This window comes from Varroa destructor, unplaced genomic scaffold (genome assembly GCF_002443255.2).
Source record: "Varroa destructor unplaced genomic scaffold, Vdes_3.0 BEIS01000007.1, whole genome shotgun sequence".
NCBI lineage: Eukaryota > Metazoa > Arthropoda > Arachnida > Mesostigmata > Varroidae > Varroa > Varroa destructor.
Window position 1 is genome coordinate 6,642,850 of NW_019211460.1, and position 72,089 is coordinate 6,714,938.

Below are 72,089 nucleotides of genomic sequence, written 5' to 3' on the forward strand. Positions count from 1 at the left end.
ATAGCACAGGCAAGGCGATATGTGTTTGCCGGCGGGCTCGCATCGAACGCGTTTACTTCAAAGACGCTTAAGAGTTAAAGAACCTGCACCGAATTTGCAGACACATACGCATACGCATACAGACTGCTAGTTGCACGTGACGTTGTATAGACGTGCATATATATATACGGGCACTGTAAATCTGGAAGCAAGGACGTTCCAATTATACGTTTGTATTTGTCGTCGATGCTGATGATTTCCTTTCGAAACTATAATAAAACGATTTCAAGCTTGATTGATTTGTTGATTAACTTATTTATCGATAAGCACATTGCGCATCCAAAATCGTGTGAAGTAGAGAAAAATAGATTAAGGCTTCTCTTTATACCAGGCTACCAAACCATAACGTGGCATAAAATGCGCAAATATCTGCCTGAATAATGGCCGCAAATGTCCAACAGAGTCCATATTCTTCCAGATCGAACACTGTTGCAAACAATGATCCTGCTTTAATTATTGCTGAACAATGGCTTAACCTGAGCTAAGATAGTAGTAAAAAAACATACAACAACAACAACAACAACGTTGCAATGTAGTAAGCCGATAAATCTGTGACAATTGCTGGTTTAAATCGATGACCATTCTCGACAAGTACCTATATTACCGTTCAAGCCAGACTTGAGGTAAACACTGTAGCCCTTTACGCGGTCGTTTGTAAATTATTCCAATAGCTATTTTCGAAATTTAAAGAAACTATCTAATGAAACACTGTAACGGAGTGTAATTGTTGTGCTGTATTAGCAACAATGGGAATAGGTTCGAAAAATGCCAACGGATTAACTTCTTGTGCAGTTTACTACTAACTAACTAACTTTAAAACAAATCAAATATAGCCGTTAGTAGTATTAATTAGAAGTGTAGTTCGCTACAAAAACTAACAGGCTTTCTATAGAGCTCGCAAAGTCCAGTCTCGAATAAATAGAGCCAGAAATCACATATGATTCTACTGTCTGATCGCAGGCTTTCCAAAATATAGCTGCGTTTAGGATCCTATAATATCCGATGTACCCACATAAAAAAAAAATACGCATTTCCTCAATAAGAATCACATAAGATCTGAATAAGAGTTTGTTGCAGCACTAATATACACACACTCACATTTCTGAGCGCACCATTCGAAAAATCATCCAACATTGGGCGAAATTGATCAAGCAAACGTTGTTTTACCCAATTTTTTTAGGTAGTCCTTTCGATCGCCTGGCGGGTTCGTGCTCGCACAGTATAGCCCGATCAGGTATTTTTTGAACAGGATGCTTCGTTACGAACAATGCGGACATGAAGTTGTTGACGGTTACTAAAGTCTTCGACAAAACTTTGCGTTCATCCCGCGCAAAAATATCAGTTCTTTTGACAACAACTGTTGCTTTGCCTTAATGGGCAACGAAATTTCCTCCCTGATATGAATGTTCCTCGAATATATCACAATCAACAACGCAATCTTTTCAGTCAGCACCCGTAACCCACGACAAATGACAACGGTGCGACTTCCGAATCGACTCGGCAGAAAAGCCAAGACTAAAGTACACACCGTACGAAGTAATGCTGCTTATCTGTACTGATACTGTGATGCAGAGAGGACGGCCTCGACGAGCACGACCGCATTAAACAGCGAGGTCTGTGCTATGGAACCAAAGAAAAAGAGTTTGAACGGACAGCGTGAACGAGATGGAAAGCTTGCGTGGGTCACCGAAAAATGATCCCTGCACCACAGCTACTACCATCACTACGAGATAAATTCGTAAAAGGGTTTTGCTTTTTCTCTCTCTGTCTCTCAGCCATACCCTAGTCCAATATCTCCGATTATGCCAGAGTGTATGCGTACATTTTGGGGGGTACGTGTTGCATTGAAATACTTGTACGTACCGCACGCTGCAGTGACAAATCCTATCAATAGTCTAGTCAAATTTAGGAAATAATTTGTCGTTTCTGAAGCTAGAGTTGCGGAAATAAAAATTCTCCCATGGAATTCTAGCTCGCCTTGGGAACTAAATTTGTTTGTGTGCTCTGTCCCAAGAGGCAACGTGACAAACGCGTGATAAGGCTCTAACGAAATACTAGTTTACCTATCATGGTATATCCGAGTAACGAAGGAACTCTCGCTTCTTCCTCGTGAGTATCAGTGGTCAGCAAAAATAAAGCACACGATTTGGACGTCTTTTAGAAAATGCTTAAGTGACATTAAGTCATCCAGAGACATAACATGCGTAGGAAAGCCTTGACCGATGAAAAAATGTATCTGTATGTAGCCTGCATTTGATCGCTTTCTATTTGACTGAATCGTTCCTTGATCACATGCTGTAGGGTCTAGTAGATACTCCTAGCTCAGCTAAAAACTTTGTGTTTCGACTTTTTCTTGCCAGACGCATAATCACTATTGGATGTTTTAAGGGCACCTTCATGTGACATCATCTTAACAGAGATAGTGAAGCATGATAATATCATATTAGTTAGATAAGCCTTTTGTTCATCCAGAGAAGTACGTACATTCCTTCGCAGGCATACAAGTTCATTAAGTTGAACATGTTTGTACGTCATTCATGAGGCCTAGCACAGCGTCGGTAGAAAACCTGAGTCGACTCGATTGAAGGACATCGACATGAGGCAGAAACGACAACGGTTTTTTTTGCGTGTAAGAGGCTTAGGCTCAGTGCGCAGGCAACGCCGTGTCAGGAAGTTCTTAAATATAGCAAACCTAAAACACATCTTTCATATACCGTCTGTATTTATTATCATCCTTTGTCGCCAATATAATACTAAAGTTTATCTCTATTGCTGGTAAGTCACCAAGTTCTTGAAGAGAGAAGTTTTCTATTGTAATAAGCAGCCCTAATGACCATAAGTAATTTTCTACAGAGTCACGTCCTCCTTCCTAGCAAATAAAATTAGCTCTGATCTAGCAAAATGGGTTGCAACAACAATCTTAGCTGTCTCTAGGAACGATACTGTATATAGGCAGGCGTTTATGTGCACGTATGTAAAATAAGGAAACAGTGACGACCATGGCGAGCAATAACATAAGACATCAATTAGCTTGATTGGCTTCTCGACGATAGAACAACATACACATACAGATATTGTGCCGTTATCATCTAGTTCAGCTTTTTTTTGCTTCACGCAAGACTGCTTTCGGGACTAGATGTCCAAGGAGAGGTTATGTAAATATCGACTTTGTGTGAATTTCACTCAATGGCTGTCCTTGGGCTGAGTATTTTCAGTGTAGCTGGGATAAGCCACACACCTTTCAATAGAATTCCTTTTCAACGGTAATAATTTCAGTGCGTGTACGACAACAATCAGAATGAAATAGAAAGTAGGATTTTAGACACCTTAAGCTAGAGAGAAAATCACGTTTGAAGAGGAACTGACACGTATCTCTTACAGGTTCTATTCAAAATAGCCAACTATAGGTTCTATTAATAATCCCAATAGGTTCATTTTTCGGGAACTGGCGAAAGAGATGCTTGTTGTGAATATTGAGCTATTTTCAGTGACACACCGATATCTTGACCATCTCCTATAGAGGCCTAATATATTTGCCTTTTTTAGTATATTCTGCGTTTATGATTTTTATACTGAATAGGTTCGACCTCGGCCGAATGGTCTGGGTCGAGTAAGCGGGTAGGGTCTGGTGCGACAGCCTCAACGAACGATCAGTGTTTATCCCAAAATAGAATCTATACGATTAGTTACTGAAGTACAACTAAGGATTTTGAATTTGTGAATATTATTTTGTCTCTGTGTCATCGAAACGAGATTTGTTCATCAAAGAGAAATTAAGTTTTTAGATAGTCGATCAAAAACGTGCACACTACAGCCGTGTTGCACTTTGTAAAGGATCGAATTGAGTGCGTCGACCTAGCTGTTTTGAGCCTTCGGCCACCAGGACAGTGAAAAAAAGATTAGACTTAGGTAGTCTTTTGTAAAGATGCAAAACTATCCTATTGAGAAAGCTCGATTTTTAGGTAGCAAATGTAGCTAAAATAGTAAATCACATTTAAGTTAGGTAAAGCTATACCTTAACATAAAAATACACAATGTATAGAACACTCGTAATTTTCTTTAGGGAAAACTGAGCTGTTAGCCTGCATTATAAAGTATCGATCCGCTCAACAACTTCGTTCTTAGAGAAAGGACTCAGCACTGACGACATCGAACGATAAGTTCTCCTTTCTGTATGAAGTATTTGCAAAGCTTTTGTTTCATGCGTTGACCTTCTGGTTCAATTTCTTTTGAATCTTTTTTCAAAGGAGACGAAGAAATAATTATTGCCAGTCGTGTTAGGAATTTTGAAGGAAGGAAACAGATCTATGTGAGAGAATGAAAATGATGAGATGCGAAACGACATATCAATGCCACTTCAAGCGAGGGATTAACATGACGAGAAGTCAAGCTAATCGAACGTAAACAACGATAAGTCGTACGCTACTAGATAAGCTCAGTTAACTTTACCTGTACCGTACGGTAGCGATAACCTCAGACAAAACATCCGACGCCATTGGCGTCGGAGCATTAGACATCTCCTGGCAAAAAGTGTGATGGTATTGAGAGAAAGGCGGGTATGGAAAGCAAGCGAAGAATCCGGAATGAACAAAAAAGTAAAATGGATTTAAATATCATCCTCGCCATAATGCTGCGTAGGATGAGACTTGTTCGAGTATGCGGCTCGTTCACTCACTCAAAGAAGCAGATATGCTTATAAATGCGAGTACTCAGTGACAAATGCCCAACCAAGAGGGTTGTCGAGTTTGATGAGAGGTTTAGTACTCCCCAAGAGATTATTGTACGAGACAAAAGAAAACATTCAAGATGTTCCACCTATCTGCTCTAATAAATATCAATATAAAAAGAAATCAATATTTCTTTTTCAAAATAGCTCATGCTATAAACTTGAGTCCCATACAATATATGCTTTATATGATAGCGCTTATCGTATAGTAGTTATCGTGTGTGAAGTTGGTGAAGCTTAAACCGAAGAGTGAGACAACACGAACATAAACAGGCTTATTTGATGCAGAGCGTAACCCGATCAAAACGTAATCGGGCTTCTGTGATCTATTTAAGTAGTAACTTGTACAGAACCTGGGACAGCGTAAGATTTACTGTTGACCCTTCCACGACTCGTTTACGGTGCCACCACAACGGCGGAGGAGTGTTGATATTCGTAGTTGAACAAATAGTAGGTTTGAATAGAATAAACCGATTTTCATTTTATGACACAGCAGATCTGCAGCATTTTTTAATGCTGAGTGACATTGGCAGGTCGAGGGTGAAGGAATAGGCACATAAATCCTGCGGTGAGTAACAGGACAAACTTATATTTCAAAATTTAACATTCGCCAAGTCTATGCAATGGTCAACGTATTCACTTGTAAACATATTCCGAATTATCCCTGAAGCTGTGCCGTTCCCGAATCGCAACTCCACTCAGACTACATCTTACCAGTTCTATGGTAGACTGCTTGTTCCTTACTCAATGAAAGTGAAGAATCATATATTTGGCTTTCGCGAGCTAATCACTGGAAGTATTCCATTATAAGTTATTTAAAGGTGCTATTAAACGTCATTTTATTCGTTTCGAGCTACAAGATGCGATAGTTTGCAGAAGTCAGAGGTTGCAACACCCTTTCTTTCGCTCCGCATATCCACCCTAAGTTATAATTAGGGTGCATGTAAACAATCAGTATTGTTTAGTGAAATATAATAATGTGTTATTATTCGAGGGTGAAAAAATAACGCTTGACACACAACTAGATTTAGGATTATGTGTATTTTGTCAGAAGCAGATCTAGCAATGTTGATAACTCATTTACATAGACGTTCACTGGCGATGTGTTTTGCTTAAGGACGTACAGCTCAAGAGCTATGAAAGCCTAGTTAAAACATCCGTAGCGCGTACCGTCTGAATCAAGATCCATTCTCTCGAAAAGACAATTTCCTTGGGGCTTTAATTTACTTGGATCGTTGGAGATAACGATAGATACAACCCCATTTGCTTAGCCCAGCTATCAGTCTATGTCTAATCGATATGTTTGCGGAGTACCTATGACCAGTTCGTATGCATCCGATTTGCGTTCTTTTTTTTACCAAAATATAAGATATGTAAACAATATTTGAATATTCTATTATTCGTCCTTAGCACAAGTCAGTTGAAGGAAACTAGCGGGGCTATAGCAGTAGACTAGTTCGAAGGAGGTTCGTATTGGTCGGAATAGGAACGCTGTCATACTGGAGGCAAGTAATGGGTCGAGTTTTCAGAGTGCGATACCATAGGAACTCGAACGGGGTCTACTTTTTAACCTAATCTCATCCCCCTTCAGGACGTACCAGCCCACTTCCGCAAAAGTCCGTCAACGAAGTCCGGTTACGGTACGGTACGGACTGCAAAGGAGTCTGCCACTGTACCGTGTGCCCTGGGGCAAGGGTTCGTCCACTTTCTGACCAACTTCTCCTTTCGGCTGGACCAACCTTGAGCTCACTTCAGGGCCTTGGATATTTCGCATCGTGGCCATGTTATTCCGCTTGGCCAGAATCTGGATCGTCCCGATATCAAACTATCTGGATAAATCTAGTTCGAAACTTGGATCGCTTAGCTGAACATACGCAGAGATGCATCACGTCCCACAATTATATATGTTGTCCAGAGAGCCATTTGTTCACAATAGTCCTTTTGCAACCTCTGTGTAGCTGGCCAACGGCGAAACGGTCCGTCAAACAATCCGACAAATCTAGTTAAATTCCTACTTTTTTAAGGCATGATCAAGCAATCTCAGGTTTTTCACGGTTTAAAGTTTATTTTATATACCAAATGATAAAGTGCTTATGGTTTATGATTTTAAATAAGAAACTCGATGTCGATACGTAATGTGTGTGTTGAACATTTTAGAGGAACAAAGGTTTTGTCGACGCGCTTCATTTGTAGTACCGTTACCGCTCGACACAGATGTTAACCAAGCAACTTCTCTCGTTCTATATGAGTAAGTGTTTTCTCCTTCATTCCCATATTTCCGTTTGTGTTTGCCCTTGCGGATTCTTCCCTTAAGGGACAATTTCAAATCTTATATATATTAGAGACAATCCTCTTACATTAGTTATTTTCAAAAAAGAAAAATTTTCTTTACTTCACTCTGATCTTTGAAATAGTTAAAGACTGCAGAATAATCAAGCAATATGTTGACTCTGTGGCAGAGCGGCGAGGACGATGAGAAATAGAGGACCGGTTTACACATCGAATTGGCTTAATACACTTCGATTTGTAATATGCCGTACACGCGTCTGGACAATGAGCTGTGTAAGAAAGAGTTTTTCAGTCGAATTTTCATTTGTTTATGTCTCGAGGTGTCTTAGCCCATGTAGAGTGTAACCCAACGCACCCCCAAAGCTTGTTTAATCTAGTTAATTGACGTTAACGGGGAGGTAACCATCGCTTGCGAAGTTCTACGCAAATATTGAAAGCTTACGATAATAGTGTGCAGGTAAAATGAGGAATAGCATGACCAAAATATTCCAAATGCTGAATAAGGCCTAGCTAGTAGATAGTTGACTTCCTTGATATCTCTACGTTAGCATTAAGCGTGCCAATCATAGAATCGTTCATTAAACGGCACTAAAATGTATCTTTCCCATATTGTTAATGCTTAGAGAACACGTTTACCCATAACGGTAGCATAGTTCTGCTGTACACTAAATGTTTATAAATACTAGACATTATACAAGCAGGGAATCATTTAATGTTTGCCTGCCTGAAGCCGTTACTTCGATCGCATAATCTCTTTGCGCAGTGTCTGGGTTATGAGATGACGTGGGTGACCGTTAGATGGCTCAATTTTTATAATTAGCGATTTGGTACTTCTCTTAGTTAATTAATGCGAGAAGATCGTAGGTTAGCCGAAGTAGAGGTCACACGTGGTAGCACTTATTTCGCGGCACCAAGATCAGTAGAGGTGGCTTAAAATTGGGTACCAGAATTCTATCGCATTTAATCTGCATAGTCCTCCATAGCTGAAGTTATTCTTTAGAAGTTACGATATGGATACACATGCCAAACGTGTAATACCGGTGCAAAACAAAGAGGCGTTTAAAGTATTCATGTAGGTTTTGATAGACAATGTTTTAGAATATCTTATGTGGAACGACGGACAGCCCAACAAAATCTTCGCCTCATGCAGTGATCCCTTAAGGCGACGGCTGGTGCAAATGATGTATGATGAAGAACCTTCGACTTTTTCAAGTTGAGAGTAATAAAATATTGCTGATTTATTGTTTTTAGGTAGTGAACGATCTGCTGTGATGGTTACTAAGCTATAGAACATGCGATCATTCATACTCTTCACGGATATTTATTTTTAGATTCTGCCAATCATGCAGGAGATCAGGTGAAAAGAGGTTTGAGCTTTTTAATAAAATAGGTGGAGACTAATAGAATATCCTGCCATCTTGATATGGTTTATTGCTATCAAATTAAGTCTGCTATGACTATGTACCATGACTTCAAATATGTGAAACAAAGGACCTGCTCACTCAGAATTACAATAATCTCTTAGGCTACCAAAGGCATCGAGGGTACGCCTAACGTTATCGTCCTTACAACAACGCAAATACAATTTTTGCCTTAAAATCGTTTGCATTTATAAAAATAAATATTCTGCTTTCCTTTAGGAAAAATTTATTTAGGAATATATTTAGAAAAAAATTTAGGCATACTTTTTTCGAAAAACGTTAACAGGCCCAAGATTCGGATATACTGGGCATAACAAAAAATTGAATAAACGACAAACTGTTATGCAATCTGTTTGCTCATTGATAATTTGTAGTAAAAAAAATCATAATATCTACTTCGAACTAGTTTCACAGATGACTTGGCATGGCCTCATCACTTCAGTCTGAATCGTGTGTACTGACGCACTGTGCGCTCCGACCCCGTGTAAATTTCTACGCATCGATAACACCACCGCGTGGGGAAGAATATGCCAAAAAAAAAAAAAAAAAAAAGAAAAGTTCGTTTTTTATACGATGTTTGTCATCGAGTGCTTTTTCAGGTCCTTTGCACAGTCATGGCAGGGGATAAACTCGTCGCAGTCAGCTATACCAGACACTTCTAGCCCTTTCGGCCTGCAAGAGGAATCGGCAACGAATAGCTATGCTAGGAAAACGAGGTAATAATCGCATTTTTATTTAGGCCGGGACAAGAATGGGGCATCATTTGCCCTTGCGTCTGCTTTCTCGCATATCCCTTTATAGATTCTCGGTTAATATAAAAATGGTAAGGCTTGCCACCATGTGCAACTAATATCTTTAGCTAGCGACCAGCTTCTGTGGTCACAACAGTCTCCTGACCGTTGATGTGCTGTCTTTATTCCGTAACTGAATATCAGTCGCCTGTCGTTGTTAGCTCCACACAATCACACCACTTTTCCTGTCATTCACTGAACCTGCTATTATTCTATGCAAAAATAGTTTGAATAAAGCTTTAGACTTTGCAGGGGGTAATAACACAGCCAAGAGAACTACGAGTGATTTCTACCATAGTGATTTTAACGATGCCACTATTGGACTGGTCTTACGATCGCTATATACACACTTTCTCACACAAATGAAATACGTCATCCTTTAACTTTGTGTTTTTGATAAGTGTTTTTAACACTTGCGTCTTTTCAGAGAACAAGTTGGAAGAAAATAGGAATCTAAAAGATCTAGTACAGATATTCGTGCGCCGGTTCGATGTACGGCGGCGTCAGAGGCCACAGCGATAATGGGGGGTGCGTCCAGTATTAGCCGATAATTCTCGACCTTCATCAAGATAGTGTCGTCTGTATTCCCCCGTCGTATCCCCCTGCTGCTATCCCCACATCCTCTAGATTCCCTTTCGACGACTTCTCCTCTTCAAGCGTCTGGATATTGGAGCACTCTGCCAGGGTGGCCGTGGGCTGCGTCCGAAGAGATCGACCTCTTCGACCGAAGCAGGATAGATGTTGTACTGATTGTTAATTGAACAAACAGGATCCTGTGCAGAAATGGGGATAAACTCAGAGCCGATGACGTCTGGCTTGGCCTGCTTGGACGCAACGATCGAACCGACATCAGGATAATCATGGTGGTGGTCTTCAAGAGTTGCTGCCGGGAGAAACCTTGTTCGTCAGTGACTTCCACGATCGACGGCCTGAGAGAGCAGCCGTAGGCTAGGTTGTAGCAACGCTGGCCTGTAGCAGTAACGATAGACGAAGATCTTAAGTCACCGGAACAGGTGGGTCAGGAATCTTTTTGTGCCAGAGCGACAAGGAAGTACGGTCATACTGCGCGGTCAAGAGCGAACGAAAGGCAAGGGCGGACGGAGCAAAAAAGAGTGACGGACGAGTTCTGCTAATCGCTCCAACGTATCGCGGTAAGCCGCGCGCCACCAAGGTAGAGGTCGGTCGAGGTGGCAAGAATGAAAAAAGCTACATTTATTTATTTCTTATTTTAGAATCATTTATACATTTATTTAGAATTATTACGCGGAGAACGTGCTAGTGGCCTAATCTAAGCTATATGTTAGAAACGTTCGGTTGACAGAGTAATCGGTGACGGAAATATGATTGACCGAAATTACATCGCAGTATAGTCACATGTTTTGTTTGTTTGTAGATGTAAATGCATGGACTTATTGGCTAGCTGTAGCGGTACTTTGGAGGAGGGGGCAGTAAGTACAACAAAACACGGATCAAAGACAAAAAAAGTAAGTAAACCTAAAATGCAACCAAATAACGAGTACTTAAACGAAGCTATGTCCTGAGTTTGATGTCAGAATATGGCATAATTTATTTTTATCCTTACATCCTTTACAACAAAATCGGGCACTGCGATGGGGAGCACATCTACCGTTGCAGTGATCTGTTAAAAAAAAAAAAAGAAAATTATCTGATTAGGTTGTGCCTCTTCTACAAGCTATAAAAACGTAAACTATGTGTTGTCATAGAAACGTCAACGCTTTTATTCAATGTCATGTACGTTAGTTACTTCACAACGGGTTCACGCCGTACCCCAATCGTCTGCGTATATATAAAAGTAAGAAAAACTCTGGGACGCGGAAGGCAGCTCTTTCAAGAACAAGTTCGAAAAAGTGTCTTCGGAAGAGAAATGGCCTTAAGCTAAATTGTGTTCTTCCTTAAAGTTCACACCGTTCCTTTCATTTCATGGCGTTTCAAGGTGCTTTCTCTCCAACTGAACGTGAGGTGATGAGATCCACCGATCTTTCACGCACCATCTTTCAAAATAGGTTGCAACTTGCGGGGCGGCCCACAGCTGACAACTGTTCTAGATTTCTGTATACAGGTGTGTACATCAAAAACAATTGATATCCACTTGTGTTCACTTTTAAATTTACGCATGAACCCATTTCACTAAATCAAAAGCAATGTCCCAACGACCTCAATAGTTTTGGGGCCAAAGGCTTTCCCCATCTAATCCTAGCAACAAGCTTCATTCTGCTAACTTCTGTTATGCTTCTCTGGAATTCAGTTTCCATATAGGGTAATCTTCAGAAGCGAAGGCAGTTTTCCTCACAATTGGTGTTTAAGTGCTTGTCATGAAATAGGACTAAATAAATTATATATCAAGACGACAGCTAAAAGAAAGGGGTCGAGGTGAGCTACTGAAAAGCTACCTTTACTAGAAGTTGAAAACGCTGAACATAATATCATCTGCATGTCGACAAGACGCTATGGTTCCTTTTGACAAGATAAACACAAATCAACATTAACAAAAAAAAATTGCATTAATAACATGTCATTGGGAAATATATGTGATATAAGAGCTAGATATGTACAAGATAGCGCCATGTACGACGTTATAGATTTTCTTGTCACCGTTTTCGTTTTGAAGGCGATATGAAATATATAGACAGTAATTACCGAACGTTGCAGGAGAAAGGTGTGCTTGTGCCGCAGCTCAAGTCCTAAAAAGTCACTTGATTCACCCCAAATACATACATACTGAAAAATGATTAATAGCACCACTGCTTGCCGTTTCGCTCATACATAGCATTGTCAGCCAAAGAGCAGGGCAAACATTCACTTGAATCGTAGATTTCAGACGCCCACCACTAATGGCCAAGGCACGGTTACGTACGTGGCACCTATATAGTTTACGAGACCAATTAATGTCTTGATCAGAGTCAGTCGAATCGCACTCATTACCAAGGAATACCTCGAGCCTTGAAAATGACGAATATTATTATCAGAATAATAATGCTTGTGATGAAATTAGGTATGCACTTCGCTTTGAAGACTATCTTGAGCAGTGAAGAGAGTGGCATTATAATCTGGTGATAGCTAAATCTTCCCACTTCAACAGAACCATTGGATAGGCCATTTCAGTTACGAGTGACATAACAACAAGGAGTGATTACTTTGTGCGTGTTCGAGCGCTGAAAGCTCTTTTACACTTTATCGATCAGTCGGGGGAGCGTCGGACAAAAATAGCTGAATTGGCAAAATTAACTAATCAGAAACAGCTAGACAAATATATACTAGTTAACTAAATGCACAACTCCCAATGAGAAGCGACTGGTTTAGACGAGATCCAAAAATGTGTTCAAAAAAAAAAAGTTTGGCTGCTGTGGAAACCAGGCGACAATGCCCCCGCTTATATCGCATCAGATAGTCCCCTGTAACTGGAATAATGTGAGTACTAGTTTCGGTTACCCAGAACCGTACAGCGATAGAATAATATGTCCTACTGGCAGGCTTGATGTACGCAACGTGCAGTCGAATAAATACGACCTTTTTGGTCATAGCGAAAACGGCACGATACTTCCAGAGGTTCACGGCCATGACGCCTATGCTTTGTGGAAAAGTTGAGAGGTGACCGAAATTTTATTGTACTATCACTGGGTCTCGATGGTGGCTCATACCTGTTGTTACGTTGTTGCGATTTTATGAACCCTAAAATAGATATCTGTAATCGAAAATCTGACTTCGTATCTCGATATATCGATCGATCGATCTTGTATTAACGGCGCTCGTGTGCAAATCCTGATAAATATTCTTAATAAAATGATGTATCGTGATACTGATTTGCTTCGTTTCATATTAAATTGACATCAATTTATGTGCGAATTTCGTCAGTCACGTTTGTATCGTCGTTTAGGGTATCCGCACCTCCCACCCTTTTCTCAAAAGACATTTCATAATACTTATGAAATACTAGTGTATTTGTATAGCTTCTCAGATAAATTCAGAGGAACGGTCGTTATAGAATTCGCAGAATCAAAAGCTCTTTAGTAGCATTTTTGATATCTAGACATTTTAAATGATAAACACGTCCTCTGGTTGGTGACTAGATTAAATATTTCGAGTTTTACACGCGGTGCTGCCATGGGGCGTCAATTTTTGGAATAAAGAAATTTATTATTAACACGAAGCTCTATGTTGGAGTATCGGATAAATAAATAAAATACCGAAGGATATCTTGGGTCTTATTACACTGATTTTCACAAAATGATGACCAATTTGCTAGAAACCTCTATTTTTATAGGTCTTGCCCATCAAAGCTATATATGAATGCATTGTTCTCAAAAAGCTGATAAAACCGCGTTACGCCCCAATTTCGATCTTGACATATAACTTTTTATGTGATTATTGCAGTGACAGCTTTGTACTATTCACAGTATTAGTGAAGTAACAGTATCAAAGAACTGCGAAAGGAAGGACGTTAATTACTTTCCTCTGGTTACTTGAACCCAAAACAGATGTTTCAAAAATACCAAGTTTGACTTGAAGCCCTTTACTCATAACGCTCCCCCATGTTCGTAGCCGATCACCAGTTGATCCGTAGTTGGATCGAATATATTTAAGTGGCATTCAGGTCAGCCGCTTAAGATCACTCTCAAAACAAAATGAGCCTGCTATCTCGTTATTCCTATAGATTTTGTTGGTTGACAGTTAGGTATAGCCTTGAACCATCAGCATGTTGTTATTTTCGTAGCTTATCGCTACGATAGCGACTTGCAGTGCCGTTCCATGCTAGTTTCAATAGGACAGACGTTGAAGACATCATGATTTTATGATTGCTGGCGGACGTACAACGAGGTGCCGAATAAAAAAACCTTTGAGTTTTAAGAAATCCGTTAAAATGTTCTTGATTAAGCCAAGATAATTTCCTTCGTTACCTTGAGGTGTTATACTTGGTTTATTTACTACATAACAATTATCGTTACGACTGGGTATAAGGGTGTGCCACAGAACATATCTATACAGTCTCCTGAAGACCAAGCTCGCATAATTGCTGCAGGCCGTATCCTAGGAGTAAACTCAAGTTTAAATTCGATTGCCTTTTAAAAGAATAATTAAGAGGATTATAACTCCTGGAGGATTGAACATGGACCCCACGGTTGGAGTTCTGGTAGAACGATGAAGCTCTTTAAATAGATAGAGGCTTTTTATAGATTCTCAGGTTAGCGAATAGTACTACGGGCGTTCCGGCCTTTCAGTTCTCATTATGCACAGTAAGCCTCATCTTGCTAAAATTCTATGTACAGAGCGCTTTAGGAGCCAATCGGCTTTGAAAACAATGACAGAAGCCATTAGAGCTACGACTATTCCAGGTTAAATATCAAAAGATGGAAGACAAGTCCTTTAGACAAGTTTATGATTTTTCTCGCATCAGACTAACGCCACAACTCGATGTACGTTTACATGCACAAGTTATGAAGGTATTAATGCAAGACAACTGTATGGTCGGGACGCGTTTCCTTTGCCACGGTCTCTTCAATGTGGCGCATACCGTTCTTGAAACCAATCTCTCCGCAGGAGCTTTGGGACTGCCTCTGCTTCAAATTTTCCCTGTTATCGGCACTACCTCAAACAGTACGAAATTCTTCCCATTCACCATCTGCCGGGAGTAAGCCGAAATCTTCAGGACTACTTTGGATTCAGTAGACTCGTTACTGAACTGCCCGAAACAGGAATTCTTGATCAACAAGATGGCGTCGATTTCCATCAGTGGATGCCTGACTGGATAATCCCGTTTATCGGATGGAGATCTGGTTTGCAACTAGTAGTATCTTATCTGCTAATAAATTCCCCAATGTTAAAAAACGGCTCGATATAAAGGTTATACGTGCTGCGAAAAATATACTTATCGATAATGACTCGCGTCAAGATGTAAAGGATGCGCTCTACGGATTACCCAGACAGAGAATAGATTTAAGAATGGTTTCAATTATCCAACCTTTGACCAGTCGTTGAAAGGTGCGATTAGCAAACACCAAGGCACAGCACATCTGCTTGTTGATTCGAAGTTCTCTAGTTATCCTACCGATCCTCAGACAGCCGTCAGTGCGGGCAAACAGATGGGGCATGTAATGCATTCAAAGCATAGGTGAAGAAGAACTCTTTTTCTGATGAGTATTTCGGATGTCTGGCGATCCATTAGCATCTTCCTGCGGAACGTATACTATAGAACAGGTCGACGACCCAATGGCAGTTCTTGATGGCCGAAACAAGGTATGCGGCCAAGAGCAAAGGGTTTACGTGTAGCCGACGCTTGGACAATGTCTGTAGTTACTGCAGATCATTTAAACGCGTCGGCTGTTTTGGTCGATAGGAAAGCTGGCCGTCTCCTTTTAAAGGGCCGCAGCGATGTACCTTATGAACCTGCTAATCATTCGATCTCGATAGATTTGTGCAGACTGATATGATGGCTGTTTATGCGATATTTAAAGCAGATCTACATTTCGTTATGCTACTATCTAGCATGCCAAAATGAGATCGTACTCGATAGTTACTTGTCTGGATTCACGGTTTACGTTTTCAAAAAAATGAAGCACAATATGCCATCTTGCACAAAGTATTTCATAAAGCCAATGCTTTTTGAAAATTAATGCTGCCTGGGAACGAAACTGGGCTCTTTATGTGGCATTAGCTACGAAAATATATTCTGTAACTTGTAATAACCTGCTGTCCGCTATAGACTACGAAATGCTCACACGGTTAAATTCTACCAGAGGTTAGATAAAGATAAAACAGCAGTAATAAACAATTTTCTACTCTTTGTTACAGATTTATTTAGTTTGTACCTTTCTTACATCCGACATGCTTCAGGAATGAATTAGATCGTATACTATACTTGCTATTGTAACTGAATGTATATGCACTGCGGATCCTAGTCTTCATCAGATCATAAGCAAAAAGCACCAGTAATTCATATCATGGCTAGGTATCTGGGTTTCATTTGGCATCTGTCCGTATATACCATATATGCGATCTCAATCAAAACGCGATACCATCTATTGAGAAGAATATTTCAAGACTTTTAAATGCATGTTGACCCTCTAGGCTTTGGCCTCGATTACGTGGACTATGAATTTAGTGTTGGCCTGTAACTGAACTGTCGGCTAAGTTTTAAATGGAAACTAACTGGATAGAAAAGATTTGTTCACTTAAACTAGAACAAAAAAAAAAAAAAAAAAGGGGCTATATTTCAAATATAGTCTCCTTTAAAATGAAACAGATGGAATAAAAAAAGAACAACTAACAAACTAACTAACCATAGGGGAAAAAATGGAAGAAAAATAACGATAGAGGATTTATGAAATATATATAATTTACACATTTTCAGCGTTGAAACTTCAAGTTACTTCGTGTCACGCTGTCTTCTGTCACCTGCAGCTTAAGCTGCCCTGGCAAGCAAATGTTCGTTGTTACAATAGAATAGGTAGCATTAGACCGCTTATTTACTAACCGAAATGTTATGAAATTAGTCTATGTTCAAACCTGAATCTGAGCAGATCCTGCCGCAAAAAGACAAAAGGCCGATCATTAGGACAGGTCATGAATATATATTGCTCGGTCTCTTCTAATTAATAGTTAAGCATTCTAAATGTGGTATTGAAGCCTGTAAAAGGACTATGGAAACAGTGACTGACCTAGATCTAGATCGATTATCATATAGTGTCGTAAATTAAAAGCAAAGGACAAGTAGCTTGCCTTAATCCGTGTCTCAAGTCTACCTATGACAGAAGATTTTTAATCTTCTATCACATGCGTCTGCTAGCAAGGTACCGATGCTAGCGAATCGTGCAGCGGATAAGCATAGTCGGTTAGTTCTGCAGTATTTCCGTACCAATTTTAAATTAAAACAATTATCAAAATCGTTGAATCGTGCCGTGATGAAGAATGACTAATTTAAAATGACTTCCTTATCATGTCCGATACTGTACGACGCTTCTAATGGAATAGTATCTGAAAACACAGGATCGAAATTCTCAGCCTTAACCCTAGAATGTTACGAACAAGACTAGGCCTATGGCAATCTTCCTAATTGACTGGGGGAACCTTATGCGATACATCGATGTATTGCATAGATGTTTTATAATTTATATGCTATCTAGGTTATTGCTATATATTGTTTTCGTATTGTATAGTGCAAACTCGGGAAAGAGCATAGGTACATATTCATGCTGTTTTATAATGGATTCATTCCACGGCTTTCCTAGCTATTGAGTAGCTTTTAAAAGTATTTGGTGAGACAGACGGCAAATAGTTAACGGATTTTTCGACATATGGCTTAACCAACGAGCACATAGACTATTTTTTTTTAGAGGTTTCGTTCATATTACGTTAAAGTGGGTTTAAAGGTTAATGCGTCGATACCTCTTCGCTATCGTAGCTTCAGTCAAATCCACCCGTGTTAGCTTAAGCATGTTCATTTCGAGGATCTACATAAATATATGACTTCATTATATTTAAAAGAGGCGTTGCTGGGTGCGGTTCAAGCTAAGAGCTAAGACTGTGCGTTCTTCAGCAGATCATCTTCACTCTAACAAATCGTGCACGATATTCCTTTCAAGACTGGCGATGTACCTCCGAAATCAAGCAAAACTCCAATGTCTGTAATCTTAGGACATTATATCCCTATACATAGCTAAATCGATACCGCCATATCTTACAAGACACGAATGCAGACTGCTCGAGGTAAAGTTCATATAACGGTTTCAGACTGTGGCCTGATTAGAGATTTTGCAATTAAGTAATTTTTCAATGAGAAAATACGAAGAGCGAAAAGGCTTGGAAACCCGAATATCACGCGCAGGATTTAAATTACAGCTTTAAAAAGGGTAAGGAACTCGGATAATAAACTTTTCAGCGGCGGATATCATATCTACTCTATCTATGTACTTTTAACGTACTTCTGTATTATGAATCTCATCCGGCTGAGAATACTATATTTAAAGCTGTCCAAGAAGAAATCGTGCTCTGCTGATCGCTATTTGGGCTACTGCCATTTAATTTTTCTTTTCTTTTTTATGGAGACCACATGCATGGTGGCAGGGAGACTGCTTGGAGTGTTTACGCCTACCTGATGTCTATGACGAACATGGAAGACAAATGTCTTGATTTGAGGTTGTTCCTTGACGAATCTTGATATTCTTCCGCATACCCAAGCCATCAAGCTACAGATGGAAAATGGCAAAAACGTCACTGTCTATTTTGTCAAAGCAAAGTTTTAAGGACTGCACGTATTTCTCACAAGGTCATCATTGCTGCAGGAAAATTAAAATCGCAGTAACTGCAATTTTTTTCTGATATTAACGATCTACATCCTCTGAAGTACCAGACAAGATTTTTGTTGCGCATCACTTGCCCGGTGCCGATCAAGTCCTCCTGGATTATTAGGGGTATCCGGATATCCTTTTTCGGATCCTTGACATTCACGCTTTTCAATTGTAGTTGCTTGACCAGTCTCGCCCGTTAGCGAACGAGTTCGAATTTTACGTGAGAGTTGTGGTGTGCGTATTGCAGGCGAAAACAAAAAGGGACGATGAGTTATCCATCCAATTCTATCAAGCTCTAGAAAGCAATAGCCTCTTTCAGGTGGTTCTAATCGTCTAGCGTTCGTTCAGTCACGGAAAAGTTTGACTAGTGAAATTCGAGGGCATAGTCAGGGCACTCCTTCATTGACTTCTCCATTTTGCTGGCATCGATTTGATTGTAACTTCTCGTACGCAGACGGTCTTTTCTTACTTCCGACATAGCGTGACGTGCAACGAAAAATTTTTCCTAGTTGCGTACGTCTACAGCTGTCCGATGAGATAGCCTGTTGATTAGCATTTCGTCACATGTTCCAAATGCTCCATAATTTTACACATGAGAAACGGGGCTTTGACGACCATAGCAGGTGTGGGCAAGTGACTGAAAGTGCGCAGTCTGAAGTGTTTGTAAGTGGCCCATAACCCTCTCATGACTAAAAGGACCGCTTGCCATTCGTATGCTTCTGCAGTTAAAACTGGTAATTTTGCTGAAAATTGAGCAATTAGAAGATTCTGAAGATGCAAGTGACAACTATTCCGCAATTATGATTTAAATAAAAACTATTGGCAATATTAAACTTTTTGATCGGACGCAATATTAACGTAATAGCTTGACATTATTTTACAATCTATTATGTGTCCTCTATTTCCACTTAAAGCTGCGTTAATATTTCGAGAGCATTTTGCATAACCAACACTCTATACTCATTTGTCTATAGTAGATCTGTTTTTTTTTTTTTTTTTTTTGTTAATCCTCTTTATCATTAAACGTACCAGTATTTTATTGTAATGTTTATTAAAAGATTAAATATATATATCTATCTGACATTACTGAAGAATGCATTTCCACCAGAAGCGAAATACAAAATTGGATCAAAAACAAATTATTTCCAGTTCCTTCTTTATTTCAAGGGACGCTAACCTGTATATAAATAATAACTATGAAATGTTTTTTTGGAAAGTTCCAAAAGCAACCCTATTTTTTCGACTTCCTTCTCTCTCAGATGTCACACTTTTAAACGTAATCATGACCGAAGCGTTTTTTGAATATACGTACGCACACAGTGACTTCAATGAAATTAGAAGCAAACATTAAATAAATAGAAAATCTATTTGATGTATACTTTAAGTTAGATTTCATATGAATGCTTCACAGATAAGATAGTTTATCGTCTGCAATCAACATTCTACATTACAGCTTACGTATAACTTACTGAATCCGCAGAAGAGTGGGCCTTCTTAAATCTCTCTTTTTGAATACCATTTGAACAAAAAGCAAATTGCCACTGGTTACCTTTGAATTAAAAAATACCATATTTTCCATTTTTCATCTAAATCGTAATGTATTGAAGGTGACAAAGTTTCTACAGTAGTTTCAAACTATGCTAGAATAACAGTATTACACACTTCGATGGATTAAACAAATCGAATTATTTTTAAATTGTTGATAAAAACGCCGCAAGGAATAAAAATAAATTATTTAGTTATTTGACATTATTTAGTTATTATTGACATCAGTTTACCACATGAAGACCGGTGCCAAATGCAACATGCGCTTATATATCGCTATTCCCCTAACAGTTTTTTTTAACTATTTTTGGACTAAAACGTCGAACTGAGCAGGAACTGAATAGAAACAATAACGTTTGTAACAGCGCTTCTCCCTCGTAATCCCCGTGGATTTTTTCTACTTGGGAGTCGCACACACATTAATCTTCCATAAAACCCCAAAGAGTCTACTACAAAACTAGATTCCTTTCCAGAATACCAATACTCTACTACTGTCAACGGGACAGCACACGTGTTGTCCTAATTGTGCCCCGTGTATCACATACAGGTATCGAAGGCCACAATGGGTACAACATAAAATAATGTAGGTGAAAAAATACTCCGAATAATTTTATAATGAGTCAACGGTGTAAGTTTCACATTATCAAGCAAAATAATTGGAAGTGAGGCTTGGAGTGCATAATGCATTTTCCAGTTACTAGTGGACCTCTCTTGGGGTACGTAGAAATAAATAGATAAGTTGCATGCCCTCTTGATATTATTTCGTTTTAGTCCTATCGACGGACGCGAGTCTATTCGAGACTTCTTCGCCCGCGAAGATACCTCTGGTTTTTCAAGAGAAAATTTGAGTATCCGGAGGATTATAGAGGAAGTCGCCCCCGGCTTCCTCTGAACCCCTTTCCCTTTCTTCCTGTGGAGAGATGTAAAACCGCTTCCAAAGTTAGATGGGGCTCATCGAAGGAAATCCTTTTGACGCTGGGTTCTCTTTGCTCGTCTGTCGAGGGTTCGGGGTAGATGGGAGGTTTGTGGTTGGCAGCGACGAGAATACCAGAGCATTGACGGTGACAACTAGCGGAAGTGTTTTGCGTCATTAATAAAACGACCTGAGACGCACAGTGGTATCGTAACGCCGACGCGTAATATAGCAAGACCCGACAATTGAGAAGCCGTCACCTAGAATCACTACAAAGGAAAGCTCACCGAAGCGTCCTATCCAACGAAGAGAACAGTTCGATAGTAGAAGTAAGTGTGGATACATCTAAGAAGCATACCTAAAATTGTGGAATGAAAAAACATGTTAGGTTAACTTATTAACAGCTAGAATTTATAATCGAGCTAGTGGCAAAGCGTTTTTGCTGACTTAATCGAGGAACCTCCAAGCGCGTTTATGCTACTGTCTATGATGTGGGTGATTTTGGAGTGCATTGTTTGAAAGTATTTGAACTTCCAGAACGAAGGCTGCGCCCTAATCATACAAACAGGAACGGGTCAGTCCATTGGTGTTAAACCGATCAGGTTCGCCGTAATATTTCCAATGATTAAAGTAAAAGCATATTCTTCTTGCGTAAATCGTACTTGAAAGAACTTTTAGAACGTCAACAATACGCATCCATTTACCACCTTGCCAAACAAAACGTGTATATATATATATATACGTGAATATATATATATAAACGTGAATATATAACGAAAATATACGCAGAGAAATGTCGCTTATGTTTCGAAGCAAATAGAAATCTCCATGAATATGAAGTATTCGTCTGATCCGATGTCATATCGAGAGAAAGGAAAATAAATTTCGATACTATCTGGACAAAGCGGTTTTTTTTCAACTGTCAACTGTAAACATCAGTGCTTTGCATAAGCAGTAGATTCTGCTTCTTCACTATTATATTATTATTATTTTAAAGCTTTATGTTGTTTGGATCAGACAAACGTCATGGAACCTTTAGACTATATGCAGAAGACGCACCGAAGATAGGCTTGGATCATTTGTTAAATGCAGAAACCAAACGTTCTACATACCGTTGCTCATGGAACAGCTTTAAATGGTACGTAAGCAGGCCGATTCTTCGATTATTACGCAATTAAATTATGAAGGATAAGGAAGAAAGCGGGTTCAATCTCTCTCAAAGGGGATCTCTTCCTTACCAATTGTATTTTTATAGAGCTCTTTCCAATTAACGCAGGCTACTAATTCTCGCCGTAGAGTGGATACTGGCAAACGGTTGACCTGCCTTCTAACGTCTAAAACTCTAAAAAACACCCGTTAATGATGAAAAGTAGTATCCAAATTTTGCACAACTAAACATATCCTCAAATTAATTTTTGTAAAAACTAGCAATGACTCCAAACAAATTTATTATTTAGAAAGCTAAATACAGACAGGATAGAAATAGATATTTAAAGTCAACTACCTACCATACAATGCGATACGTATGCATTTTAGCTTTCAATAAGCTACAGTCGAATGTCTCCTTCGTGTGTATACCGAGAAAGCGTTTTAACGTACAATTTGCACAATGTTCCTTCGTTGGCCACATGCGTCCCTCCTGACGCTACCTACGGCAATCAGCTGGAGACAGGAACATAACCTAAAACCTAATCGGTATGAAAAGTGGTGCCGCACTTCACGCCGTTGCGCAGTAATTTGTATGATTTATAGAATGTGTCATTTAAATTTCCCATAGGATCCTTTGAAGGGACATTACAAGGAGAATTTAGAAAAAAAGTAGACTAAAGCTTTTGTTCAGAAAGCTTTTTTCGAAAAACCGTAACGTGCACATATTATTTCCACTATACTATGATGGATCGCGCTCGAATACCACCTCCAGAGCTCATTTCTAGTACATACCTGCTTCATGAAATCATCACAACGCAAATGCAGGCACTGAAAAATAACGTTAGAGCGAATTAGGTTATAGCAACGTTATAACACTTCACAGAGAGGAAGGACGTGCATGGAACGTGTAAGTCTCTAATTCGTTAACAACGGAACGAAAAGGAGTCCATTTGTGTAATCTTCGCCAGATCTACAGAGGTAAAAGGTGCGCAACTAGATCGTCCGTCTGAGAATCAGCTCGAGCATTCTAAGGATGTCACTTGAACATATTAAAGCAATTTGTGTTCTTGCAATTCCTAAACTTCGAGTACTAATAACACCGCGCAACTGTTCTTACATAGCATGAAGATAGGATAGGCTTCATTGAAGTTATTCGTCATTTCAAAGATTGTAAGATCTGCTCTATTGTTCTGAGATTGAGGTGATGTGATAGTGCTCCTACGATCACTGTTAACTCAGAAGTAATTCTAGATCTTCAATGTATTTTGTTACGTAGTGGCACCGCCATGCCATAAAACAACGTTTGCAGTTATATGAAAACTACAATAGGCGTATAGTGTTGACAGGGAAAGGCCACTCGACACTCAATCAAAACCGGCCCCTCGCACTGAGCTGGTTTTAGGCGTCCCTATAGGATTACAGATGGAGTTTCAGGCTTTCTCTAGGGCGGCTAATCAGAACCGGCTTCACCGTCACTTCATTCAAACGGCGACTTTTGAACCACAGGCGGCGCATCCAGCGTCAGTTTGTAACGTGGCTAGTGCCAGAATGCGTCTTGTCTATAGATAGATACGAAGATATGAGACCGCATCACGTCAACTCACGTGTCTGCAACCGATTCTATTGGAGGCATTGCTTGACTAATTATCTGCTACCCCAATTCTGTTGGAGCACATAAACGTTTCATAAACGGAACATTTTCGATGAAGAATGCCCAAGCGTTGAAAGGTTGATCTCAACGCAGCGGCGCTAAGACAGTCGGACCTACTTTAGGCTGTTAAGAAGTTGGCCAAATATTTCTTCAAAGAATAATTTTCTTTAAAATGTGTTCCTATCCGAATGCATACGATGTGTGTGTCTAGGTTATACCCGTAAGCAGATGCCTAGAGAAAAGGATTTCGGCCACCTCTATTATTTAACTAGAGATTTTGTAATGGATGCTTGCAATTGGCGTTGGTAATCAGGCTAAATTAAATAAGTAAGCTAGCTTATAGTTGATGAATATATTTCGATCGAATGCTAGTTACAAGTATTAAAACGTTGAGGTTTTCTAAATACTCTTAAATCCAAACCATACAACCTCACGCATACGTCGCTGTTTATCGGAAGTTTTCCAGAAGAAATGTGATGAGAGACTGTGTGGAATATGTTTCTGTATGCAATACGAAATGGTCCTAGAAATCACAGGCTGATGACATCTCCCTCTTCGAATTGAAAAGCATAGGCAGAAGTGCCTGAAGTTAAAACGAGAAAGCAAACGTTAGAATTTTACCAACTTGCCTTAATACACCCAAGAGTTTACACACAGCTCTCCCGTATAGCTAACCTTGCTACAAAAGAATATAGAACAGCTGTTTGCATTAAACAATTTAATAAAATCGAATATCTCCCTCAGAGAATACGATACTTTTTGAGTCTTTAAACCTTCTAAAGGGCATTTAGTTGAGAAACTACTTTTAGATTCCACAAAGGGAAGGATGGCAATGATTACACAGTTTCTATTTCGCATGCCCACCTCTATAATAATATCAACGTCGTGTTATTTTAGATATGAAAACGCGTTAGTAAATTTATGTGACAATAACCCATTGTCAAAGAATTACAAACGCTTTGCAAAAGGCTGTCTGATAGCAGTTTGTAGGAAAACCAGAAAGGGCTGACACCGACGTTTATTTGAGGGAAATTTGTTTGGCATAATAGCTTATCCATACATATGGGAACGATCTCTTAATTTTCGTCACAGCGTGCACCAAAACAAAAAGCAAGCTAGGTAAATCGCAAGAGGATCTCTCTAAAGAAATTAGGTAGGCTTGTTACTTATGTACGTACTCATTCACAGATGGGATTTCACCATTGAATAACAGAACGTACTGTCATTTTTCCCTGCATACGTCGCTGAGTTTCAAGGGTGCCTGATGGAAGAATTAAATTAATTAGAAAATAATGTAAAGCAAACAAATATATATGCTAATTTTTATGGCGCGTGTCTGTCGTCCAATTTTTGGTGAAAGTGGCGTTCCAAAAATTACCATACTAAGACCAGCAAGGATAAACAACGATAATTCATTAAGATACCTGAATAAAGAAATAACTATCAACGTTCGAATGATACGTTCCGGGAAGGTGCCCTCGCTTTCACATCATTAAAAGCAACATTTTTTTAAAAAAGCCGTTTTATTAAAAGACTTATTCTTTCAATAGCTTAACGGTAATGTTGTGTCATGCAGACCCCCGCTTGCAAGGCAGAAACTCGTACATTTACTGTTTATAGCAACGGGGGATTTGGGTAGCGTCATTTTGACACTGGCTGATCTGTCTCACAATTTTGTTTCTCCCACGGACAAGAAGGTCCGTAACGAAAGATGCGTTGTTTGTTTGACGTGCTGACAGCTTTCGACGTAATTCGGTAAAAGCCAATAGATACGGAAAACAAATGTAGCGTCTCGATTGCGGCGAACGTCCCATGGCGAATCGATTTTTGGTTCTCGGTGCTAAATCGTCACTTACAATCTATATCGATACGGTAAATGTATTAATTTTCGAAACCAAAAACATTGTGGTGAATATAGATTTACATTTTTTTGCTGTTTTACAAACTTTACGTTTTTCCTAAGTCTTACCTATGGGGTACATTCCTGAGAGCGTGTACCCTACTATAGATTTTCCTATAACTGTATCTGACGTCGGAAGGCGACAAAGATCAGGGATCTTCCACACAAAATTTCAGCCGATTTATCGAGTCGCAACGAATCTTAATCTGTTTGGCTGGTGAAGTAATTAGATCAATCGATCGATCGATCGATCGATCAATCAATCAGCGAAACGCTCCTACCCAGAGACGAATACAATCAAAACCGTACCATAATGTCGCCAAAGCTCCGCTGACGCGACCAGTAATTAATTAGTTCTTCATGTACGATATCACGCTACCCTACGTCACTGCTTCTATTTCAGCTAGTTTCGCGAGTATTTTTTGCTAGTAGACGTGCTCACACTCGATAGAACTGAGATCATTTATCCTCCAACTTATTTTTATCAGTCTTTGATAAAAATAACTGTCCCTGGAAGTTTTCTGTTATAAATGTTTGCAACTTCTTGTAAAGTCGTGGGAAAGTAAACAGGCCATGTTCTTTAGAAGTAAAATTCAGGGCTTATAAGGAGTACACAAAAATGACATAAACATTGGTTAAATGTAATTAATACAGTTACAGTCATTAGTTAATAGTGATGAGGTCACGTGACTCTGTGTAGACTTATTAAGCATCAGCAAAGCCCTCCACTCAATAAAATCATTTATGTTTTAGTCAACCAGATGGCACCTCATAAACCAGACATTAGCGTGTGGGTCACACTGGAAAAAATTGTTCAAAATCCTCATTCAACTTTAATCAATTTACTATAGGTAAATACCTCATATACACAGTATGCATGAACGTTGAGTGGCGCAGCGCAGCTTAGGAAAGATGCGCAATATTACAATTAATATAGAAATTCAGTACAAAAAACTGTGAGGGTACGAGCGCGTTCTGACTGAGGATCAATGGAATGCTCGAGCGGGGAACTACTGCAGGCTGAATGACAATGACAATAGAAAAGTCAATGGAGACCGACGCAGATGGAACGCGAAAGAGACCGCCGGAAGTTGGATCACATTACGTGGGGTGACTAGCTTGAGGGTTAGAGGCGTTCCTTCTAATCGGGCCAATCGAAGTTGGTGAAGTTAGCAAGCGAAGAAGGCAAGCAACCTGAGAAGAAACTTCCGGGTGGAGCAACAGGATATCGGCGGCGAGAGCGAGGTGAAAAGTTCGAGGCTAGATTGATCGGAAAGCCGAAACCCAGAAGCCGAGAAAACGAATTCCCAAATAAGAATCCTGGAGGAGTGCAAATAGCAGTGTCAATAAGTGACTGGTGGAAAAGGCCGACGCAGAATAATAAGAACACACAAAACGTGACTAACTATATATACACACTCGGTGATATATGTATAGATAAATATCGACAACAATTAGAAGCACTGTTGCGTGATAAGTTACCTGATCGAAGACACTGGAAACCCTGCTTGATAAAATAAGTTAATTGTCGGTCTACAGTCGACCACGATATCATGTGCTTATGACATTCAATTGTCCGGCTGTATATATAATAATAATAGATTGTATTATATATTCGACAACAAACGGGATTAGGTAAATAAACAAATGTAGACAAGTGCCGTTTTTTTGTTAGTATTGCTTATTCCTTTTACTTCCCCACCGGCCCCTTCGCCCCTCCCACCCTTTGTTTACTCTTATATACTATAGAAAACCACTCTATTATTCATTAGTTCCTTCCAATACATCCTGTAGTGAGAGGAATTTTACGTTTAATTGAGGCCCAAGTAATGGGTGTTTTCGGTTGACGAAAAATATGATTTCAACATCTAGTTTATTTAGTTTTCGCCAAATTATAGCTCCAGACTGCTACAACATAGAGGGCTGCCTGGAAGGAATTACTAAGTCCAAGGACGAAATATCAGGCCTGGAGGAAGAGCTTATGATGAATCAGTCTAGAAAACCCTGTGCTGCGAACGGCCGAATATCGCCAGGCATCTTGAATCCGTAGCACCTCATCAAAAAACAGAAACTTATACGCCTCAGGGCCAGAACCAGAGAGAACGGGGTCATTGCCTCGGTGCCTTGTCCTGTATCCACTGAGCAGGGCTCTACAACAGAAAAAGACGCGATTAACTAGCCAAAGTCATTCTCCTTCAATGACAATTTTGAGCCACACATGGTAACGGTCGTTAAAGCTGCCATGCAAGAGCTTTGATGAGATAGCCCTTAGCACCCGCCATATTTTCAAGCTGGCGGACTTATCATTTTTTATCTCTGGCAACGAAGTCCGTGAAAGTACATTAAACAGTTTCAAAAGCCGGCTATACAGTTTCTTGAGCATTAGATCGAACAATTTCTGACAATATGAGAAACTGGAGAAAATCATCAACTTTGACGGTGAGTAAATAGAAAATTAATTAGTTGCTAGGGTTTGCCTGAAACGCTACATTTTTTTTTAATTTTGATTAGGCGAAAAACGGTACTTATGTTCCCTCTAACAGTTAAAAAACCTGGTAGGACACAAATGGACAAAATGGACCTATAAATATAAAGTGACACCCGGCATACAGTGACAATTTGTATGTTTAAGATGTAAGACTATTTCACCTGTAATATTTATCCACTGCAAGGATCGTACTTCAAAAAGAATGAACCTATAGGTTTCTATTGCCTTGTCACTAGGCTTTCTTGCCCACAGTGGTTTCAGAGTTACATTGTCGTTACTTGAACGTTAAGAGAGCTGGGATTGTTGTTAACGTATAAGGCAAAGAAGAAGAGTGGTCAAGCTGTGTCCTATTGCCCAGACTCAGTAAACAGACTTTTGTCACTCTTCCTGAGACTCCTGAGATGAAAAACGCAAGCGCACTAAACTAGTTGATCGAAGTGGAAATAACCACATGAACTCCACGTGAAAACTTGGTTCATCGTAATGGCTTCGATGGAAACCTAACCGCGAAAACTTCGCTGAAGACCCTTTGTAGCATTCGAAAACAATCGTTGTGGCTATAGAATGGACAAAACTTTGTAAAGAATTTGAAATGCTATGCTAATTAATAAAGATCCCTCACGTAACGTGAAGTTATCCTACTATTTGGTTAATATAGATGCCGAATATCAGAGTTGGCCTAAATAGGCTCAATTTCTCCTTCATCTATTTTGGATTACATAGATCGTTGTAGTTACCACGCGATTCTAATACAGATGCGTTGCCATATTCGAGACATGCATGCTACAGACCAATCAGTAGAAAATGCTGACTCCAGTCTACCAAACTCTAGTACGCCAAAATAGCCAAAATAAGATCTATTGTTAGTAAGCGAAAGTTCTTCACGTATCCGATCGGCAAACGCTTGAGCATTCTTGTAGCCGTCAATCTGGACTCTCATAAATGAATCATGCAGCTGGCTTGCGAACACGATGTTTTTACATCTTGAAGCAAACGACTCCGGTGCCTGCGCGATTGCCTGGCACTTACTAACCGGGCATATCGCTCGTTTCTATGGCGAAATTATTTAAAAAACATCCCGATATCACTTCAGTTGTTTCGATGCCAGTGATGATTGGATAAAGTATACATTATCTGGTATCGAAAAATGCTGCTGGCATCGAACATATCTAATTTTGACCTTCTTCCACCAAACCATTTATAATTTAGCTGTTTTTCCATGGTGCTATATCTCTTGCCATATAAAGTTTTGTCTACTTTCAACAATGAGGGAACCGGTTAACTGTGTTATTATCAGCGAGCCACTACAACCGCAAACGTCTGACGAAAACCGTATAATATTAAATATTTGTTTGCGACGTATAGAAAGGGAACAATCTGAGAAGCAAATTATCTCATCTAAGTTAATCATCATTAACGTTTATCCTTACTTTTACTATTTTATATTACAATCTTTATTTAACAGCACTTTCATATTTGTCTTGGCCGACCTTCGGCGTAGAGCATCTCTCTCTCTCTCTTCGTCCTCTTCGTCCCTGCTATTCGTCCCCTGGGACCTGGCTATTACGTAAGCCATGAAGTGCGCACTCGACTTCCATGTGTGTTCTTTTGCTCGCACCGATGCTTTCCCTAGTGTGAAAACACTTCTATATGCAAAAAATCTCCGCAAGAATGATTTGTGCAGATGAGCATATCGAAGATGGAACCTCAACCATCACTGGGCGGAGTTAATTTATTTAATCACAGTCATCGTAAAGCATATGCCGTTGGCAAAACTTGAACCAACAATCCCTAATTTTTTTAGGGAGAGTTTGTTTATAGACTATAGAATATAAAATCACCGCAAATTTGAAGAAAATTTTCTTTTAGTCTATCTTATTCACCAAACATTCCGCCAAATATTTTCGAACAGTAGGAACGCCCACAAAGAAGGGCTTTTTGAGGTTTTTTTTCGTGGGATATAAAACTTACCAAAGGTCCCTCAGGGGCCTCCGCTTCTGCAAATCAACGAAAGCTGTGCCAACCAAAATGAAGGAAAGTAAAGTAGCAGTAATAGTAGTTGGAAACGGTGGCATCTAGGGCGGGCCCAAAGTGAACTCTGTAGGTTTGTCACGTCATTTCTCGTTACCTCCCCCTGATACAGTCAAATTGTTTGACATGTTTCACGGATGGAAAATGGGCATGCTTTGACCTTTCGGTTTTTGGCGTTTCCATGTGGCTTGTGTCCGGACATACTTCAACTTATCTTTACACTCTTGGAATCAAAATATGGTAACATTAAAGATACAATAAACTACCTTACTTAAAAACGTATGAAGACAAAGATTTAACAAAATATCTAGTAAGTTTGAATTTATTTAGCTGAAGGCTCGAACTTTCGGAAATACATCAGTCAGGTACAATGCAGATGAATCGAGGAAGCAAATACTCGGTGAGGTTGCATCAGAAATGCCTGCTTCGCGACTACTCATGCTGTGCCTATATTGCCGCAGATATGTATTTATTCATATCTTAACCCTTAAATACTTAATCCATTGCGGTTAATCCACGCTTTTCCGGCTGAATGTCTCTATCCCGCGATCGGTATCTTCTAGGGCCCAGTATGTTCTGCACTGCCCAGACGTCCGTGTAATTTCTTCATGCACGCGTCGAACATGTTTTGCTGTTTTCAAAATTAATTAACAATCGCACATTTCCTAGCATTCAGCACGATCAGGGCTGTTTTACACAAGCCCACGGTAACAGGCCCACATGCCAAGTCTCTTGTCGTCCTGCCATATATCCTATCGCGGTAGTGCTCGTAGTGATCTCAGATGTTCTTTCTGTTTGATAGGATTCGTTCTCACTTTTTTCAGCGCCGGCTTTATAGATCCATTGTCGATAGCGTAGTTCCGAAACTCCGAAGAATCGTACTTCTACAACTTTTTCCCGCAAATTGCTACGCGTCGTGCCATGTATGTGACCAAGTGCTCTAGCCGGAATTTTTCTGTCTGTAAAATATTATACTATCAGACGACGGACAATTTTCTGTGTACGTGCATCGCTTCGATGTCAGTTAGAAAATATCGAGACTTGGGCTTTTCGCGGAAGTACGGGACCAACCCCGTACAACTTGAAGCAATGTATTCAAGAGGAAGAATAATTTTCGCCCTCGATCAGCTCTGGAGGCGTTTGATAGCCTCCAGCTAACCGTCAAAAGAAATCTAACAAACTGACAAAATTTATGTAAAAAAATATACTTCGCAATATAAAAATAGATCTTTAGTTGAGAATTATATGGGTGTGAAGTTAGGAAAAACGCCAACTTCTCTTTGAAGCAGCATTTGATTAAACCATGGCAAACAACTTGTACAAGGCTTAATTCGAAGGCTATAGCGCAGGCTTATACCTATGTAAACTTACCTTTACTCCGCTTTGGATTTGGTAGTAAGATTTCAAATTGTACTACGCATCCGTGATTTTTTTTAAACACACCTGAAAGAATATTTTAAGATTAATTATAACATGACTTTGTCTGCCGTCATATGAACAAATTGGTGCCATTTCTTGGTTGAGCATTAATACAATACTGTATAAACTTCAGCAGAGCTGCAACTTCGTTAGTAAACAGGTAACTTATTTCAGGTGATGGCTAGTTGTCATTACCTTTGAATTCAACTACATCAAGTAGTATCGATAAGACCACACAATAATATACTCGTTATGTCATTTTGACGTAGATAGGTTAAAGCTTGCAGCGTAACTACAATTGAAAAATTCTAATATTTGTTACAGCTATTACATGCATATCGCTATCACGAAGCCCTTGTTTAACTCTCGCCCTCAGATTTTGCCAAGCCAAAATCCGAGTGCCTTCGTATATATAACTGAGGACTATTTTCGGAGCAGTCAAGCTAAATTGATTCTTAGTGTTGGGTAAGTATGATCGACGGACTGGGCCGGGTTCCCGTTTTGCACCATAGGTAGGACGTCTCGATCTTAGGCGAGTTTCTCTGTTGGGTAGACATATCCCGAGTGACTAAAGTCGATTTGCTTGGTCATCAGCATTCTTCTCAGAAATAATAGTTCGACAGATCCCAAGGGGGTAAAGGTTTCCCTTGCATTCGAGCCGCGTAGCTGTCTAGCGCCTTCCACACAACGCCGCTCGCGGGTTTTTAGTTAAGTAGCTCCGCATCATCATCTTGTTATCGTGAATCAACACTCGTACGATGTCGTCGCAGCAGCGGCAGTCAGCGCTTGCCATGCAAAAATGTTAAATCATTCGCCATAACACTTTATGGTAAGTTAGCAACAGCAGCAGCTACCGCCATAGGGATACAGTGGTATCATCGCAAATGCCTAACGCGAATAGCCCTACCGGAGGCCGCTCAAAGAGAGTTAAGCCGCTGCCGGAATCGAGGTTTCCCGAACCCCACGTCGGGAGCGCGCGGAAGCAGCGGTGGCAGAAGTAGCAGCAGCTACTTCGTACGTTCGTTCGTTCGTCTATCCGCTAGGAAGGCAGTCGACTCCGTAAGCTTTAAAACACATTTTTACTCTGGACTGCAACTTCACTTCGAATTTTTAGCTAACAAACCTCGAAAGCTCTCTGTCTATCACTTAAGAACATAAGAAACGGGGCTGCAACGAGACCGATGTACCCAACTTCAGTGGATATGGGAGATTGCAGAGGCTAAAGCTTGCTCTCTTCGACACAGCACGCGCGGCCGCTCGTACGGCGGAGCAACTAGCTCATCTAGAAAGAGGAAGTCAGGATGGCAGGAGTGGAGATGACTATGGGCCGTGCGCGCCGAGAGAACGACAACAAATATCGGGACAGCCCTATCTACCTTTCATAGGATACAAGGAGTCCGCGGAAGTAGGAAGAACAACTGCGGAAGTAGTAAGAGCAGTGTACGAGAGCAAAGTGGCCGGGGTCTCAAGTTGAAGCTCCTCCCTTCCCTGGAAAGATAACTGCAAATTCGGTACACGCTAAATAGCCAAATGTTGGCCTACAGTGCTGAGATGATCATATATTTAAACAAAATTCGGTCAAGCTGGATGATTCAACTAGGCACGGAGCGGTAAATACGTCCTATCAACAATGGCAGGCTTAAATGATGATGGCTACGAAATGGGCGTGAGCGCCCAATAGTTCGAATAACGACGAGATACGTTGTAGTGACATGTTCAGATGTATTCGTATCTGCAATATTCTGCGCTATATAGCAGAGCCTTTTTATGATGCTATAGTTTACCTTAGTAAATGAATTGCTTCTCCGTTCGAATAGCGTTTAGCGATTGCGATACTTTGTAATACTGTGGGGGCTATATACCAAAAGAAGTGCACGTACCCCAGAAATGTTACCATTTTGACGAGTCTTCAGCTGTTTCATTGCCAACTAGCTATTGGAGACTATACGTTTTGAAGACGCTTATTCCTAGGTTACACGTTTATTGAAATAGTTTTCAGTTACCATTAGATGACTACAATTAGGTCAGACTGCGAGTACAACTGGATTAATGATAATTCACATGTAGAGTTAAAAAAAAGAAAGTAGTTTTTTCGATTTGCTTATTGGCTGGGAACATGGCCTGCAGCCAACCTTGTTAGGAACAGATGTTAATCGCTACACACAATAGGAAAAAGTCCTCCAGACGGCAGTTTGAATCGAAATGGAGGATGACGCTAAGATAAAGGGCCCTCAGCTTTGGTACTCAAAAAATAAAAAAAGGGTAAGTGACAAAGCAAGAAGCAGCGGCTCGTTCGCTCGGTCGAATGGAACACTCGAGTACTCAGTAGAACAGCTTCACTAGTTTCTCCGGAGAATCATCCAAAAGAGTCCGAGAACGAAGTCTTCTTTTGTTGTAAGGTAAATAGGGACTCTTCTAAACCGGCCGCAGGATGGTATTTTGCTACTGAAAATAAAAAACAGAAATAAGGTGTGCTGACAGGTCACTCTTCGGGGAATTCGGAAAAATCACATTAAAGACTCCTTTGAGGATGCTGCGTGGGGCATTTGGGAATATGTCTTGATTTCAATCGCCCCGACATCTCACACATCGTCGTCGTCGTCTGCAAGAGGAAGCGTTGAACATCCCCGAAATGAAACATCTCTATACGTTTGCAAGAATTAGGGCATGGCTTGGTCGGCACAGCCAATATATTGACTAGTAACGTAACACTGTATGGAGAACTTTGTGTACCGACGATAAGAGTACTGCTAGGGAGTAAAAGGGAACATAAAAAAAACACAGCAATTTATCCAGCCAGCCGATAACGGACGGGCGGGAGTTACTTGAGAGACCAACTTGGATTGGCCGTTAGAAATTGGTAGAAGGTGTAGCCGCGGAAATTTAGTTGACACCAAATTGAATAAGGCTTCTAATTAATGTCGAATGTTATTGGCTCCGAACGCAAAAGTTTAGCAGCTCAGGGATGAGCGTAAATATCATCCGACGTTAAAAATCTTCGAGTTTTCAACGACAACGTATCTTTGTATTAACACTATGTTAAGCAACGCAAAAAACGTACAGTCTTAGGACAGATCTTCGCGGAATGGTGATCGAAACAAATATAATATTACACTTTCGTTTCCCACACCTCTTCCTGACTGTTTTTTTTTTAACAAACCTTGAATAATATATAGCACGCTTCCCGCTGGAACAATCATTGTCAGTTCTTGTTTGCTGGCCTGTAACTTTTTAATCCATCCATGCTCATATGACGCAATCGTCATCCTCAGTACGTCTGGAAAGTTTTTGTTGTATCAGTTCTTGTACCGTATCAGTCTGATTATTTTGTACGGGGTCAAGCTACGAAATTGATATTGAGCCTTCCGTAATTCCATCTGGACTGCCACAATAAATACTCATACCGTAACCCTGAAATCTTTTTTTTTTTTTAGATCTCCTAATATGGCACCTTCCTGCAACAATATATAGCGGGTAAACGCACTATGCTGATGTGTCTTAGTGAATTCAGTAATAAACATCTACTGTATACAGAGTCGAAAACCTGTCAAACCTTCGTTACCCCCTGTCCCCTTGTTACAAGTGTTATCTTGCTCCATCTTTATCTCGAGTCTAATTATTACTGCAATACTTGCAGTCTAATTATTGCAATAACTGCAGGTGTGCAATCTGCACCCTGTACGCAGGTGTATCCATATGTTATTCTCTTCTTTAATCATGGCGTTTATCCATTAAAGTGTGAACGAGTGACTTTCTAACGTGCTCAGTCGAAAATGTAATTCAATATATTACAACCTTCAACTTCAACTTCAACATTCTTCGGACATGCGTTTCGTGCAGGTTTCGCATTGGCACTGATCACCGTGCAGGCTTGTTTCTGTACGATCGTGCCCTCGGTATATACCGCTGTAGCGTTTTTGAATTGTTGCCCCTTTCACATCAGATCTACTTTATCTGAGTACAGAAAGCGACAAGATAGAGCCAACGTATTAACTTCGATACAAAATGAACTTTTCAACTTCGCCTAAATTCGGGCCGCTTTTGCATATGGCGGCCAACTGCCAAAAAAACAATAATAATGACGACGACTGAAATGACTAGCAATAACCTCTTATACCAAATATAATAAATCGGAAAAAAACAGTACCGAGCATACAATTCAGTAAGGATCGTATAATTATGTTCCATGTGAATGCGAGCTAGACACTTGGACCGATATGTCGATACGCGAGGAAAAAGTATATCATCCAAACGAAACATGAACCTGCTATTGGGAAACACCAGATATTAGAAAAAATCTGTGTACTTTCTGCAAGGGCTGTGTGTTTACGTGTCGATGAAAAAAGTTTTAGGTGGGAGAGCGAGCCATATAACTTCAAGAACGAGATGAAGTTAACAAAATTTACCAAAAGTTAGGCGGATGGAGCGATATGCTTTTATCAAAACTGCCATGTCATCAAAATTCAGCAACATGGCAACAAAGGTTTCAGTTTTTTACCGAGCTTTATTTGGCTAGTTGTATTATTTAAACGTCGAGCAGCTATCTGAAATGTACTTAGCATAAAGCTATTTTTAGTGCCATCATTTACTGAAGTACGCATCCCGTGACAACCTCTTCTACATTGCATAGCACCTAAAGCGTGTCTTGTCTGTCAGACTGACAATAGGTTTAATAAAAATAGCCTCACAGCCCGTAACAAGGGCTCTCATTGTCTTCTATTATTTGTTCTTTCATCAACCAGTGAAACGCTAGCGGAAACATTTTTCATAGTAGACCATGTTAGCTGATACGACGCTGGCCACCACCTCATATTTAGTACAATTTGCGACTATATTAAAGCGCAATTGTTTATTTTCTGAAGTTCCGCAGACATCTTTGAACACTAACAACCATTAGTCGTTGAATCTCTATTACTAGCGTGTTCCGTATGGATCATTTCATTGATCGGACAAAGGCCCGTACGCTGTAAAGCCTATAGAACAGGTCCACCTCTATGTCAACACATCCATAAAGCGGGATGCGCAGAAGCGTCGACATTTGGCATGTTTTCGACGCGCGTCAATATGGACCAGGCATTAACATCGTCCGATACCAGCCAGTTGCGGTTGTGCAACTATCTTATCCCAATAGCGATTACGATGTAGCGGGCGCCTGATACTGTCATAAGATCTTAAATATTCTATCAATACGAGCTGGAACCCGACAGAAGTGAAGCATCTCTAGCGACCTGCTTTACCCAACGATTAAATCCGTGTAGCCATATCAACTAGCCGGAGCGTCGGCAAAAACGGTTGATAGATCATGGTCGAGCAAGCTCAGGCAGGGCATGGCCTTCTACGTAATGTTTCGCTGCGAATTGTTCGCTACCGTCATTTTATCATAGATAGGTTACATTATTCTCGATTTAGCAGAAATATTGGTTGGGTGCCTCAATAAGGGTGATTGTGAGATTGGCCTACTAAGCCTATGAGAACGTGGATTGTATTTGAAACATTCAAGATAATCGAGTTTGTTTGTTGAATTTCGCATACGTCGAAGTTATATTCGAGCAAAAAATATCCTATCTAAACAATTTACTAGTTCCTCGTAATTTTTATCGACAGTGATATTTTTTTTTTTCGTATCGTCGTTTTAAGGGAGCAAGCTCCGATGCTTTCGATGATTAAAGCTCACTTTTTGACCCATTAGCTCAGAGAGACCCCATTTGGTCCTTAATACGCGTTACCATATGAGTGTTTCGAAAGGAGAATATAGTTGTAGAGAATGCTGGCCTTGAATATTGGCTAGTCCCTGGTACGTTTGTATTGCAACACTATTCAACCATACCGGTTTACTTAAGCATCTTCATATTATAATTCACTCTGACGAAAAGGAATGTGACTCCCTTCTTTTTTATGTATCAATATAATGATACAGTTGGAAAGAACATGTAGCTTCAGAATCAAAAATACGCTTAGAGCGTCAAGTGTTTGTCCTGTTTACCTGATGTCAAAGACGATGATGAACCTACCTTTTCGTAATTTTTATTTGAACCCTTAGGACACGACTTTTACCTGAGTGAAACGACGGCATGGTCGATGGTCTGAGACGTTCAAATTCGTTTAGCATGATAATAAAATCTATTGATTCGGTTAGAATTATCAAAGGCGCCATTCTAATTAGGATTGCTTTAATTAATTCCATTTTTTTTTTTTTATTATAATTTATAAGAACTATAACGTAACAAACATGTGTCACGATGGTATTCTGTAAGGATAGTGGCCGAAGTTTTCATTCTTTAGGGTTTAAGTTTTCAATTAAAGTAGCATGTGCGTCCATTAAACTCCGTTAAAAATGGGACAAATACTACGATAGATGCTTACAATTTTAATTTTCTAGTGCACATTTTTACTCTATGGTGAAATACAATTATCTGTTGTCCAGTATAACTTTTATTGATGTACCCTGCTGACTTAACTAATATTTCGACTTTAAAGGTCGAAATAGTTATACAATCACCTCTTTAGGCCGACTTTGTCGGTCCTACGTAATATCTGTTCAAATAACAACAGTCATATTTGCGGAATAGATCATATCAGGGTTAGAATGACTGAATGAATTAAGGTTGAATCATGCCATATCTTCATCCTCAGGTGCTACCATTATGTTACATTATTACAACCTATTATTAACCCACCGAACCATCATCGTATAATCAACATATAACAAAAATAGTCCGTATGTGCCCTGTGTATGAATCTAAACCGTTCACCTACGTAATCCCGTACACGTCACCGGCGGGGCTTAAATTAGCGTTGTTCTCTGAATCCGTTCTCGGTAGCGCATTGCGCAGAGCCGGGAGTTGGTCACACTAAATAGTGCGCGACTTCATCGGAGTAATCCGAAGGTTTCAGTGATAGCGCTGACTAAGGGGGTTTCCTACCATAGTTCATAAAGAAGGACCTTTTTGATAGTTGTAGCTAAAAATTCGAATTAGTTATTTAAAGAGGCTTAATTTTGTGTCGTAGTAGTTTTTCTGACTCCGGGTGCCTCGTTTGTGGTATTCAGTGCGCTGAACAAAGATTTAGACATGCAAGTATCTTCTATAATATACTTAATGTATATTAGCATCAGTCGACCTAATTTCGACCTTTACATAGGTTACAAACTTTGTAAATATAGGTCTGCAGGACAGTTGTTTTCCTCTGTTTAACTAGTGCTGTCAGTTTAGTCAAGACAATGCCGCCGCTAGTTGCAAGCCTGGGCGATTTTTTAGTGCGGAAAAATCACTACATTGAGCCTATAAACCTATTCAAAACAGCTGACTGGCCTTTGGCTTTAGTATTGCACGTGCATATATGGCTGTGTACATGAATGCTATGATGAAACTGAGTTAGCTGGGCCTTGAGCCTTTCCTTGCTTCTTGCTCGTATCTGCTTTCTGAAGGTCGATTTGACCCCTCTGACATAATCTCTGTCCGCCGTGTCCTTCCCGTTTCTGCGTCTGGTCTGCTAGCGACAGTTTGTGGCCGCGGCCTTCGAAACCACCGGGGCCCGGGGCCGCTGGAACCTCTGTCGTGGTTCCTGCATCCGGCGTGCGCTAGCTCTCATCCTTCCTGTTCCCTGCTGTCTTTGTAAACCTCTGAATAGAGGCTAATCACAGAGCACCACTCACCTGGACAACGGCCAACACTATTATGTTTCATACCGTTTACAATTTCTACTGTTGCCTGGCCCCATTCCTTTTTATTCCCAAATTCGTTCGTGCCTTGATGTACAAGCCCCTTCCGGGCTAGACTCAACGGCGATGTCATTCTTGGGATTCTAAGCTGGCCAAGTTGGACCAAACCGACCTACTGCGTAACCGGCTCTTGTCGTTTTCGATAAACTGCAAAATAGTTATCACCGAAAACTCTAGACACACAATTTCCTTCTCAAAGCTTAGCTAATTGTTAGCAATTGCTTTGCCAGTAAATAATCGTGATTCTATAAACACGATACACAGTTTTGCGTAGCGGATTCTTGTAGTGGTTGTTCGTATCTATTTGAGTTTCTCCTTTCGATATGCTTTCAATCTGCCTACGTAGTTTTATGCTTCGATTTACAGGACCTATTAAGATAAGATTTGAAACATTCATTAATGAGTCACTCTAGCCATATTTGTAGCATTTATGTGCAATAATATGTTTTCTTCAGCTCGGCCATTGCAAACATCAGCGAAGCCTCTAAGAAGACATCGTGTCTTATTAATACACATATTGGATTCATGGGGCTCTGTCGGACCCTAAGCAGCTAACACATGCGACCGAAGGAATTAGAAAGGCGACGGCTATTTGTTAAAAAGAAAAAAAGCTAACGTTGTATGAACACCGGTCCCCGTGATTTTTATCCAACGAACTTTTAAAACAATCCAATGGCTGAATCAGTCCTTGCTAGCGTTACTACGGGCTTTTTTCAATAAACTTATCAAAATTCTATGTTCCATTGTTTTGGAGGCTGCCTCAAATGATGTTCAATTTGCTGAAACAGAAATATCTTACTAACCGAATGATATAGCCTCCCAACGTATCCTATATTCTTCATATGTATCATAACAGCGATTTTGATTAATTTGACTTTGTTTAAAAATGAGAAAGTTTTTACATTGCACGTATCTTGTTTATCGCCTCGATGTATCTACACCGGAGTCTTCTGTGAGTACGTAATGTAAACAACGGCCGGTATTACACAAGTGTTATGCCTGAGTAGCAACTTTAGCTCCGCGCTGTTTTGTTGTAGGCTTGATTTGATCTATGCACTATTTGGAGCCGTAGCGGCTGTGGACAGAGCAAGGCCATACAGAATTTAATATTAAGTATAATGAACTTCCGTCGCATGACAGCTGACGCACGCGGTACCGACTTCGATGACTTTATCCACTCAGGTCCAGTTGCCTTTGCGATCTTTTGGCCTATTTCGTGGCCGGCCTGTCTCGTCTGGGTTCATACGCGCATTGACGCGACGGCCTGTCAACTCCTTGGGCAACAATGAATTTGCATCCTCCGCTATTGACGGCGATGTGACACATGGCAGCAGTGATACCCAGGATGGGTTGTCGCACGCTAGTTTCCGACTATTGGCATGTATTATCGTTTGATGATCGGCCACGTTTTTATTGCACCACTAGTTGTATGGTTCATGGTGTCTATTATGATGTAAATTCGCCGATAAACTTTTTGAAAAAGACAGAAGAAGATAATGATGAAATGGAAGCAAAAAAAAAAAAAAAAAAAAACAAAAGATAACGTACGGGTCTACTAAATTTTGTTCGAAACATTTTAGGTGCTACTTTTAGTTGATCAGTTTAGGGTCCAGGTTGGTAGACATGCATCGCGTAAGAACACCTATTATAGACTTCAGCAATCTATAATAGCAGTAGATAGAGACAAATTTTACTACGTAAATATAACTGTAGATAATTCATTTAGTCATCATTGCGCTAGCACCTGAGACTTAAAGAATAAGTCTCATCATAAAGAGTATGATAAACGTTAAAAATAACATCGGCCGCCTAAAGCAGACATTCAACACAATTCTTCATAAACAATAAAAACAAATGTAATTCACTTTTTCAGATTGTATTATCTACCTAATTATATTTAATTGCATGTTTTCTATAATTTAATTTAAAGTTTAATTGCTTCAACCTTGCCACGCTAATTTACGCATGAGCGACACCAGCGTCATCCAATGCCCCGCATCGGTCGAAAGCAGTCTTTAAGCGTTATTATTAGTAATAACGGCTAACGTTTTAAAGGCTGAAGCTTCTTCTAAGTAGACCCAACGAAATACATATTATAGTAGAGTAGTAAAAAAAAAATGCTTACAACGTCAGGTTGTTTGTAGTCCAACGGTCTGTTGATAAATACCTAATTATATTCGCTTCACTATAACGACAGAACATGAACTACCGCGGTAATTAGCCGGTAGTGCAGAAAAGAAGTCATATTTCAACAATATTTTTCCCAGACTTCTACTTGGCCTAGAATAGCCTATCGTGGAAACATTGTCCTGGCAAGATATATTTTACGCGCCACACATATATGTGGCATCTTAAGCACAATATATGCCCAATAGCACTCACTTGTGAGGTCATTATATGCGAAAATTTATTATAAAACATTGCTAATTATCTCTGATTCTCATTAGGATGGACCAATATTAGACGGAGAAATGATGTTCCCGCTTGTTGAAGGCCCGTTCTGCCACCAGAATCATGAAGGTTAGGACTGAACATACTGTTATTGACGTAGCGTTATTAAAGCTTCTTTTACGATATAGGCTTAAGATAGTAATGAATGAGAGTAGCAGCTCTACTTAATAGAAGTCTCGACTTTGCCATTGTTAAAAGTAACGTCTACGTTAACTTTTTTTTCAAATGGAATTAACATAGGTCATAATTATAAGTAGATAGTATAAATGTGTTAAACAGAACAGAACAGAATGAGGAGCGAACTATGAGAGACAAACAAAGGCAGTTGGTCAGAGAAACTGTGTGTGAACAAAATGCAAAAATCACAAATAGATATACCGATAAGCGCGTTAGCTCATTTCAAGAATAATTCTCATATATGTATACCTACTTTTTTGTGGTGGCAGGCACATATGTACCTATCTAGTCGAACAGATGCACATATGTGCTCTACGCTTGCAAGGACGAAAAATTATACCTTTTGATTCTTAATCGGATGCACAGCACTGAAAAAAGCTGCTGCAAAAAAAACTGAGCCAGCGGAACAACGCTTAACTGTTTGGAGGATTTGACGTGTGCAAGTGCGTGCATCTTCAGAGAATGTTGGAAAGGCCACAAAGGGCCCATGAAGGAACAGGGCAGACCTGGGCACAACGAGATAGCGAAATCCTCGCAGATTAGGTTAAGAGAACTGCGGGCTTAATGACCTGGTGGTTCCTACAGCCAGGACTAATGCGAATGAATTTAAAAATTAGAGATCGAAAAACATAGGGAGCAATATAGTACAACACTGATACTCCAATACGAAGATACTTACAGCTATGATCATTTATTTTTTATATATATATATATATTTATTTATTGATCTATCGTTACAGAGTTAGTAGCGGATGCAACTACTTTTTTTGGACCTCCAATAACACCTTAAACAAGTGGCCAATTTTCTTTAAAAATCGAAGTTTGCCAACTTGATTGAACTTCATCAAGTTCAATCCGACAGTGCCAAGTCGTGGACGACAACCACTCCGATACGGCTTATTTTCATAGTATACAAATAAGCCAAGCAGACATTCATGCGGGTTGTGGCGGCTTGACTTATAAATCTGCTAAAGCTCGAGAATTGTGAAGCTTTGAACTATCGTAGTGTTTCATTGACGCAGTCTATTCACTATTAGTACTTCGCAGAATATTCATCGCAAGATATTGTCCACCAATTACCCTATAAAACGGTTAAATCTACATATTACGATATACTATGTATTAGAATTGACTGCCAACCTATGGTGGTAAACTTGTCAGTTATGTTGCTCAATAGAAGCAGTAGTAGTAGTAAACAGTAAGTGTAATCGGTCGTCGTAGCGCTTCCTCTCGTACTCGACAATTTGGGTTTTTTTTTTTTTGTTTATTGCATGTTCTACCCGACGAGCTAAAACTCAATACGTTTCATACAACTGTAAAGCTTCCGCCAGGCATATTGTCAATTTTCGAAATATTTTGAGATCTAATAGACTTGCAGAGCTGCAATAGGGAACTCTAGAACAGTTGCGGTACGTTTTAAAACATGTCGATTTCTGGCAGCATAAATAGAAGGGGTAACGACGACGATGACGACGACGACCCCCCCCCCCCCCCTTTCCATGATGACCGCCGCACTATGACCGAGCGCCGAGCAACGTGGGTTATTCACCGAAAGTTCATCCAATACGACGATACTTTCTGTTCTATAATTCGTTAATGCGAAGTAACCTGTAGTAGTGAGTTAGGTATGTATCTGTTTCATTGAATGCGTATTCTTCAGTTAACCAACTTCGTCAACTCTAACTATTTTCTTTTACACCGCGTTTTAGGCTAACGAACTGCTATTTGAAATTTTACATCAAGTAGCCCATAGGAAGCTCGGCAAAAATCACCCTAACGAACGCTATAGAAATGTTATTTTCAAAGAGTATTATCCGTCCATATACACGCACATTACGTAGGATCTTTTCATATACAATTTTTTTTTCGCACTATACAAAGGAATATACCACATACGGTTTATTACAGTATGATTCGGCAATATCTAGATTAAATCCCAAAAATTGTCTCCATCTCAAAGTCGGGACCTGTGATCGTTGCTTGACTCAAAGCCGACTTTTCCTGCCATAGGAATACGAAAAAGAGGATGGCTTTGAAAGAAATTATCGGGTAAGCCTGCTTACGACGGAACACAGACGAAGAATCAGTTTAGTTAAATTTTACAAACCCGCCATTTTTACAGCCTAAGTTGTTCGCAAAAGTGTACAGCGAAGGTAGCATTAATTTTAGAATATACAACAGCGTTTCCTTCTAACTGCTAGCCTACTTCGACTTATCAGTGTACTTACGAAGTTGGACGGCAGTCCGTGTTTTCTGTGCCTTTCATGAGATGAACTTGCTGATGGACGTCAAATCGCGATGCTCATATTGTTACCGTATATCAAATTGAAGAAGTGTTCTGCGCCATAATTCAGCGCGTCCGAACTTCGTCAGCCTTTATTTTCTAGGGCCCTCCTGTCAAAGCAAGTTCTGACGTTAAATCAACTTAAACAATATACATATTTATTACGTAAGGTACGCATAACAGAGGCACTAAATTTCATATTTCCGTACGGGTGGGATTCTTTTTATGGCCGCTGTTTTTTTTTTTTTTTTTTTTAATATCCGATCGATATGATGCGGACGACATATTTCCAAAAATGTCGCACTTATTTATTTATTTACAACGTAATTATTTGATTGCCTAAAAATATTTATAGTAGCCTGGTGCCGGCCAGTGCAACTGTCGGCTATGGATTCACGGCCTAAAGGGAACAGATGCCACTGTTGAGCCGCACTGCCATTTTGAAATAGGCACTTACATCTCTTAAGTTAATGAAGCCGGTAATATCGATACGTATGTAGGTAATCAAATGTGACATTTTGCAATGAATCTTTTATATGTTTAATAGTTAAATTGTTATAATACTTCGGAAGCCGGCCAGCTGTGTTCGAAATCTTGTTATAAAAGCATCACTATGAGCCGCTTCAATATCGGTGCTTAGTTTTAATCGTCAAAAGCGTTTCAAAATCATTGAGGAAGAGTTAGGCTATCGCCGACAGCGCCATCTTCGAAGACACTGCGAAATCAGCGTCGTACCTCGCAACACAGAACGCTTACGTATAGGTTAATGAATAGATAAAATTCTTGTACTGCATCAATTTTTTGCCTATGAAACGGGCCAGAAATTGAATTTAGCAGTCTCCTAAAAAAAAAGAGAGAATTGTTATTAGTAACTGAACATCGAATAAAGAACATTAACAGGATATTGAAAAACCAGTTGAAACAGATAGCTACGTCGCTAGCTTCATTCTATTGTTCTGTTAAACGACTGCATGAATCTCTTCCGCTCACCCGTACCCGCTTTGATGTGTGTGTGTGAAGCGGGACAATATTCAATGTAAAGGTGGCTTAGTTTCAACTTCATGGAAAATATATTACTATTGTGACTGCCACACAGGTTTCAATGATACGTCTTGTAGTAGCTATTGGTCCTAGTGCGTCTGCTCCGTCGAAACGATTCAGCCAGACGGCCTGTAGTATCGAACGCTGCCAAACGCGTCCGCTGTGACTCTGGGCGCATCGCGCGATCACTTACGTCCGCTGTCTACCCTCACGAGCAGCACAAAGAGGCGTTTAATGGCAATTGCACTATGGTCATTACTACTAATTATTATAAAAAAAAAAAAAAGATGATTACTATGAGCTGTCGCTGAATGAACGGTAACTTTGTAGCATACCCACTATTTAACTGTCGTCACGATACAATTTACTGAGCGTGACAGCCCGCGGAGCGTATCACCGCGCTAAATCGGACGACGCATGGTACGGTCCGTTTTAAATTGCTGCTACTGGGATATCATGAACATGGAAACGCAGCTGTGTACATACATTCGTAAGCCAAATAACAGCGTAACGAAATTGTTGATCGTGCTTTTTTGAATATGTTCTTAATTTCTTCGAGAAGCTTGCGACCTGCTAGAATTTAGTACTACTTTAATCTCAAAGCCAGTTTTCACTGCTAGTAGTGCATAATTGATTAGGTTCCCGGCCGACGACCTATTTTCCGAAACCTTCGCACTAAATGCTTCTGGGAGCAATAAACCGAAGGTCACCAATTCCTTATGATGTTCCTGCATCAACAGCCTTTCTGCATACCTCATTGGCACTGGCCAGACCAAAAAGCTGGGCATCAACAAATGATTCAGTGACACCATTGGCCGTATCCGAATATGTGTTTCCGTCTGTCGCAGGACATTAATGATCGGCTGTGATTAGATGAAAAGCGGACCCCGAGGAATTTGAGAGTCGTCCTGTCTTCATCAGCTGAGGTCACAGCATGCGAGTGTTCAGTACTAGACGAGTACTTCTCAAAGCAAAAAGTTAGCCGAGGAAATCATTCGAATCGCTTAGGTATCTGTAGTATCTGTACCGGCAGACAAAATCGAGGCTTTTAATATTTCAAGCTAGAAAATTACATTAAAATAATAAGCAAATTGAAAATCTATACGGTACGATTGATATCGCTTAATAGCTCTTTAAAAGTCAATTGATTTTCATAATCGAAGTAAACATTAACAATGTTCTTGACCTTACAGATGCAGCCGTTTGGAATTTCAATTTTTATGTTATTTGATTGCTACAGAATATATATCTACTCTGTTCGACGAACCAATAAAAATAGTTTCTCTTTTGTATTTAAAAAAAAAATACCTTGTGTATTATTCCCTAAAATTTCAAAAACCTTAGCTCTAAAAGAGAACACACGTATAGTTGACAATAGTGGTTCCTTTTGCTTCAAAGGGGACATCCTGTCTAATGGGCCATTATCCTTAAGGGCTTTTAAGAGTGCTTTTTAAATTTTATGTTACACGACTCACATTATCCAATTTAGGTCAACGCTTTTAAAACCTTTGAAACCAAAGGTGCTTTCTAAGTAACAGTTAGCTCATTTGCTTCAAACTCGGCCATATAAAGCATAATCTTATAACGGAAACTCATGACTTTAACAGACGATAACACCTACCGCTAGGGCACTTCTTAGTAGGACAAGTGTCATCTCAGCATATTGATGGAAAGGTAAGATCTTTTTCTCATTTGCAATATTGACGAGCTGCAGAAAACAACTACAATTATGTTGAATATGCCAAGTTAATCAGACGACTTAACTTGGCATATCCTACATAATCGGATATTGGTCTAAGTTATTTTTTTTTCATTGTTCATGAAATGTACAGTATGAAAAATCCGGATTATAGTGATGTGATATTTGCTGTACATATTGCACGCCTGCAATTTTTTCTTTACTGGGCTCGCCCTTCAATTAAAATTCTACAGACGGCATAGTGGGTGTACACTACTACTACGACGAGGCCATCGGCGAACAATGATAACTTTTTTTTCGGCGAAACTTCACCACTAAACGCTGGGTCCTTTTTATAATTTTCAGTTACTCTTCCAATTCTGCAATATAGCCGACCTTGAATTTCTAGATTCACATTTCCCGGTGGCGCGATGGCCAGCTTATTATATATGTACATAGGATGCTCGCGACCCAGAAGACTCGCTTAGCACCAGATGTTTTGGTAACATTAAGCGAATATTAGTCCTTTGTTTTCTAGACATCTCTATCTAGCCATTATATTGCCGATATTGCCAGATAGTCACGAAGACGGTACCAGAGGCGGCAACAAGCTGCACGGTGTCTCTCACAACTTTCTCAGCATCTCTGCAGAGTCTATGGTAAAACCATGTCCATTTAGCCGCTACGTCTCTTTTCGTTTGCTGTTTTTCATCGAGCACTAATTGAAAAATCCCCATCGGCCTTCGCAAGTATCTGCTTCCAGTTCCTAAGTAGGCCTCAAAGGATTTTGTCGATGAATGTACGAAGCAACAAGGGAGGCCTTCGAACAGCAGTATCGAGCAGGCTAGAAGATAGAGGAAGCAACGGGTCCATATATAAAAATAAATAAATAAAAATATATAAAATCCCAGCTTTTTTTTTTTTTTATGGGAAGCGCTTTGATGCGATTTAGCGGTTCGAAATTCGTTGCTATAAAATCTTTCTGAATGACCTGTATCCCATATGACGCGATCGCCATATGAAACAAACTGAACGCGCCTGCGAGGGGCAAGCGATAAACCTGCCCATGTGGCCGAAACTACCTTTCTGCATCTTTCGGTGACGTGCACAATGAAACTTCTGCTGTTCGCGGAGAGGAGAACCGGTTAACATGGACAAGAAACGACTTGACCAGGTATAAGGTGTCAATGGCCGTTGTCCTGCCTTCCCGTTTACCACTTCATCACCGTCGTCTTGATCAGGTTTATGGTCGGTCCTAAATCTGTGTGTGCCACGCGGAGCCGAGCTAGCGCTTGCTGCGCTCGGGATCTACTTGACCTGTATATCCCTAGGTGCTCTGCATACAAAATGACTTCAACTGGTTTCTTCGGCCTTCTTTTTTGATTCGGGAGACTTTTTAGTAAGATAGAGAATAGAAGTGAACTTAGGTCTTTCCCTTGAACTAAACTAGTTGTCTGTCTGAAAGGCAGGAGTTCGACACCCCGTCGTCGATGGTTACTCTAATATCATGTGGAATTATAGTGAGAAGGTTAAATACACTCACAGAAGCACCCAGCTTGGCCAGCGTAGGCAACGTTTTTCCTGGGTCCTGAATTGAAGGCTGCTCCCAAATCGATGAACACCGCGTGTAGCAGCTTGCACGGCGTGATTAGTGCTCTTTTGACGTTGGCCATCAGAATAATGCACGTTGCTTCTGTAGAGCATCCTTTCAGGAAGCCATGTTGCTCCGTTATAATGGCGTATACCCTTTCTAAGTAGCCGTTCAGTCTCTTATTTAGCAAGCTGGAGAGCGGTTTATAACAAATGCTTCGTTCCCTGTTCCTCGCCATGGTATCAACATGGTTGAGTCGCCCTGTCTTTTAGCGTTCATTAACGAGGGTAGCGGATATTGTGATCCGTTAGCAGGTTATGAGGGTTCACTGGGCGAGCTTTCCTCGAGTAAAGATACTTTTTCCTCACCCCAATTATGATGAACTTTACCCGTTCTAGCTAGAATGTCATTAGACACGTTTATTATATAGGCGTATCCCAGTGGACTAGTTAATTCACGATTGTTGCTGGTATTTAGTCTTATAGAAGGCACCGTCTTTAGCCTGTTTTAGCAGCTTGTGTTATACTTCGTACTCCAGCATTCTGCGCAACAGGCTATATTGATGGGCAATTCCGTTTGGGTCGAGCGTTTCATAATTCACCTAGCTTTTCGTCTAGATGCAGGTTCATATTTATAAAGAGGCTCTTACGGTCGCTATCTTACGCTTACCAGCGTAATTTAGTTTGTGCACATGACCTTGAAGACGGAATGCCTTCTGCCGTCTGGGGTCGTGGAAGCTGTAATCGTGTTGCCTTTTCCCATTTTTCACCTCGTCTTTGTCCTACACTGTCGTCCATGCCACATTGAGCTCAGGCCATTTCTAGCTGCGTGGCCGAGTGACAATTTAGTTGGGCTGTAACCTTTCGTAGACTTTTTTTTTTAATTCATTTTGTATGAGTTGCCTTACCTATGAATTTGTAGAGTGGGTTAAAACGCGCTGTTTACTGTCTTCTAGTTCTGCTGTAGTACCTGTAGGGTTTTCCCGTTAGAGGGAGAGACGGAAAGAGGAAGTCTAGCAAAGCCTTTCTCTCTCTCTCTCTCTCTTCATAAAGACGTGGCCTTCGAAGTTCGTGTCATCGTTAGTCAACGTATTGGCCACGTCGGTTACCGCAATTTCGGCGTCCACTATTTGAGTTCATTTCATTTCCTGTCGAGCTCCTTTGGAAGAACCCAGTTACAGTATGGTAACGTCGTTACATGCTACTTCAGTGTTTTGTATCCACGTATTGTCATGGGAGCGTTCTTGGTCGTAATCAGTGTTTCGTATTTTTCTATTGTGTCTACGACGATTACTCGCACTTCGGTAACGGATGATCGGAGCAGCATCTGGCCCTTATTCGTTGAGCACATAGAGTTATGGATATTCGAATTACCCCGCATAACCGACGTTTTACGTATATCGGTGTGAAGGCTAAGGGATGTATGTCGATTTTGGTAATGACAGCGAATCAGCTTTCGGCCTTATCAGTACGTTGGACCGGGAACTTGTCGGGCATCAGGATGCCAACTCCAGCACTGCCTCGGTTCTTAAACTCGATTGATTTCTTGATTCGACCTTCATTAATACCCATCTAACGTAAGAGGTAGTTATCACCGTATTGTACCGGTTTCGTTCAATAATAAGATGGCAACACATTCGTGTCACACTATATTTAGCTTGATATCTGTTCATTTGGTCTAATCGATATTTAGAGTATCAATGTGTATCTCTATGGTCTGACCGATAATGGCCCTATCTAACTTTTTCTCTTGCGGCGCCGATGTGACTCATACACCTGCAGCCATTATCGATGTTGGTTCCGTACACATTCGTACGCAGAGACGGGAACTTTTCAGATATAGCCGTTTGTGGCGTCAACTCTAGCTTCAGGCGAGTGCCTTAGCTACTATTGATAACATTAATCGATCACCTCCAGCTGTCGTTGTTTCTCAATGCGTTCGGTTTTATTCGAACGTAAAATGTCGAATTTTTGTATTGTTATCATTGAGATCGTTCGGTCTGTTTCAGGCCTCTTTCATCTACACTCTTATACAAATGTTTATCTTTTCGGAAGGCTTCTTCAAAGCCGCATTGGGCCTGTTGTCTGGTGAGTATAAAATCATTGGAATAATAATAATAAAACTTCGAATCGATGTCGATACCCTATGCAAATCTCTACTGAACACGCAGGTGCACTCGTCACAAAATCTATGCCGATACGTTAGATGATAGTGATGATGTATTACGAGACTAGTTTTGACCACCGTCGTTATTTTAGCTGTTTCCGCGGCTCCATGCTGCCGATTCTGATTAAACATTACCGTTACCTCTTTTGTGTTTGGTAGCTTTCTGGGCCAGAATACGTCTCCATCGCACTGGACGGTGGTACTGACCGTGTGGTGATATGGTGGATAGGTGCGCCCTCTTCTCTTGTCCACGCTCGATTCGCGCGTCTATACGGCCTTCAATTTGTGACTGTGCAGAAACACCCTCTGTGCACCACAATCCATAGCAAACACATCTGTTCAATTAGTTCACTCTGCGGTGAAACTGCGCATTGGGTACTGGCGTTGGTTTAAGCTATCTCGTACTTCTGCCGTTCTTTTTCTTTCATCACAGTGTCTTTAAGAACTTTAAACCCCATCCTCATAATTCTGCTATCGCTTCATCACTCGTAAGCCGAGTTGCTGGCACTTAGCAATACCTGAAAAAGTCATATTAGCAAGTAACGTTTTAACCCGAAAGTAAACGTAATATTTTTGTACATGGGATAATTGTTATCGCAATTATAGCTTTGCATGCCTGGAACTTGTAATATTTGAGCGTTTACATAATATAACGTTATTAAATACCAAACGGAACAAGCCTTGTTCCGCCTACGACATCGTTTAGTTTTAACATAGTGCAGCCCCATCGCCGGCCGAGGTCCCGCCCGCAGCTCATAGTGACTCATATGTACAATAGAGCATTATGAGATGGCCCGATTTTGACAATTATTAGCAATTTGGAAAGCATTGAGCAACATTCATCATTGCAGTACATCGTCTGCATGCGAAATGTTCGGTCAAGACAGGCCAAAGTCTTCATTCACTTGCTCCCAGCACATCCCGTTAGCACTATTTATTTTGCTCGTTTGGCTAGGCTGTAGTACAATAAGTGTAAAAGCAAATCGAAGCCATTCAATAAGCGTCGACCCACACGTTTCGACCGGTCCAACAATTCAACGAAGACGACCGGCATCGGCGACTTTATTGCGTCATTAATCCGGTCCAGCTCGCGTGTTCAGCTCGGCGGCTGTGCGAATCTTTTCAAGAGGACCAATACATCTGAAGTGGCTGTTGTCAAATGCCTTTGTTAGCATCTCCTTCGTTTTACCTGAGTGCATTGTATTCGCTGGAGAACAGCTCGCTCCTTTCGGGAAGGTGCTCGTACAAGCTGAAGAACGATTCCTAGTAGCTTATGGCTGTGGCCTCCTATGGACATGTTAGTGGATGTTTGTATGGAGGGCAAATTGGTTAAAGCCGACAAACCTGTATGGCCGAGGCGAGTCAAGTGGAAAGGCTGTATAAAGGTTGCACCAAGTGTTGCCCTCGTAAAACGGGATCACTACTACAAGCGGCTCTTATTGAGCCTCAACAGCGAGAATCAGACACGAAGCGACGTTTAGGTACGCGCGTAGCTTTGTCATGTTCTACTAACAAAGGGCTTCATCTCGTCGAGACACCTGTTATTGTTCGTTATTTTTAATATTCATATTAACAAGGCCGAACTTCGATTGTGCGCCGATCGAGGGATGGATTGCCAAAATAAGTTCTCATTGACCGTTCTGATCACATCTAAGTTGTCTGTTCGTAGAAATATGGCTATATCGTAACTTTTACCCTTCATAGTAGAGCTCATCAATGGTGCACGGCATTGCGCCCTATATATAGATAATTGCTTTGCCAGAACACGTACCCAACACCGTATCTAATCTACAAGGACGATTCGTCCAGCAATAGTTGAAAACATTTAATTCCATTTACTGCAAGCATATACTATAGAATACGTGCTTGCCTATTGATTCGTTCCATGTTATAGATGCTTAGCATTTAGTATAAGTAGCAATACTAGGAAATCTGTTCCTATATTTCAAATAATTTTCTATACATCTTTTAGCCATTCAGTACAACGAAGGCATTGTCTAGTGCCCACTAACTATGCCGATTTCTAACAGAATCGGTTAATTACCCTTGTGCACTATTGTACATTTTTCCTTAGTTACTTCCAAATGAGAATTTTCATATTTCAAGTAGCTTTCTTTATGTGAAATCAGTATTACAGAGTCGAATCTCTCCCGTCGTGTGGTCAACGAACAACCCAAATGTTTACCCTCAAAGGACAACTAGCTACATGTATTGGTTTGGAAAAAGGTTCCCGCGCTCAAAAACTCCCTTTCCCACTTCCTATAACTTGTTGTTTATTTTTGATATGCCGTTTGAACTCATAGACTTTCTGAATCCAGCAAAGAGCTACTGTCTATAGTTGCAGCTAAACATCTTGCCCGATACCAGTTGTTACAGGGTCACAATGACCGATTTTTACATCAATCGATCATGGCCCTATGTTGCTGAAAAGTGGTGTTTGTACGTTAATAGAAACCAGAGATCGGAACAACTAACATTAGGAGAGATTGTAATCTTTGCCCACAAAAACTTATGCCGTGCGCTTGGTGGGGGCTGCAAAAGCTTGATTCATTGGGGATGGCTTCCCATGTACAAGATACTTAACCGGCTTGTTTGGTGGACCCGCCTGTATCATATCAACTGGACTATTCAGCATGAAAAATCCAATAAACGAGGTCAGGTTGTCCTGCTCTATGACAATGCAAGGCCACACACGGCAAACATCGTTAAAGCTGTCTTCTTGGGCTTCGAGTAGGAGGATTTTGCTGCACCTGTATTTGCACCGTACTCCCGGGTCCTTGAGCCAGCTGATTTTCAACTTTTTTTTATTTACTTAACTGTCATTCTCGCGGCCTTATCCTCGACACGAATTAAGGACTCAGCACGTGGTTGGAAACCTTTCTCGAAACGAATCTCGTGGAATGTGGAAAAATTAAAAAAAAAACTCGCGAACAGTGATAAGGAATACAGAACATTATAACTAACTTTCACAAGGATAAGAATACGATGAAAAACTAGTTTTTCTTTGGATTTTTTCGACCTAATATTTTAGTTCATCTGAAGTTTGCTAGCTGCTTGGTACAATGCGCGATACGACGCTAGACGGGCATAGCAAGTATAGTTTGAAGTGAAACATCTTCGCATTAGAAATTGAACCGGCAGGCTGAACCACCCCGTGCTCTAATTTTGCGGTGCCTGATATATCCAGGGCACTCCTCTATATTCTTTCTAGACAATAGAGTCGAATGGCCTGAGTTTGAATCGTTGGATAGCTTTTGACGTGCGTTTGTCATAGTCAGTAGCTCAAAAGCGTCGAGCGAGATCCTATCGTTGATTACCTTGTACAATCACGCTGAAAACGATTAGAAGCTAAGAAAAATATGAAATTATATTCGATGCTGTTGCAAGGTGTTATGTCGTTTTGCTAGCCTTTGTTGAAAGATGTTACATGATTTCTCGGTAGAGCTGATCCTAGACCTCTAGCATTTGAGGCTCCGATGGCGTGCAAGACCTCTGTGCCTATAGACCTGCATGTTTCATAGTTTTCAAAAAAATAATTCCAACAATCCTATTGCGAACAAAACTGACCTGGACCTACAATACATGATATATCTTATCATGCGCATCGAGTCACATGGTCTGCGTTCTCATCGCCAAAATAACTTGCGTTAGTTGGATTTTCCCTGCATTGTTGTAGAGAGTATAATCAGAGGTTTCTGATCGAGTGTTCTCAACTCCTCAATTTCTGATCAGTCTCAGGGTTCTTGTAGACCAGCTACGTGGCACGATAATCCAATCTTCTAGGTGTCCGGCATTTAGATTATTCAAATGAAACCGTATCGCCGAGAACTGGGACCTTCTCAGAGCGAAGGGCGGCAGAAAAGTGGGCATAATTGGAGGAAAGCGAGCTACTAGCTTTGTTCACCCAAATCACCGTTCGTTTGTTGGTCCATAGTAGGCCAAATCCTAGGAACGAGCACAATTACGCCCACACGTACGGTAATCTAGTGAGTTAAGGACATCACTGTTCTGTAGAGCTCGTAACTAGTTAAGTGTCTTCCAGAATAGGTGTCTAATATGGCTGTATAAGCCTTACGATTTCCAATAAACAATGTAAAATTTAAAATTACTTTTTTGTCAGCTCGGCCTAGATTTAACCCAGGGTATAGCAAAAATTTTCCATTAAATCAGATTCTTCATGGCCTAAAATTATATAGATCTAATCAAACTGAATGTGATGACTGTTGAACAATTCGATAAAAGCAAGACCTTTCTGGCAAGACCTTTCGTAGAGCTCCGCTCTCGAATAGTGGGAATGCAGAAATATCTAGGAGTTGGCCACTTCTGTGGTTCATTAACTACAGGGTAAGATTATTGGCGTTTGCTGATCCCTTTGCATGCCGTCGTCCGTACTAACATCATGGTGAATACGTAATGTGATTTGCCCTCGCTAGGGGCTTCCACTTTCTCGTCATCGCCCCTTGCTCCTGTTTATACTCGAAAGAGACTTAGAAATAGATGTCGGCTGACCTTGAGCTAAAATCCAGACGGGACCGGGGAACCGATATATGTCGTATTAAAAAGGGACCAAAAATAAGGAACAGGTTTTTGACGAGTTCCCTTATGACGATCAAACGGCTGTTGAACACAATCGTAAGTGACATTCCTGTGGCATATATATCACAAATACGTAAGTGCTTTGAAATTTCTTAGAGACAGCGACAACGCAAGTTCGATTCAGAACTATTGAAGTTTTCGTTCGGGTTACTTCTTCAAAAGTAGAAAAGCTCCAAAAAGTTCGTGATAATAAAGGATATGTTGTCTAGGGAAATTTTGCTAAAAGGATAGAATAGACACTATAGCTATTTCTGCTTTATTTCCTAATCAATATGTGTTATCACAAGTCAAACTAACTGCAATAGATAAACCCAACAAATTAGCTGATCCGAAGTACAAGCAAATACGACACACGAGAAAAATTGAGATTGAACCAGGAAGTATCTAGTTTGGCAAGTGATGTCACGGCGGATCTGATTGACTCGAGCACCCGCGCTACCGTTATGAATGAATCAATCTACTTGTGTAAATTATTTTCAATAAGATCAACTAATACTTCATTCTTAAACCATAAGTACTTGACAAGTAATTAAAACACTGCCTTCATGGATAAGCAGACAATTTTATCGTTACGGTTTCTCTTGACTAGACACAGCAAGCTGCTACGTTTATGACGAACTTATGACCGTCTTATAGGCTCGCAAATAAGCTAATGATCAGACAAAGTAATCTATCAAGTTAGAAGCCGATAAATCGAAGTCTGTAAAGTCGATTGTTCAAAGTTATTTTTAAAAATACCAAGTTAGTGCTGACAGAAAATAGCTCGAACACCTTAGCAACCGGGACGAAAGAAATGATTGCTCCCTAGACCAGGCAGTCCAGGTAAGTTCGCCAACGAGGTGCTCCTTCGTTTAAGTATGCCGCAGGGTTGATGTCGTTACTCTTTGTATTCCATAGGTTAATCTGTCATAGAATCTGCCTATTATAAGTTCTTTTTAGATAGCGTCATTATATACAACTTTGTTTGTACTTAGATTTACTGTTGAAAAGAGTAGCTATGTTTGGATGTGATACTTCGCTTATTATAATGTGATTAAGCGTACCGTTATGCGCTATTCACTATAATATATCAGTAATCAGTAGCCTTAATTTACAACGTGCAGTCTGGACGTGCATCGTGTAGAATGCACAATGTACGAAATTTAAGGTGGCAATTTGGAGTGCGCTAATGAACACGATTCTTCGAGGGATTGCTGAAGTGTTTGGGCAATTGTTGGTCCAAGCCTTGCAACCGGTAAGTTTCTTAGCGATGCGCAATGGTTCTTCTTTTCATAAATTAAGCTCATTAACGCCCTGATGTTTTCAGAGCAAATTTATGCGCCCGTCAAAGATTCACGCTGCATTGTCCATACTAAGCTTTCACCTGCGGGACTAGATATTGGGCATTTATCAAACAAAATGCATTGTACAGAAGGGTGAGAGAGCTGAAAAAAAAGGCTTATAAAATGTTTTACTACCGGCTGGCGGTTGAACGTCCTATTTTAGCTAGCGTCAACTTCAATAGTTGTCCTACAACTAGGTTTGAGCGCTTGTGCAGCAGCCCTATGATATCTTGACAACTTTCTAAACTCTACTAATGATCAGTATTACATTTTGAAATGGGCATACCATCTTCCCATTGAGTTAAGTAGAAGACTTTATTTTCAAGCAGCGATCTTTCGACCTTTTCGTCTTCTATTACAGGCATTAGCATCTTTTGGTAAAAGGTATCTCCACTGTGAAAGTTTGCCTGGTACGCCTACATTAAAGTCATGGTAGCTAATGTCCATTTATTTATTGGCTTACTCTGAAATTACTTAGCAATTGTACTATGCAAACGAGCTATTTAAAAGCTAATTGCAATATTATATTTAGAACAGTATCATCGACCTTGTCTAGCCACCGCTGCTGGTACTGATTACGTTCCTGCGTATGACCTTACCGTGCGCTCTCTGCATTCCATTTTGCAGGGAGATGGGCCGTCGTCGTTGATCTCGAAACCCCATAATACCGGCAACGAAGTTCGCATCAATTTCCAAATATCCTGGCTGCATCCGTCGGCCTGCCCGTCGACTAGCCCTGTTCTAATTATCTTCTGCGATCCGTGCATAATTTGCCGATTTTCCAATAATCGTACATCTTCTGACTTTGTAAGCGGGCTACCACGGCCACCCGCAGGCTACCCCCTAGGATGGTGAGGCCCTTCCTGAGGGCGGACTAACCAGTAGAGGTAGTTCTGTGCTGAAGGCGACAGCGGTCCATGCTGCAGATAAACGATCTGAGATGGCACGTAGCGCAGCAAGCAATTAATATGAACAAGACGGAACCACCAAGTTGATATCGGCTGACGTTCGGAAGGACGTACGTTATTTCTACCTCGTGCGTTCATTTCTAAACGCTCAAATGCCGTGTTTGCCCTTCGTACAGGTGCATGTTTAGTACGCGCTTAGTACGGAAAATGTATGGGCGCGCATAAGTGTCACCGTTGTGCAACACCACATAAACTTTATAGTTGACACAGAGACCAAGAGCAAACATAAACAGCAATCGTTGCAACAGATAGTTTTAAAGACATACTATACAGGAGAAATCGGCTCGAACGTGTCGGAAGCTTTTCAGTAAAATTAAATCGGGACTCCCTTAGGGGGATACGTTCTGTTAATAAAAATAAACATGCTTTATAATGCCCAGTAATATCAAATATAATATACACCTACAAGTTACCTGGACCATGTCATGTCCCGTTACCTTGTTCCTATAACAATACTGGCACAAAGTAATGTTGTAATACAAAACTACGTGCATTTAGTGAATCTGCTTTAAATTCAGGAGACACTCTCGCAGAAACGGCCGTAGGTGTAATACGTATGATTTACTTTCTTAGCGAAAATAAAAAAGTCGAAAGGGCTAATCTCAGCGTTGTAGATACTGAAGATTAATTGAAATAATAATCGAAAATTCTGACGAGTACCGTGCAAGTATCAACACTTGTTAACTAAATTGGATGGTCTTTCTCTATTGAATATAAAAGCATCGACTTTAGTAAGCAGTTTCAGTTGCACACAAGCTATTGACGAAAATTTCGTGCTTTTCATCCAACTCCCTGAACTGGCAATGATAAGAGATTCCAAAGTTCCCCCATTAGCAAAATTCAATCTGTGTTCAGAAGCATGCCCCTGCGATGAAAGGGGGCTATTTTAATTGCACGCGGTGGGACAACTTTGCATGCAGCTGTCTGTCTTAATGGAGAAGCAAAATGGCGGAAACCGGCCGAGCTAGGCTGTATTAATTGAGATTAGGACGAATCTCGGAGATAGCATTTCAAAAATTTCCAAACTGTAGGGTTAATGGTTAAAGCAAAACAAACATTAAAAACTTATCCATTTAAGTTCTGCCGCTGCCTCACCCAATATAACCGTTAAATGCTCCGTATTGTTAGGTTTCTGCTTCAGTTATATAATCAATTAAGACATTCCCAAGATATGTTAAGAACGTAAACCGGCTAATCGTGCAAAAATACAGAGTGGTAGTTATACCTAAAAGCGTGAACCTTAGATACCTACTGATATTGATAAAAAATGCGTTCGCAACTTTAGTTTTTTTTTTTTTTTTTTTATTATGATAATAATAGCAATACGATTTCAATTTTGTCTATCCAATTCACATCGGGGTGCCATAACGTATTTTAAGTAAATTTGTTTAAAGTAAATCGAGCGTCTATTAGATACGTTTAGCTAGTAACAAAAAAACGTGTTTCTGGTGGAATTATTTGTGTGTGGACAGGAACTTGTTATGTTGCTCTTTACATGATCCTACATTGTCGACCAAATATTGAAAGTCCTTTTGCGCAAAATCGATGGGTTTGGCCTTAGAGGAGCTGTCTAATCAATTAACATCTATAATAGTTTTGATTTTTAGTTTGCAAGAAAATTTCAGACAGTATATTGCATAAGTGACAATCAAAAGAAAGCTACACATTCTATATTCTCTCTAAAAACAAGAATAGACGAAAGTTACCAGCGTGGTAAACGGACACTTATGGCGCGCATGTTCCAAAACGACCAGAGTTGCGCAGTATTTAACGCCTGCTCGGTCAGTGTCATGCAAGCGGAGAAGTCTGCAGGGGCCATAACCCTGCCGTCGGCCATGACGTCCTGTCATATATGGTACCGAAAAACGTCGTTGTATGTCAGAAAGGGAGAAGGTAAGTGTGCGTTTCGCCTGAGAAGTTAAAATGCAAACGAAGGTTAGCTTACGTTCTCTTCGTCTTTTAAATTTTACGTGATATGGGATGGGCTCCCAAAGTCAAGCTCCCTGCGCCTACTGCCTTCTGCCTTTCCACATACGATCTGCGTATCTCTCGTCTGAATTTGACCTGCTGCGCTCGGATGACACGGCGCGACTTCGTCGTACTTCGAGAAAGAATCCAACACCTTAAGAAAGACCTCACGGCTGACTTGTAGCCTGAGACAACGGCCTAATCTGAGTGAATAACATAAATGTAATAACATAACATAACTTGTAGGTAGTGCATAGTTGGATTCGTACCTTGGTTGATGTTTAATTCGAAATCTTTGCAAGTTGACCTTTAAGTGTGCCTGCTGGAAAAGACCAAATTGGATAAATTAACGACGCAGTCTATGACCGTCAGCCATTCTCGCATTCGAGCTGGAAGACTCTCGCTTTTCTTCGGTTATGGCCAGTAAAAACAAGCGATACATCGCTTTTTGTCATCGCCTAGGCTAAGCCAAAAACCCGCTCAAGAATCTACTCTGATATTGTCCGGTTGACGCTGTAGCATCTTTACCGTACGTCGATGTTTATGTCATTCATTGTATGATATGTTTACAAAGTCGTACTACATAAAATGAATATGTTACCACAGATTGTTAATCGATTTATGGCGCATTGTGAGATTTTAACACCTGCTAGTCGCCCTCATTTCGCCTTGTATCGTCTGCAAGGGCTAGACGTGGCTACGTAGGCAAACGTTATGATTAGTGGTATTATTTAGATTTATCAGTTAGATCTGCATCTATATCGTATATCTACGGTACAGTTGTGACTGCTATTTCTGTGTACTCCTGCAGTATCGATTGATCCGGTAATACTGTTTAACAAAGTAACTACATTATATATACTCTAATTCGCTTAGTTGTCGACGCAAACGCTTTGGTCACTCGTCGTTTCTGTGTCAGCATCGGCTATCAATAGACAGACGACAATGGCGGCCTTCCGCCTCGCCTATCCTCGGTCATTTACGGTGTCCATTGATATCGTTTGGCCCTTTCTCAGTTCTACTTTCTCCGAGAAGAATCTTTAAGAACTGCTTCGACGACACCATGATCCCCATATACCGAACTATAAAGTTCAGCTCAACAAAAAAATTAAGACGTTTCGATAGGGGAAACATTAAAATATTTCATTTTTGGAGACCATAGTTTAGGTGAGCTTTTCATGAACTTGATACTGTTAGACTTCTTTCAAATTCTATTTTTGAATTTCCAACCTGTATGTTTTATGTATATTCCAGCAAGGTCATATCTTGTCCATACTTTTTGCTCAAATTTAAGGACTAGGCAGATAATCTAAAAATCTATTGTGGAATCAAAAAGAAGGGGAATACTGCAATTAGTAATTAGGTCGTTTTGTCAGTACAAACAGAATGCTACTATCTCTATCAAAATATGCTAATATACAGACGTTTCTGAATGACGCAGGCTATATTCCCTAAGTTACGGACCGACTCTAGGGCCTTCGTTCCGTAAAAACTTCGGTATTATGCATATTTTGCGTTGAGTCTGAGTTCAACGAAACAATGACATATGACTTTGACAGCCGAAACGGCTCCATGAGCATGCTATATAGTCATATGGCTTTTGGATTTTGACTTATGCGTTGCTTCCACTACGCAACGCCTTCAAAAAACCTAAGAGTAAGCTACTGTTTTCGTATGTATAATAAATAAATAACCATTTTTAGTTACAGGTCCAACACTGTCAGAAAGCAATGCTTCAGACGCGTGATGCTTTCCAGCATGCAATGAGATATGTCTACGCTCAAGTTCGAACTTCGATCACCTCTCTGCCCCCGATTAGTGGGCAAACAGGTTACCATCGTAGGGTCTGCTTCTACGTACAATCGTCCTTTCTCAAGCGAAATGTCAGTCTGCGACGAAAAAGGCCGAAACGCTTTATCAAACTTGCGTTAGACGATGATGCTCTACCGCCTCCAAGTTTCGGGCTTGACGTCCGGTAGCGCCTTTCGATAATCTAGCAAACAGACGGCTGGCTCCCAGCACGATACGAAGTGTATCTATGGCCAGGTTCAAACTTAGATCACAACGTGTCCCTAAAATTAGTAGGCAAACAGGTTACTCACTAACCTATCACAGGCACAGATTTACAATTTGTGCTACCGCCGGTAAATTTATCATTATGTAGTCGTAACACTAGCCATTGTCAACGATGTCCTTGTCAGATATACAGCCTAATTAATACACGGTGACTCGGCACTATATAATATGCTGAATTTCATTCGTTTTCAGCTGAAGGTCACGGAGTGAGCCTTAGATGTTCGCGAGAACTACGTCAATAGCCAGCATCGTTTAACCTTGTTTTTTAAACACATTTTTTTTTATATATTATATAATGTGCTCTGTAATAGTGTATTTGATATGTGGACGGCTAGTATGAGCAAACGAAAAGGTGAAAATGACGTTATATAGATGTATCTAAAAAAACTGTGTTGACCATTTTTATACAGCGGTCAAAATTTCAAGAATATTCAATGGACTTTTCGCATGAAGCCAAGATCTAACAAATAAATTAAGTTTTCTATCGGGAAAAAATCAAAAAATGAAAATGCAATGGGCCTTGTAGTTCGACGTTAAAATTCGAGCAGGCCGAGCAAAGCACTCTAAGTGCTATGGTTTTTCGACGGGTTGAACTAGACAACTCTTTTGCACGTCCTATTTTTACTGCAACCGATTCGCACGTTCGACGATGTAAAAGCACTTTAAACAGATTCGCAGGTCACTATGAAGCATACCGTACGTGTATTTTTCCTACCAAACGCAAATTTGAATAACTTGTACTGCCTGTACGCCTGGCCGCTTTAGACGCCTTTCTTAGTCAAAGCTAGGTCTCAAAAGGTTCATCTGTACCGCAATCATTCCCAAAAAAGGACGGGTTTCGTTAAAAGTGTTGAGTTTGCATGAGATAAAGCTCTTTTCTTTTTATTTCTCGCCCATATTTGTGTGTCGGACATAAACACGGAGTTGAATATTGCTGTTCGAGTGAGTCTCACAATCAGTTAGACGGAATTTTTATCAAGACTGTAACAGAACATAGAAGCAGAGATTGTGAGGGACGATGAAGCTTCCGACTCTATTGCGGATTGTGCAACCTAGGATGTTCGGTGAGGAAATAGACTCACGTTCAACTTCGGAGACATGAACTGGTATACGTGTCCCATCTGCGTGCTTAATAAAAGGTTAATTGACTAAATATGTGTACAAAATATAGTCTATAACTACACAAAAGAAGTAATTTGCTGTCCTGAGAAGCGTATCGATATTCGCCTATTAGCTGCGTGCAGGAGTAGGCCGAAGGAGAAAATTTTCAGTACCTGATGTAAGGAAAGACCACGACGAAATATTCGTGACATTTTTAAACATTTCTAATAGTTAGCAGTAGATGGTATACCGTGTCCACAGAGTGGATTCAAATTAGAGCGTCAATGACAATTATGGCCTGAATTCAGTTTGTAGAATAGTTAGCTTCGAATAGCAGCGGGTGTCCTACTGGCCTTAATCTTAGAGCGTGTCTAAAATGAGCCACAACAGAGTTATCTAGCGCCTTAGCAAAATCTAGTATACCCCCAAGGCACCTTTATGGCGTATTGATTACATACGCCCGTATGCACTGTTGTATTTTTGGCGTTCGTATTAGTAATGAACAAGAAAAATGAGGACATGCATATGGAAAGACACTGCCTGCATCTCTGAGATGGACAAAGGATGAACTGCTAAGGAGTAATCTTCGGTGCTCATAGGATAAGCCAGAAATCGAGTTCCAGTTCTTTAAAAGGGTGAGCTAACAATTTGCCACATGTTCATATTTAAGACCGTCAGTGTTTTTCTAGCCGGTTAGTAAGTGTTTTCATTCAAGCTTTGCGATGCAGATTGAAAGGGAAATTATATGTCGCTGGAATCACTGGGTCGTTTCCATTCGGCTTTCGTTTTATGGCTGACGTAAACGCGGCACACGAGATCTACAATAAGAATAATTTTATGACTGCGTTGTGTGCGCAATGTTTTACGGGCGAGAGGCAAATCAACCATTAAATTTAGTATCCAGTTCCTGCACAGGGCAGTAATTTAATGGTCGGCCATTTTAAGGATGTATTCTGTATGCTCCTTCGAGCTACTCGAAAAAAAAGAAAAGATCGTAAACACACGTAGTAAGCTTTTGGTGTGAAAGCGAAAAGCTTTTCAGTGTCCCGTCTTTATTAGATGAAGTTGATCAAATCTGTGACACATATCTTCACTTTGTCGCGCATAAACGTACGATTAGGCCCAGGCTGGCATAGAGCTTGCATCGGCAATAACAGATAGATTGGTGTTCCTTTGCGTATATGTTGGCCCTTTCAGAAAGTATGTTGCCATGTACGGGAAGAGCATGAAAGGTCGTATTTTCATCTATTCGAAGAACGACTATAATGTTCGCTGCTGACAGGTAGTAATTTGCCGTTTGGATGATTAGACTTCACAAAAGTATGCTTTCTGTATTCGATCGCGTATGTTCTGCTAGATGATTGGCTACAGAAAAGGTACAGCCATAACTGGTTTGTACTATTCACGAGATACGTAGGTTGGTACATAGCGTGAGATGTTACACTTCAAGGGCTTTTGTTGCGAATTGAGGTAGCGCAGACTGAAGGATTTGATTTTTTCTCAATTAGCGTCATCGTTCGTCAGTGTTATCACTGTTAGCGTATCTCGGCTCGGATAGCTGTCTTGCATCCACGGCCAGTGTTTTGTCCTTCAGAGCGAGACCTCTTTAAAAGGCGCAGTCACTTCCTATTATTATGTCCCCTTATCAGCCGCTTCAGCCTGGCCCATTGGCGTGCCTAAGTTACGAGTATGAAGGCCTGTTTAGGACTGTATCGGCTCTGTGTGCATTTACGTACGGGCAGCACTAGTAGGCTACTTTATTTCATCTCGAGCAGCGTCACTACGTCACCACGTAGCTAACCAACACCGACTGTATATCCACATTTTTCCACATGCGCGGACGTTAACAATGGTTCTATGCACAAGACGCTCCCGATTCCACCCCACAACGGCAGTGTGCAAACGCGCTCCTTTAGCAACACTAACTGCCTCCGAGATGGTGGCATCCAGCCAGAGTTTGCCCTTGTCGCAGGAAAAGGTTACTACAAGAGGTCGTAGCTCTGCGAAGGCGTTCATGGCTGGATAGGTGGGACTAAGAATACAGAGTAGCAGAGATAATACTGCCATTTGTTGTTCCTTAATAAAGTAGCTTCTGCCATTGCTGCTTCATTACTTGCTTTGCCACTGTACTACCATTGCATGCGGCCGCTGAACAGCCGGCAGTGTTGTACCTACGCCGTAAGCATTTTCTCCATTGTAGCTGACGAGTTAGCATTGCCGCTGAGGCCTTGTCGAGGGAGACTTGCGGCGTGCGGCAGCGGCTTGTCGGGTGAAGACATCGTCGCAAAGTAACGAACGAGACGAAGATGAGGAGAGAAAGCAATCTGAGAGTGGAGGAAGAACTGAGCTGGTAAAGGCAGCCGAAGAAGGAAAGTCAAAGTACGACTCGGAGTCAGGACTGGTTATAGCGGCCACTAAACAGAGATAAAGAAAAGATCCTTTCTTTAGGCCTTCATTCAGTGTCAGGGAATAACATTACCAGTAACCAGAGAATGTGAGAAGATCTCGAAGCTTAGGTTTAGTTAAGACGGGCGCTAAAAGGTGCCACCGCACATGTACGTCAGCGAGCTCGTGTTCGCTAGGACTTGTGATAAGGTATCTATTATAGTATTCGCTAACTCGTTCATAGAAGTATTTGAGGGCATTTATCATTCGAGACACCGGGTAACTAGGAGACGCTGACAAAAATTGCTTTGAGCAGCTTATGGAACATATTTGAAACGATGCCGCCAAGGTAACTCTTTTCCTTTGTGTCATATTGGGTTGTCGAAAAACTATTGGGCGTTTATCTAGCTAAATGGCTTTAAAGGTAGACAACGTCGGGTCGCGTTGCGTTGGCGTTGGCGTCATTTGACAACTAAGACCTGATAGAAGCGGCGGTGCTAAGATTATTGAAGTGCTTTTCCTATTCAAACTTAAAATATAGCGTCTTGATGATGATGATGATGATGAGTGAAGTGAGTGTTTGTAAACATTCACTACATTTTACAGTTTTCATGTAACAAAGACGCAAATATCTTCCAAGGTTCCAAAGATGGTCGTGTCAACTTGCTTCTATAAATTTCCACGTTAAGGATGCTTTTTCATAACGATCGACCAATTACGGATTGATCAATTATGGAAGAAATTGTCGATCAAGCTTAGCTGGACCAATACGCGGACAAAGTATGATATTTTCCAGAAGCTAAATACTCTATCAGCAAACAATTTAGAACCATTTGAAGAACTGGTTATAGGGTTCGGTTGCTACATAGACTGGCGTCAGAGAATTTAGCCGATTACACAGGAACGCTACGAACTCGAGTTGCTTTTAAAGCGGGTGATGACAATATACAAATGAAGAATATAAAAAATTTCCTATACAATCTACGCAAACCGACGTTAGAGAAGATGATGCGATGTGTTTGGTAGGACTGAAGAAAAACAGCGCATTATGAGTGACTACCGCCTCGTAAAGCGATCGATTCGGTCGTCAACTATTGCCGACTAACAGTAGATCATTAAATGAAAAAATCAGCCACAATTAGAGGCAATGTAGTGTCTTCTATTAACGATAGTGCCAAGCCACAGGCATCTTTAGATATCTGGCACAAATTTGGCAAGAACTTAGATGAGAAGTCTTCTCAGAAATCCGCTGTGTAATTCCTATCCTTTACGGAACTTCCTTAATGGTATCCATGTGGTTTTAATGGAGGGATGCAAAAATCATTTGTGACAACTCTAATATTTGCTTCGTACGTCACATTCATGTCAAGGTCTCTATCGAAGTACCTTTTTCTATAAAATTCTTGTAGGTAATAAAAAAAATTCGAAAATCTCCGCAAATTTGTGTTTGGGCGATATTGATTATGTAAAAGTGTGCATCATATACGCTATCAGAGGTCCAAGAGTCCGTAGACATAAATCCCTAGTTCTACATGCCTCCGACTAATAGCAAAGCGTGTTACTTATAAATTTACCATAATCATCAATCAGAATTGTCAGACCTTTCATTTGTATCGCCGATATAAGGAATGCGGAGCATTACTTGCCTTTCTGTTCAACTAAAATTCAGATACATAGAATTGGCGAGATCTTATAAGGCATGCAGAATTGCCATAGTGATCGTTGCCGTTTGATGGTGCACTCCGTTAAAATGATTTAGTCGCACAACGTTCGCGTCATCAAAGAAAAAAAATTGCACTTTGCAAGTAAAAATTAAGAAACAAAGGAAAGGAACAATAGCCGTCAGTGATCGGAAGTATCATAGAATTGAAACTATATTATTAGCCGTTACATATAAAATTCCCCTAATGGATATTTTGTTAGAAAATACCTATATTTAACTGTTCAAATAATTTTTCATCTTGTCTTATGAAAACACTTTGAGGATACAGCAAATTTACTCTCATTACTCGGTAAATAACTTTTGAAAATCAAATTTTGTTATGATGATATGACGCCATTTTTTGCGTTTCGTCTTAGGTTTTCTAGACTGTCAAGTCGTCCTTCTTCTACGTCTCATAACTATTTTAAAAATCAAGCTGATCCCGAAAACTAAATTGATTGAATATCAGAAGTCAGTGTGAGACATCCTCATATCACTCTTAATAATGCCTCCTCCTTACTTCAGTATATCGAAGCGTGCGTAACAAATACAAACCGATCCCCTAGTGACGCAGCGTAAGCCAATAGCTGGACGGAGAACAATTTTTAGTTGCTCTTTATTGTTCCAGATGTATCGTTTTAAAGTACGGCAAAAAAAACACCTTGGTCCTCGCAATAGTTCCAGCTTCGGTTGCATAGGTAGCTTAGTTGACAGCTTATTGTCTACTCTCAGACTAATGTCTTTCCATTCCCTCATGAATTTCAGCTTTCCACAATTGACGAGCCAGATCGTGATATTATTATGTGACTGACAACAGTGACCCAGTCCGATCGGTTCTTACTGTTGGTGCGCAGACGTCGCCCTTTATTCAGTGTTATTAGCTGAAGTGTTAATTTTAGATATACGCATACTAATTGATATGTGTTCCAGTTAATCGAAAGCCATTGAGAAATTGTCCTTTTTACATAAAATATACATATGTATATATAGAAAATTAGATACAAGAGTAAACACCTATATCTGAATTTTTTATATATGAAGATATTAACTATCCCACAGACTAAGCCAACAGCTTTTTAATAGATACCTTTAAAAAGCTAATAAAGCCATTATTATGCAGTCGACCTAGAAAGCATGGCGTTTGCAGAATAGTCTACATTAAAATCACCCAATAATATGAGGAAGCCCAATATGACTCCTTAAATAAAATACATTTTATTTCTATCCGAAGAAGGTGTTTTGCCATACATTTTTGTATTCAATAGCCAAAAGCATAATATTATGTTTTTTTCAATGTTTTCGCTGGCTAGGCTTCAGGTGCGACCACATTTCTGAACACTGATCTGCGCATATTTAGCTTCGCTTTTCAGACAAACGGAAATCAGAAATGGCTGATCTGCCGCACGTACCTATCGGAAATTGAAAAACTATTTTTTTCACTGTTAAAAATATGGTTAGCTTGAGTTGAAATTCTGTCAGTATGACGTCAAGAAATGTCACCTCTATTAGAAAAAAAAACATAGACCCGCTTAGCTTATGTAGTCTAAGAATAAAATCAAATTATTTGGAAGCTGCTGACCAGGTTCCGCACAACATCCTTTATGTATATTTAGTTATTCCAGTGCATATTCATAGAGGTGCGTTTCCCCTAAAAAAGCGTACGATCGCTTTGTTATGTGTACTCGATAGCAGCGTCGCATTTTACGTAAACCGGGTTCACATTGTTCCATTGGCACATATTTTCCTAAATGCTATATAAATACGTATCGCCCGCAATTATAGTCATTTTTTTTTTAATTACAATGTATTTATTTTTATAATTAAACAAAGAATGGTCAATGGATATTTCAGGGTCAGCTATAAAATCTGCCGACATACGTGCAGTGGTATTTTGAGTGAACCGGACATAAGACATAAGCTATCTCCGATTATCTACCGTTAGGTTGAAAATTAGCACGACACAAAACTGGCTTTGTACACACGTTAGGACATGCAGGCTTTATCGACAGCGCAGGGTATAAAAGCATTATCTTCTCCACTCAAGAAGCCACTAGGAAACAATAAATAACACTTACTATTACTACAAGCTTTTTTTTTTCTCATATTATGGCTAGCTGGTTGCAATATGCTCGCGCTGCAATGCAATGTGAATGATTAAACGTCCAATTCCGTTCGAGACTGCGACTCGAAGGCATTCATTATGCACTTCTTCGAACAACCTCACGAGCTCCACATAGGCGAACTTCCACATATAACAGTATACGGTGGGACATATTTGAATACTTATACTACTTAATTATATTGCTTCAATGCATTACAAATATAAAGCTGTACGGCAAAAAACAACCCCCCATCCTACTCTGCTCGTATGGATACTTGCGATCACGAAACGCGCGCCCCCCCCCCCCCCCCGTTTTTGTTTGATTGATACAGATATACGAGGACCTAAGTCTAGGAAACCATCGACTGTTGATAATACGTTGCAGACGTATGTTTAACGACGTATGTAACGATGTATGTAACGACGTCAAGCAATACCCAGTGTACGAAGTCGACTTTCGTAACGTTCTGCTTAAAGATGAAACTGTCAACTATTGAGGTCAATGCTGTCATGGCTGTATGTACGCCAATGTCCGGTTGCTTCAAGTTGCCATGGTTCTCCTATTCGTAACACTGGTAGCTTGCTGAAGGTAAGGCGGCACAAGTTCTAGGCGCCATATGTAGAAGTTTGCAGATTCGGTCGTAACGTAACGTAAATTTAAGGCTTGCTGGAAAAATGGAAAAGTTTTGTTAACACACAGCAACAGTGTAGAGAGCTAACAAGCTGGACCGGTAGAAAACTACACAGGCTGTCGACCGATAACAACCGTTAGGTTTCAACCAGATGAGTGCAACATCTGCAACGGTAGCCACATTAGCCGAAGGCCGAGGCTGCTTGACTTTGTTTCGTTAGCGTAGAAAAGCCTGAAGAGCATTTGACTAGTTAGAACTTTGTGACCAGAAGGTACTCTGAGGCCTCAGCAACTTCGTCAGGTTTGGAGACACCGATTTTCGAAAGCCGAAAAGTCATATTGCAATGATTATATCCTCACCGTTTCGCATGTATAATTTGTTAGTTAATATATATAGTTAATAAATAAAGTTGATTAATAGCTAATAATTATAATTTTGTTTAGCAAAATTGTTAATGTAGGTAATTTAGTTTAGTGAATTAGTTAAGCAATATATCGTTTATTTTCGTTTTTGATTCAATAGTTATAGGACATCAAGGCCTAACCTGTATTGTGTTTGCTTGTTGAACGCGTGCGTTGGTTTTTGGAAGGCGGTCTCGAGCGCCCAGTAAAATGTTGTGTGTAACTAAGAATTAAGTGTATTTTTGGACTCTTTTGCTAAAACAATTATACATTTTCTCTCAGTTGATTATTTTGTTAAAATTACGATTTTTTTTGGTTGGTTTTTACCACAATATATGGGGACAAAGTGGTATTATTTAATTCGAATATGAACACTGACCTTATGATGAGGGGTAGACGGAGCGCCCTTTAAGAAAATACGTTTTTGAATAAAACGTATGAAGGTAAAAAAAATTAATCACCATTATTTAAAAAAACACCTCTTTATAAATACATTCTGGTTTCTATACACAACTCAGTCTTTCAAAGTTACATACAAATTCTGCCAAGCGTTGAGCTGATTATTAAAAACATTTTAATTAGTCTCATACGACAGTATCACCTCAGTTATTCATCATACGTAACCATTGAAGTAACAATTGAGGGTCCACATGTAAGAGTCCCTTACATAATAAAGAGAAAAGATCCTTTTTGACAGAATTGTATTGCAAATACATGTCGCATGAAGAACAGCATTTGAAGCAAGTTTGTCGATACCCATTCGAAGAGTATCCTCACCCCCTACCCCCCACCCCCTTCTTTAACGCCATCCAATCGCCTTCTCATTTATCTAAGGCATTAAAGGAAAAGTCTGCAGCGTTGCGGCGTATGTTATAGGATGGTCACACACTGGACGGTTAAGAACCGTGATAGGCTTGATAGGCGTATAGGCTTGTCAATTATTGACCGAGACACACGCCTATCAACGTGCAACGTTAGCTGTAGGCTAACTCGCCCTCCAAGTGTCGTCTCGTAGTTTGAGGTTAGAACCTTCAAGTCTATCACAGAGCAGGCCCTCAACTTCAGTCGCTAATACCTGGGTAAATCTGCTTGACGCAGTCTATGAAGCTTTTGGTCGATAAACGCCGTTACGCTTTCTCCTTCTCGAAGCCGATAACTCGCACTGATGCAATTTATGACTTTGTTAATATTAGCCCCGAGGACAACGTCGATTAGCTAAGCCTGTTCCTAGCTTTTTTTTTTTTTTTTTTTTTTTTTTTTAGAATTAGAAAGACAACGGCTCCTTGAGATAAAATCTAGCAGGGCAACTAAACGTGCACGTTTGGATATACAAATATCTTGTAAACAATGCGTCTTCGTTGCCAGACAAATGAGATCGATATCGAGCCGTTTTGTGAAAGCATCGTACTACTTTAAATTTTTTCCTTCATGCTGTTCTTGCTCGTAATTGATTCAGTAATGAAATGGTGAAGATGTGTTTAAAAGTGCTTAAAGTTCTGGTAGATACGTTTCTTTAATACGAACCTCCGGGGGCAGGGGGGGGGGGGTATCCGAGGTCCTGGAGAGAGGGAGAAGAAGACGTGAATAGTAAATTTGCTCTTTTGCGCGGTAGATGATTAAGTGCCTAAATCAGCTAGACATAATTCCTGGAATGAGAGTGTACGTAAGCTGCACAATTTTTCATCGGAATTTCATGAAAAGTCACTCTACGATCACTTGAAGAGGAAATTTTAATTATTTTTTATTCATCTTTCTATAGTACTATGTTTAATAATAATGCGCCGTACAGATATAGATAGTTCCGGTACGATTTTGTATTAGATCTCAATTAAATAGAGTAACCAAATGTGTCGTAGTGGCCGCTAGCCAATTAACAAGTTTGATAAGGACGGGTACGTAAAAATACTACTGAAAAAAAGAAAAAAGAAGCTAGACCTTAAAAAGAAGCTAGAAGGCTTAACAATAGCTAGAAAATAATACCGAATGTTTGACCCAATAGGTGCGATCCGCTCGCCTTCGCGACCGACATCACCTGATAGATAGACCTAATTGGAACTGGTTGCGT

The 72,089-nt window shown here is 40.3% G+C and overlaps 1 protein-coding gene and 2 long non-coding RNA genes across 12 annotated transcripts in view; all 3 read left to right on the plus strand.

Annotated features, from left to right (window-relative positions):
* LOC111254522 (uncharacterized) overlaps positions 1-21,909 on the plus strand; it is a 126,154-nt gene extending 104,245 nt beyond the window's left edge. Inside the window, exons 2-9 of one of the 10 annotated variants that reach the window (XM_086973983.1) lie at positions 6,357-6,460; positions 6,923-7,013; positions 7,225-7,327; positions 8,306-8,411; positions 8,882-9,191; positions 9,694-10,417; positions 10,660-10,750; positions 11,221-16,855. In XM_086973983.1, coding sequence (XP_086830109.1) covers positions 6,357-6,460; positions 6,923-7,013; positions 7,225-7,327; positions 8,306-8,326 — 319 coding nt within the window. In that variant the 3' untranslated portion in view covers positions 8,327-8,411; positions 8,882-9,191; positions 9,694-10,417; positions 10,660-10,750; positions 11,221-16,855. Of the gene's footprint in view, positions 1-6,356; positions 7,014-7,179; positions 9,192-9,693; positions 10,418-10,659; positions 10,751-11,220; positions 16,856-20,884 lie in introns of those variants that run through there. The other 9 variants (XM_086973982.1, XM_086973984.1, XM_086973981.1 and 6 more) reach the window with 9 other exon arrangements.
* Positions 21,910-27,960: 6,051 nt separating this feature from the next.
* Positions 27,961-43,198, plus strand: LOC111254303 (uncharacterized). Its single transcript, XR_002674997.2, has 3 exons — positions 27,961-28,165; positions 41,832-41,904; positions 42,282-43,198. It is a non-coding gene; the product is annotated as an uncharacterized LOC111254303 (long non-coding RNA).
* A 13,301-nt stretch (positions 43,199-56,499) lies between these two features.
* On the plus strand, positions 56,500-57,545 carry LOC147754245 (uncharacterized). Its single transcript, XR_015317860.1, has 2 exons — positions 56,500-56,602; positions 57,318-57,545. It is a non-coding gene; the product is annotated as an uncharacterized LOC147754245 (long non-coding RNA).
* Positions 57,546-72,089: the final 14,544 nt, after the last annotated feature.